Source organism: Sorghum bicolor, chromosome 7 (assembly GCF_000003195.3).
Source record: "Sorghum bicolor cultivar BTx623 chromosome 7, Sorghum_bicolor_NCBIv3, whole genome shotgun sequence".
In the NCBI taxonomy this organism is placed as follows: Eukaryota; Viridiplantae; Streptophyta; class Magnoliopsida; order Poales; family Poaceae; genus Sorghum; species Sorghum bicolor.
Window position 1 is genome coordinate 12,539,378 of NC_012876.2, and position 60,948 is coordinate 12,600,325.

General features: G+C 43.4%; 1 protein-coding gene across 2 annotated transcripts; it reads left to right on the plus strand.

Moving 5' to 3' along the window:
- On the plus strand, nucleotides 39,922-59,669 carry LOC8073249 (cysteine-rich receptor-like protein kinase 15). Of its 2 annotated transcripts, none has more exons than XM_021464202.1 (7): nucleotides 39,922-41,154; nucleotides 42,788-42,916; nucleotides 56,741-56,877; nucleotides 58,156-58,363; nucleotides 58,436-58,694; nucleotides 58,799-58,952; nucleotides 59,045-59,669. In XM_021464202.1, the coding sequence occupies exons 1-7, from the start codon at nucleotides 40,197-40,199 to the stop codon at nucleotides 59,414-59,416; spliced, it is 2,217 nt and encodes a 738-aa protein (XP_021319877.1). In that variant the 5' UTR covers nucleotides 39,922-40,196; the 3' UTR covers nucleotides 59,417-59,669. The 2 variants fall into 2 exon arrangements, with proteins under 2 accessions (XP_021319877.1, XP_002444104.2); XM_002444059.2 differs by having other exon boundaries at nucleotides 39,924-41,154; nucleotides 58,457-58,694.

Sequence of the window (60,948 nt, forward strand, 5' to 3'; positions counted from 1 at the left end):
ATCACAATGATGATCGGCGGTTCAATGGGCCGATTAGGGGAAGAGCGTCCGTTCATGATCGGCTGGGGGGCAGGCTCAGTGTGCACGACAGACTTGGCGATTGTGTTCAGTATTTTCCCAGGAACCAGGAAGAACTTGAAGAGATGGCTAATGCGCGGGTTCCTGATGAGTTCATTTTCTGTCGGGATGCCAATACTTATCGGATGGAGTCAAGAGAGAATCCTCGCCAATCGGTGAGGCAGCAGCAACTTCCTCCATGGTGTCCAGAGGGGTTGACCAGGACACAGAAAAGAAGACTGCAGCGCGGGAGGCAAGAAAAGTTAAGCAAGGGTGAGAACTCTAGCCAATCTGGGGGTCAGCAATCAGATCCTAGGGGGACAGGGCCATCGGCAGACGTCAACATGGTATTTATGTTGCCGATAGAATTTCTCGCGCCGTCTAGTGACGATGAGTTGGAGTTTTCCGACCAAATAGCTCAGTTGGCTCTGGATCCAATGACTGCCATCTTTGAGAAGCCTGCCTACAATGAAAGACAACATCTTAAGGCATTATTTTTCAAAGGAAGAGTGGATGGTCAACCGATGACCAAAATTTTGATTGATGGTGAAGCAGCTATTAACATCATGCCATATGCACTGTATCGGAAGCTTGGGAAGGGAGATCAGGATCTGACCAAGACCGATATGATGCTCAAGGACTTTGAAGGCAACGTGTCTCCGGTCAAGGGAGCCATATGCGTTGAGTTGACCATCAGCAGTAAAACTTTGCTGACAACCTTCTTCGTGATCAGTGGAAAGGGTGCTTATAACTTACTGTTGGGGAGAGATTGGATTCATGCTAATTGTTGCATCCCATCCACAATGCACCAGTGCTTGGTCCAATGGGTAGGTGACAAGATTGAAATTGTCCCAGGAGACTCTTCATACGTTATTGCATCAGCAGAGGCAGACACCTATGAAAGGACTAGGTGTATTTTAGGAGAAGCTTGGGAAAAGGAGTTTCTCCAGGGTGCCGACTACGAAATTCCATCAATCCAAGCAGTCGGTTCTGATGAAGGTTTTTAATGGATAGGTTCGCCGATGATGGAAAGTTAGGCCAGGGATTCACATCGGCCGATGATTTGGTAGAAGTAGATATAAGTGGTGGTGATAAGCCTAGACCTACTTTTATTAGTGCTAAGTTAGATTCTGAGTGTAAGCAACAGTTAACCGATCTTTTAAAAGAATATAAAGATTGCTTTGCTTGGGATTATACTGAGATGCCTGGTTTAGACCGATTGATTGTTGAACATCGGTTACCCATCAAGTCTGGATTTCGGCCACATCAGCAGCCAGCTCGCCGATGTAACCCTAACATACTTCCCGACATCAAGGCCGAAATAACTAAACTTATCGAAGCCAAATTTATTCGGCAGTGTCGGTATGCCGAGTGGATTTCCAATGTTGTTCCGGTTTACAAGAAGAACGGGAAGCTTCGGGTCTGCATTGATTTCAGGAATCTTAACAAAGCTACACCAATGGACGGCTACCCAATGCCAGTTGCCGATCTGCTAGTTGACGCTGCAGCTGGACATCGGATTATTAGCTTTATGGATGGAAATGCATGATACAATCAAATATTCATGGCTGAAGAAGATATTCCAAAGACTGCATTTAGATGTCCTGGTCATGTTGGGTTGTTTGAATGGATAGTCATGACCTTTGGTTTGAAGAATGCTGGTGCTACTTATCAGAGGGCCATGAATTTTATATTTCATGAATTCATCGGCAAACTGGTGGAGATTTATATTGATGATATGGTAGTTAAGTCTGGAGACTTCACAAAGCATCTTGCCGATCTACGAAAGGTGTTGGAGTGCACAAGGAAGCATGGTTTGAAAATGAATCCCAATAAGTGTGCATTTGGTGTATCGGCAGGGCAATTTCTTGGTTTCATGGTGCATCAAAGGGGGATTGAAATTAGTCGAAGATCTATTGAGGCCATCAATAAAATAGTTGCCCCTACCAACAAGACTGAGCTCCAGTCCTTGATCGGCAAGGTAAATTTTATCAGGAGATTTATATCTAATTTATCTGGTAAAATTCGTGCTTTCAGTCCTCTTCTTAAGCTAAAAGCCGATCAAGAATTTGTTTGAGGGAAAGAACAACAGTTGGCTCTGGATGAAATCAAGAATTATTTAGTGAATCCTCCAGTTCTAATTCCACCTCAGCAAGGGAAGCCCTTCAGATTGTATTTGTCTACCGATGGGATGGTCATCGGTTCGGCTTTAGTTCAAGGATTCAAAGGGAAAGAGCGTGTAATTTATTACTTAAGCAGGAGGTTGATTGATGCTGAGACCAGGTATTCGGCCATTGAGAAATTATGCTTGTGCTTGTATTTCTCCTGTATCAAGTTAAGGCATTACTTGCTGTCAGCCGAATGCACTGTCATTTGCAAGGATGATGTGATCCGGTACATGTTGTCTATGCCGATCATGAGTGGCAGGATCCGTAAGTGGATTTTGGCGCTGTCGGAATTCGATTTGCGTTACGAATCGGCCAAGGCAGTTTAGGGACAGATTATGGCCGATTTGGTAACTCAACATTGCGGTGCAGTGGAGACTTTGGAAATTGTACCCTGGATGCTCTTCTTTGATGGATCCACGTGTGACTGGGGGGCAGGAATCGACATAGTATTAATTTCCCCTCGGGGAAGGAAGTATGAGTTTTCCTTGCCGATTGTTGCCACGTCGACGAATAATCAGGCTAAATATCAAGCTTTAATAAAGGGATTAGAGTTGTTAAGAGAAGTTCATGCTGATGCTGTTGAGATCTTCGGTGATTCTATGCTAGTTATAAATCAATTGGCTGGAAGCTATGAATGCCGAAGTGAAGTTCTCATAACTTATTACGAAAGGAGTATACAATTGCTAAAGGGATTCAAAGATTTCCGATTAGAGCATATTCCTCGATTGCATAATGAAGAGGCCAATCGGTTGGCTCAGCATGCCTCGGGATATCAGCCTATGATTAATGCAATATCGGCAATCGGTGCCGATGATTGGAGAAAAGAAATCATTGATTATTTGAAGGATCCATCTAAGAAAGTTGAAAGGCGGGTTCGGTTTCAATCCACCAAGTATGTGCTCCTCGAAGATGAATTGTACTACCGAACTATTGATGGGATTCTTCTCCGATGCTTAGGTGATGATGAAGCTAGGAGTTTGATGGGAGAAATCCATGAAGGGGTATGTGGAGCACATCAGTCAGCTTTCAAGATGAAGTGGATGATTAGGAGGAATAGATATTATTGGCCGACTATACTTGAGGATTGCTTTAAGTATTTCAAAGGGTGTCAAGGATGTCAAAAGTTTGGTAATATTCAAAGGGCGTCTGCATCGGCTATGAATCCTATTATAAAGCCTTGGCCGTTCTGAGGATGGGCTATTGATTTGATCGGCCAGATTTATCCACCATCTAGCAAAGGGCATAAGTTTATTCTAGTTGCCACCAATTATTTCACCAAATGGGTTGAAGCTATTCCTTTGAAGAAAGTCACATCGGCCAATATGATTGATTTTGTGAAAGAGCACATCATTTACCGATTTGGGATTCCTCAAACAATTACTACCGATCAGGGCACTATGTTCACATCAGGGGAGTTTGATGAATTCGCAATCGGCATGGGGATTAAAGTGTTAAACTCTTCTCCTTATTATGCTCAAGCTAATGGGCAGGCCGAGGCATCTAACCAAGGAATTATTAAGCTTATTAAATGGAAGATTGAAGAAAATCCTAGAAGGTGGCACACGTTGTAAAATGAAGCTTTATGGTCATACCGGATGGCTTGTCATGGATCGACCAAGGTTTCACCCTATCAGTTGGTATATGGGCATGATACAGTGTTACCTTGGGAGATTAAGGTTGGGTCTAGGTGATTATCTTTTCAAGATCAGTTGGCTGCCGACGATTATGCTATTTTGATGACAGACGAGTTGGATGATCTAGCAAGGCATCGGCTGAGGGCTTTGATGAGTATAGAAGAGAATAAGAAGAGAGTTGCCCGATGGTATGATAAGAAGGTAAAGGGTAAGGAGTTTGCCGATGGAGATTTAGTATGGAAATTAATCCTACCAATCGGGACTAAAAGTTCAAAGTTTGGGAAGTGGTCTCCCAATTGGGAGGGTCCCTATCGGATAAGTCGATCGGCTCCTGGTAATGCCTACATTTTAGAAACTCTTGAAGGAGTTGAATTTCCCAGAGCATTAAATGGCAAATATCTAACGAAATACTACCCCAACATATGGGTCGATGCATAAAAGTTTAAATGCCGATAACACTCCTATCGGCTGGATCAAAGTGTGTCTGGGGCTGGACTTAATGTTTCAAAAGATGCCGATAACAGTCCTATCGGCTAGACTAAATGTCGGGAAAGCTGGAAAGCAGAGAGGCGAGGATGTATTGCCGATGAGGAGCTCATGGGTTCAGCAGTGCCTGGATCGCCGATATGGCGCGCAGACGGATCTGGTTGGCGTCCTCTATCTCCTTCAAATCGTCATCGGCAGAGCCTTCTATTGGCTTCAACTTCTTCTTCAACAGCAGTGCCTTGCGACCATGGACATTTCGTTCTTGCTCAAGAAGCTTGATTGTCTCCGGCAGTTGGTTTTCTTCCTGTCGGGCTTGGGACAGGGCATCCTCTACTTGCTTGAGTTCTGCCAGCAGGGCTTCTCTTTTTGCCGATAGATGAGAGATCTTCTGCTTCAGTGCGTCTCCTGAGGACTTCAAGGTGCCGATGTTCTTGTGCTTCTCATCGGTCAAGAGCTTTTCTTTCATCATCTCCTCGGAAAGCCGGGTCTGAGCAGCTCTATCGGCAAGGCGCCGGGCAGCTCTCTGGTATTGCAGTTGACGACTCTCTAGATGTGCCTTGGAAAAGGGTTTCTTCGGCATCGGCGGGGATTTGGCCTCTCAGGGTCTTGAATAAAGCCTTGGCCGGGTCGGAGTCATCAACTAATTGGGCTGTGTCTTGATGAAGAAGAGCCGACAGTTCTTCCAGCCTTGCCCTGATCTCTGCCGATGTAACCCCAACTGCTTGGGAAGAGCTTGCTTCCTCACCTTCATCCTCAGAGACGTCAATGGCAAAGGAGAAGAGACTGTCGGGAGAGTCTTGTTCCTACGAGGAAAATAAAGTGAGTCATTCTATGATCATATACTGATAAGTAATACTGATGGAAACTGGATGGCTTACTTGCTTCAAGGCGATCTCTCGCCTTTGACTGGAAGATGCCAATGGAATCACAGGTTGATCGGCTGAGACTGCTGATTGAACTATGTCAGCTGGAAAAGCAACAGAGATAATTGTAAGACAGAGAAAATAAGTTTATCGGCAGCAATCTCATAAAAATATGTTACCTTGAGGAAGAGCAGTACTTGTCTGGATGGAAGAGACCACCGATGCTATAATGGAACCTGCTGGATCGGCAGTTTGTTCATGCACATCAGCCGATGTGTCTTCTGGCTGAGGCACTTCTGGTTGAGGTTCCTCTGGATGAGGATCTTCCGCTTGTGGCGCTTCTTGCGGTCGAGGAGGAGATGGTACTTGCTGAGTCTGTGTTTCTAGAGGGGAAGGACAAGATTCCACCGGAATTGGAGATACCGGAGGAGGAGGGGGGGTGGCCACTCTCTGGCGCTTTGTTTGTGCTCTAGTACTCTTGGCACCTTTTCTCTTCTGCTGGCTGGACTGGGGGGCATCGGCACCTTTGCTTTTGGTCCTTGCCGATGCGCTGGTATGCTGCGTCAGGAATAAGAATTTGTAAGCACAAGTGTGGCGGATGTAAAAATGGGATTTGTGGTCCTTGTCGATGCCCCTTCCATTCTGCCCACCATTGCTTGTACGCCTGAGTGATGAAGGCGGCTAGAACCCACTCTCACAAGTCTGCATCTGTATTGGCACTTGATGGCAGTTGGGCTACTGGAGTCCATTCAAGGAGGCTAGTGATGGTTTCCCTGGGTTTTATCATATCGGCATAACAGAGTGCAATCAGCAGCTGGCCGAAAGCTAATTGACGAGCTAGTGCCGATGGATTGTAAAACTCATAGGTCTGAATGGAGGTTTTTCCACTGCTAAAGAAATTCACTGGTATAGCTCTAGGAGTGATCAGTGCCATCATCACTTCATGATCCTTGTTGAGAGCGTCATTGAACGGGTTGAAAACCAGAGGAAACATGGTGTTTGGATCGTCATAAGGCAACCATGCTCGCTGCTCTCTAGTCAAGCCTTCGTACAAGGTTTGGAAGAATCGGCTGACCTGATCTGGATTACCTCCTGTACCAGGCAGAGCTATGACAGCCTCGCCGAAGTTTAGGGGAGGACGTGTTGCCGATTCTTCTTCACCCAGTTCATGGTCTTCGGCTATGTCCCTTGGAAAACGCTGTGCAAAAATATCAAACTCAAGACGCTTGTGCATGTGGAGGCTGGGCCACATGTCGATGAACCACCAGGGACCTCCCAAGTTGCCGATGGGCTGGCCGAGTAGAAGTTTTCTAGTCACTTGGTGAAGGAGGTGATAGGCTGCACCGAGCAGGTATCGGCCGAGGGGAAATCGGCCACCGTTAGCCAGTCTCTCTGCTGCCGATAGATAGACAGAGGTTGGGCCTGCCGATCGGCCACAGAATACGAACTTGTCCAGCCACATGTTCAGAAAGGTGGTTTGTTCCTTTATATCGACGGACCTCGTTCTGCGGTACTTCTAAATGTACCCGGACCAGCCGCCGATGGAGCGGGTTTCTACTTTGGCACTAGGCGTGGTGTCACAGAAGTGGGTGCTATCGGCAGAAGATACGTCTAGGCCGGTAAGCATAACCACATCGGCAAGAGTAGGGGAAGCAGGGTCGTGGCCGAAGACAAAAGCATTGAGTGTGTCTGACCAGAAGTACGATGCAGCTATCAACAATGACTCATTCCTATGCATATCGGCGATGGACAATCTGATGCATTGGTCCAGTTTTCTCTCACCCCATTGGACTTCATTCGAGTGGCTGACCCTCAAGAACCAGTCTTTCCATCCCACGGTAGGACTGGGCCAAGAATGGAAAGTATCCTTCCATAGATCCAAAGAGAAATTCTCGGCTCTAAAAGGGATCCTGTTGGTTTCTGCGGTAATGAGGTCGGTTGGATCTGGATTCCCTAACGGACCAAGACATTGGAGGTGTGGTTGATCGGTGGGGATGACGATTTTATTGGACAGATTCTAATGGTTTTGAAGGTAAAGAAAAAAACAAAGAAAGAAAAGGAAGGTGTTCAGTAAAATGGATTGCGGATGAACAGGGATGCGAGAAAAAGCACAAAAGATGGAGTGAAGAACTGACCTCAGGAACGGTGAAGTTGATGGCCATCCTGTCACGAAGACGGAGGTCGAAGGCTTCAGAGTTGGTGAAGGGGGGGCTTCGTTGGAGATCTTGGAGCTCTCGAACAGCACCGCCGCCGGGAAAGTGAAGTTGAAGATGTGGAATGATGTGATGGAGAAGGAGTACCCAAGAAGGAACTATTTATAGGACAAAACGGGCAAGGGCAAATCTGACTTATCTCTTCGCCGTATCCGTGAAATCCGAGGGTACTCAGGTAGATATGGTAATTGTTCGCACGGTAATCGAGGGATTGTGCAGGCGGTTTGACAGGAAGCGGTCATTATCCAGAGATATTTTACTGTGCGGGATCTCCTGGTCGGTCCATCGGCAGCGCTTTGTAACGGTAATGTTGCCGATGGACGACTGAAGTGGAGATAGCCGTTTGGGAGGATAAGATATGGACATCCTGGTCGGTTCATCAACAAGTCCCTGTAACGGTAATATTGCCGATGGGCGATTAAAGTGGAGGTGCCCGTTTGGGAAGTTGAGGATTTCGAGGAATCTACGGAAGAATCAGATCAGGGTTGTTCGGATTAAGACTGTCGGTTACCAAATTGGAAGAATTAATTGCGGAAAGACATCATTACTGCAGAGAATTTCGGAGCATTAATGATTTCATACTCCGAAATTAGGGGGCATGTGTTGACACCGTTTTTGGGCACGTGTCCATGATCGGTAGAATGCAGGTCGGTAAGACAAGACGGCAGTGCTTGGTCTACAGGATGAGTTGCCGATGAGGATGGTTGCCGATGAAGAGGTAGCTGGATGTGGCTAAGTCCATGGGTGGTGATGTGCTCATGCCGATGGCCAGTATTGATCGTTGCCGATGAGGGGTCTGCCGATGGCGTAGAAGGAAGACTTGGAGGTTACCAAGTGGTCCGTGGTGGTGTCCTAGCTTGTCACGGCAAGATAGTTTTGTGTTTTCCTTAGTTGTTTAAATCATTTTGTACACAGATTCTGTCCAAATTTGGAATTCGAATTCTAGTCGTGTCTGGTTGTAGCTCTTGGAGCAGGGTATAAATGTAGACCCTAGGGCTTTGTAGAATCAATCAATCAATCAAACACAAGTTTTTACTCATATTACAGCATCTATTATTTCGACGACTTCGTCATACTTTTTCCTTTTATTACGAGTTCTCAGGAATTCGTCGACTTAAGCTCGGCGTGTTCTCAAGTTCCGCGTGAATACCTCTTGGCCGTGACATCCGGGCGCATCGCTGTTGTCGGAACCAAAGTATTCGAGTTATCACCTTTGCCGATAGTAAGGTCAAATCGGCTAGCACGCCTTAACGTTTAAATCGGGTATTAGCCCTTTGTGTTTGCAGATCAGCTTTTGCATCAACACACAATTTGAGATATGTTTCCCCCATTATTATTCGACATCATGGTGCACCTTGTGGTGCACTTGGTTCCACAAATACAGGCATTGGGTCCCATGTACTCGCATGAAATGTGGACGTATGAGCATTTCATGTCAATACTAAATAGCTTTGTATCAACTCGTGCTAATTCTAAGGCGTCTATGGTAGAGGGGTATTGTACCAAAGAGGCCATTGAGTCCGGAGGTCCATTCTGCAATAGTGTCCTAAAAGACCAAGTTGCAATAGGCCTACCTCTGTCATGACACGAGGGTAGGTTGCATGGAAGTGGGAGAACAGGATGCAAATCATTCATCCCACCAGATTACAATACAATCCTCGAGGCATACAACAACATCCTACATCAGCTCTTGATAATGGAGCCTTTGATCGAGCAACACATGAATGAGCTTCGCAAACATAATCATGGGCACATGAATGATTGGGTAATGAAGGAACACAAGACTCGGTTCAGCACATGGGTAATGGAGCAGGACATTCCACTTGGGAAACAATTGAACAACAAACCATCAAGGCATTGGCATCTAGACCATCACACTAGGTCTCAACATGGCAGACCTATGACATTAACGGCTTCATGTTTTGTACCAAGTCGAAGGACAAAAAGAGCATGACACAAAACAGCGGTGTTCGATGCGAGGCCATAGACAATGAAACTGGTGAGATTAGTACATATTTTGGCTTCATTGAGGACATATGGGAACTAGACTATGGTGCATTTCAGTTCCTTGTGTTTTGATGTCAATGGGTCAAAGACAAACATGTCACACTGGATAACTACGAGGGTCAGAGTTCTTGATCTAAGTAAGGTAGGTTACAAAAATGTCCCATGGATCCTTGCTAACCGTGCTGCATGGGTCTTCTATGCTAAACAAATCCGTTCTAAGAATTAAAAGAAAAATACAGATAAGCCGAAGCATGTAGTTTTTCATGAAAAATAACAAACTATAGGAATTGATGGTGTATCTGATCTAGAAGATTTTAACTAGTTCAGTGACATGTCTCTGTAGACCATCGAGTGAAGATAAGGAATGTTGAGCGTAGCATTCCACACAATTCCTTACTCTCGGTGTGCCCTGATGAATAAGAACATTAGCTGGCTAGATTATGTTTGTCATGTAATCTATTCATGTTGTAATGTGTACCTTTTGTAATATATACCTTATGGTGTCTTTCTCTGTATCTATATGGTTACATTTTTTCTTGCAACATATAAAAATATACAACAATATAAAAATAATAATAAAACAATGTATAAAATAATAAGAAACAAAAACAAAATAATAGAAATAATATTAAAATAATAATAAAACAATGTACAAAAATAATATAGAATCAATAGAAACAAGATAATAGACACAAAATAAACAAAATATAATAACAATACAAAAATAATAATGAAACAATATAAAATAATAATGAAACAATGTATAAAATAATATAGAAATAAAATAAACAAAATAATAGAAACAATATAAAAATAATAAAAAACAATGTATAAAAATAATATAGAAACAATAGAAACAAGATAATAGACACAAAATAAAAATAATATAGAAAAAATATATAAAAATAAGACAGAAACAATATAAAAATAAGATATAAATTATATGTAACATATATAAACAAAGAAAATCAAAAGAAAAAATAAAATTATTCTACAGGTAGTGGTCAATGCCAACCGCGTGTAGAAATATATTTCTACTAACGGCTGATAATGACAACCGTCTTTAGAAATACATTTCTAGAGGGGTTGGTATTACCGACCGCTAGTAGAAATATATTTCTACATGCGGTGCTCGTAGCCAACCGACTGTAGAAATGTTTGTACAGGCGGTTGGCTAGGAGCACCACCTGTAGAAATGTATCCTACATATCCCACTAAGTTTTTGGCTGAAAATTTTTTAAGTTCGACGAAGGCGCCACTGTCTCCCTAAGGCGCTGTCAGGCTGCCGGTTTTTCTGCCGCGTCTATCTCCGCCGCGCCACCCTCCACGCGTGTTAGCTTGCGGGCACCGCCATGGCACGCGGACAGTTGTGGCGGCGTTACGGCGGTGGGGCGGGGGCATGCTCGGGCCACATGGGCCGGCCCACACTCTTTTTTTGTATTATGTTTTCTAAAAATATATTAATATATGTAATAAAAATTGTTAAAATAATTATATATTTTTATTTGTATAATTATATGTTGTATAAATTTGTTAATTATTATTTGTATAATTATGTTGTATACTATATTTGTAATAATTATTTGTGTACTTGTATTATTATTTGTGTAATATATTTATGTAATAATTATTTGTATAATTATATGTTGTATAAATGTGTTAATTATCATTTGTATAATTATGTTGTATACTATATTTGTAATAATTATTTGCATAGTAATTTGTGTTATTATTTGTGTAATGTATTTGTATTAAGTATTTGTATAATATATTTGTATAATTATGTAAATGGGTATATAATGTATATGTTTTTTATTTCTTTGGTACAAATGTATAATGTATATGTATATGTCAGATTATGACCCCGATGAGTTCTCTAAGTAAGGATCAAGCACCAGGGTCCCACCACACAGACCAATCACCAGGGTTCCACCATACGGACCAAGTATAAGGATCCACTCCTTCGTATCATACCCCTAGCGACCCTATGCCTAGCGTAGGTAGGAAGACTCGTCATGAATTGGGACGTGACCCTAATTATAATCTATAAGAAGATGAGGTAACAAAATCCATGATTTCATGTTTGTATCTAATTATATGATTTCACAATGTCTATATATACTCAACCATGATTTCATATGTGTGCCTTTTTCATGAATAGGAGGTGTTGTCTTAGGTACGTGAGATATTAGCTAAAGTAGTGCCACAAGAAGACGCACCAGAAGCGACCGAGACGACGACCATCGATAGTTCAAGGAAAAGGAAGCAAAGTGATCGAAAACGAGGTGAAAGAGGATTGGACAAGTGGCTGGATAATACATATAGAGTCATAGAAGTGAGTCCGAAAGGACAGCCCCTAGCTCTAGTAGAGACCCTACCTAAGTTTTGGAGTACACTTTGTTTCTTAGATAGAGACAATCTTAACATAACAATCCGGTAGTGGAAAGATGTGTCAGATGATGTCTAGTTAAATCTGTGGAATCTACTAAATACGAGGTTTGTTTTGCCTCAGGGTTCAGAGGAACTCATAAAAGAATATGCACTAAAATAGTGTGCAATCATGTTTCAAAACTAGAGGTCTGAGATGAAAACCAAGTGGGCAAAGAAAAGGTTGGACCCAACAAAAAGGTAAAATTACGCTAGGTCAGTGGGCGGTTTTTCTAGAGCAGAGGAGTGACTTGGACTTCTTAGCTCTAAGTGAAGCCAATTCTGAGCTCACAAAACGAACAAGTACCACCACCTAGGCATAGATGGTTATCAGTGTCAGGTTCCTAAATGGAGGGAAGAAAAGGCTGTGGAGAAGGTGTTAGGGTTGCCTATGTTGTCTAAGCAACTTGGCGAAAGGACCGCAAATTGGATTCATGCTCGAAAACCAAGAGAGACTAAGACTAGAGTGTCTTTTGCTGACCCAATGGTCGAAAAAGCAGCAATGAATATTTTTGTGGTGGCAGCTAAGAAGCAGGAAGGATCGTTCAAGCCACAAAGGGAGAGAGACATCCTTATAGCTAGTCTGGGTAACCCCGAGCATCCTGGTCGTGTACGAGGCATCTCATCCAAAGATGGATGGACAGAAGGATTCAGTGAAGAGTGGGTAGGTATGTACAAGAAATGCGATCGATACAAGGAAGCAATGGTGGATTATTTTAAGGAGGAGGCTAAGAAAGACTTCAAAGACAGATGTCTCAAATGCTATCCAATCCTCCACCTGAATTAATGTAGCAATTGGCGAGTGTGATGTCTATTCAACAGATGATGACTCAGGCTCTGCAGCTGCAGCTAGTTCCAACAATGGTCACGCAGACTACTATCGTTCCTAGCAGTGTCGCGTCTACGGGTCACAAGGATCACTATCCAGTTAATGACATTGATATGCTTGTGCCTTGCTCCCTAGCCATAAGATATGGTATTAACAATATTCGTACAAGGGAAGTAGCCACACGCTTTGCCATCCTATGACGTCAGTACCGTGGTCGTTGTTGATATTAGTTACGCATACAAAAGAATCAAAGAGAAATAATCCTCAAGCGCACGGATATCGGTGAGCACTTTACTCGGGAGATAAGTCAAGAGTATCGTATTTATTTTTTTACCACTAGGAGAAAGCGTGCAAAAGACTAACCTTTATCTTACCTATTACCCATAGGTTGTAAGATAAGATAGTGAGGTATAAACGATATCGAGAGAACTCTTTCTTCAGTCTTCTTCTAACCATGGTAAGTGTGTAGATACTGTTCTAAGGGGAGTACCTAGAGAAAAGAGACACCTCAGAGAGTGCTTAACCTTGGCACCATATACCCTACCTTACCTCCTGATGGTACATGGATTATAGAGACCCCAGAGGATTGTCACTTCCCCCCAAAGCTACCACAAATCTAGCCAAACAGGGAGTATCTACAAGTATTTCTAGCCCAAGCACCAGACTTATGCTATGAATAATTACTCTATTCCCTACGTGAAGCGAATAAAGTAAACTCGTAAACTAAAGAACAATAAGAACAATAACTTACTAGTATTAGAAGTCGAACTGCCGGACAATTCTAGAACCAAGCCTCGGGTTAGGAGACTTGATCCCAAAGATACAAAGAAGAAGGCACCGACAGGCCGGGCTTCCTCAACTCCTATCTTCACCCTATACTCTCTCAATCTCTCTTGTTTCTATCACCCTATAGAGATAGATCCATTCGAGGGACCCCTCTCTATCTAATTCTCCCTGGGTGGCTTCCAAATGGGCCCAAGTTTCAGGTGGTGGCTCCTAGAGTCTTCTAGTTTGTTTTCCTGAGTTGACATTTGGGTCTTCTCTCTATGTAAATCGGACATGTGGACCTTCCCTTGTTATTATTCTGGTAACCACCTGCAGAAATAGACAATCACCAAAACTCGTGGAATTCTATTAGTGATAACCCTATATCTACTGAGTGCTTGCAAATAGGTCCTTTTTATGTTTAGTTGACGGTTAAAATTAGGAGTTATCTACCGTCAACAAACTCCCCCACACTTATCTTTTACTCGTCCTCGAGGAAAAAGGATAGATTAATTATTTAACTCATAACCTCAAACCAAGACACTATAGATTTATTCCAAGTCATACCTGTACTGTGGGATTCAAAGTGTCTACCATAGAACTTTGAGAGGTTGAGGATGGAACAGTACAAAATAGAGTTTTCTTTTCCTTTAGCCTTGTCACTTGGAGTTTTATAATATTTTTTGCAAAGAAAAACTTAGCTTACCTTCTCCATCTTGTAGCACACTCGAATCACTCATTATAGGTGGTATTTGTGGAACTCACCAAAGCATATATCATATATATCCTACTTTATACAAGCTTATATGGAGTTAAAGGTAATTCAAGGAAATAGCATATTTACATTGCATATCTTGCTAAGTCAAAACTCAGATCCATGGAGGGGAATAGCATACTCTTAGATCAAGAAGTGCTTGTGTGTGGAATATATAGTGGCTAATCCTAATTCTACATTGCTCTTTTGGAAAATGTCTTTCTTTCTCTAAAGCATTGATGGTCTTTGTATAGGATAGTATGAGCTATCTTTTATTCTTCTTTCTTTCTAGGACACTTGTCCTTTTCTCTTTCTCTTTTCAATATTTTTATTTTGCATAGCCACATACCTCCTTCTGTAACCAGAAAATATTGAGAAAGACTGTTTAAAGAACTTAGAGCAATTATTCCTACTAAGACTCTTTTGTGTTTTCTCCGAGTGTAGGAGTAAAACATTTTTAGTGGATGGAAAGGCATGTTTGTGTGCATTCCCAATGTAGGAATGGTAGATATAAGTTGGTGTATGTGATCTTGATCTTAGGAGCATGATAATCCTCTCGACATAGGTCAATAAGGTTTGACAAAACTCAAGACAAAGCAAGTAGCCTATGATCTAGTTTATATCTATCATGCATGGCTCTAGTAGGACATTAATTCTTGCTACAGAGGAGAAGTATAGCTAATCACTTTAAGATTTTTGAAAAGTAAAATTCTCCATATGACTAGGCATCAGAAATCAAGCTCTCATATTCATACTATCTCTCTTTCCACAACAACTTAAGTAATATGGGGTCCTTATATTAAAGTTCCCAACAGCAACAGGAATTTCTAGGAATTATCATGGTGTAAGTCTATCATGTGGTCATGAATAAAACATCTTTTAATTATTTATGCATAGGGTGATTTAACTAAAGATATTTTATTCAGAATCGAAATAGCAGCAAAAATAACAATTTATAACTTAGAGAAATCATACCTAATCGTGGTTCAAAGTGGAGACCAGGGGGCTTCTCCCCCTGGGCGGGCGCCCAAGAATGATAGGGATAGCCGCCCCTGGCCAGTGGCCCTTCGGGGTCAACTTTGTCTAGTGTGGTCTTCGTGTCATGTCTTCTCCAATTTTGTTAACTTTTCACGAGAATTCATTTGTTTCGATCGTCGGGTGTCTCCCCCACACTAGTTTCCTGTTATCCTTCATTCACAACATGGTAGAGACAAAAGAGAGACAATAGAGAGACAAGACATATAATAATATTTATTTAATTCATCTTCACACAGGGCTTATTATTACAGTAGCAAACTTTGAAAAATAAACACACCAAGAATGAAACTAACACTCGTCGTATCAGATGCTAAGATAAATAGACCCTACTTGTTAGGGTTCTCTAAAGCCTTCACTCTCTCCTTTAGAGAGGTGGAATCACACTCTAGCATTACAATTCTAGTATCGCCATAAGTGATGCATCTACTTTGGACACGTTGACAGGCTTCAAGAGAGGCTATAATGGTGCGCTGCTCAACTAGCTCCTTCTCCAAGTCTGCCATCGTCTTCCGGCGCTTCCGTGGAGTCTCAGCTATGGCCATGGCGGACTTTGGAGCTTCCTTTGGTGGGATGGATTTGACTTTTGATGGATGAGTGTGAACCCCCTCAAAGTAGGTATGTTCACCGGTGGTGTATTTGGCGCAGACAACCTCCCCCTTCTTATTGGTCTTCACTCCCAACAACTTCTTATTGTGCTTTAGTGGTAGGAGGTTGATCCCTGCTGGTAGAGCAACAATGGGGTCCTTCGATGGAGCTCCTTCCAAGAGGAGATGTTTGGTGTGAATTGGCTGAGGAAAATAAGATTGTCCATAGCAGCGTGGTTGCGGCGGTATGGTGGCGAGCGGGATAGGCTCTCTATGGGAATGATGGCTTTGCTCTCAGGCTCCTCTCTAGGGATGGTGTTGAGATCAATCCTAAAGGGGACCATTCTCCTCTCTAAATTCTTCTTAGCCATTGCTGAGTAAAAATGTGTTGCTAGCTCTTAAGCAAGAGTAGAGAAGAGCTATGATGGGATGAGATGAGACCATGGGCATGGGTTGCTTATATAGGGGTCTAGAAAAGTATTTTTGGAAGTAAAATGATGAAGGATGGGAAGAAAATTGAAAGATTCACTTTTTATCAATAAGGAAGGTCTCAAGATGTAATTGGAGAAAGGCGACAGTGAATGGCTTCGGGGGAGGGGCGACCGCCCGACCTTCGAACTCGCTCTACCTCAACTAATTCATTGTCAGGCTCTAAAAATAATTTAAGGCGTTGACCATTTACCTTGAATAATGTGCTTTTCTATTGCGAAGCGTGACGGCTCCATGCGATGATGAGCTCACCACCTCAAACAGTCCTTCCCATTTGCTTCAAAGTTTTCCATGCCCAAAGAGCTTCACCCTGGAATTAAAAAGTAATACCTTATCGCCTGGAGTGAACTCCTTCTTCTTGATCCTTTTGTCATGCCATCTTTTTACTCTCTCTTATAAATCATAGAATTGTGGTATGCTTTTTCTCTCCACTATTCTAGCTCAGAGAGTTGCATCTTCCACTTTTCTCCAGCTACTTCCAAGTCCATGTTCCATATTTTGATGGCCCAGTGAGCTTTGAATTCTAGCTCTACTGGTAAGTGACAAGTTTTTCCATAGACAAGTTGATAGGGTGACATCTCGATGGGTGTCTTGTATGCTGTCCGGTATGCCCAGAGTGCATCATGAAGCTTGTCCTTCTAAGCTGTCTCTATTTTATTCTAGATCCAATAGGTCGGTGGAACATCCCGAGCGAAGAGAGTCCTAAACTGCATCCAACAGGGGGCGGGCGCCCAGGTCCTCAGGGCGGGCGCCCTGGGCCTGGCCCCTTTCGGCCTCCGCTTCCTTCCCGTGGCTTCTGGAATCTTCTAGATAGTAGAAAATTGCGCGGTGCGTTGATATCTCTATGTAATCCCGACATGTGGGCCTTTCTTCCGTATTTCCTGATAACCCCCTGCAGAAATAGACAAACACCAAAACTCGTGGAATTCTGTCAGATAAAACCCAAAGTCTAGATGTTGATTTCATTTAGATCCTTTTCTTTGTTTATTTGATAATTAAATTTGATACTTAAGGACCGTCAACACATGCCGAGGCGACCACGGCCTCCAGCGCCGAGCGGTCCGCAACCTCAGCATCAAGGGACTTCTGCAGGGCGTCGGCAGCAGAGGCTGCCTCAGCCACCTTCTTCTCCAGCTCTGTTGAAAAACAGGACAAGAAAACAAAAGTCAAGAAAACCAGTCCAAATACAAAAAGAGCCAAGGTAAAAGATTCAGCTCTTACCCTCGGCTCGCTTCTCATTCTCCGCCGAGCTCCGGTGCCAACGGACCACCTCGCTCTGAGCCGCAGAGAGGTCAGCCTGGGTTTGGTTCAGGGCAAGGCCTTTCTCGGCGAGCAGAGCTTCCAGCCGAGCGACCTTGCCCTTGTACCTCTCAGAAGCGGCCCTCTGCTCTTGGGATACTAGGGTGAGGTCGCAAACCCTTTTTTCTAAGGGAGCAACACTATCCCAGGCTTCCCGAGCCTCAGCCACATGGGCCGAGCACTTCTGCCAAAGCTCGGTAGAGACCTCGCATTCCTTCGCGAGTTCCCCCTCGGCCGCCTCCCGTGCAGCCTTCTCATCATCGCAGGCTGCCCAGGCGTCCCGCTCCCCACGAAGGAACATCGACTTCTCCAAGGAAGCGGCTTGGAGCGCCTACGAATTCAAGTGTTATGCAAAGAATTAGCCCAAAGACGCAAAACACCTTACCGATAGGGGGACAGAGATCATACCTGGGCGAGCTTGAACATGTCGCGGCTCACGAGCTCGGACGCTCGGTTGAGCGCCTCGACGCTGGCACGCCCACATTCCTCAAGACCCCGCCAGAGATAGGCCTCTGACGGGTCGTCCAACACGAATCTAGCCCTCCCCTCTGGATCGTCAGGGTTGGGCCAGACCACTGGACTCTGGCCCCAGGCCATTCTCCCTCCCCCCTCCCTTGCATGGGCCTCAGATCGGGCAGGACCCTTCCCATGGGGCCTCTCGGGGGCCACCACGCTGAGTGCCACTTCGGCCCGGCCCCCCTCGGCCTGTTCAGGTTGACCCTGACCCTCTTGGCTAGCATCCCCCGAAGGGGGAATAGCCCCGAGGGCCAGGACCGTCCCCTCTGGCTCTTGGGGCCTCGGCGTCCCCACCTCCTTCACTGGGGGATGTAGCGTCTTCCCCTCCGTCTCCTGCCCCCTTCGTCGTGGAGGAGCTCCCCCTCTTCGCGGCTCACGGGGGGCGGCGACTTGGGCCTCGCCGACCCAGGGGTCGACTGCGCCCCCCTCTTCACGTCCTTCAGGGGAGCCAGCCCCACCGAGGCCACCTTATGCATCCGGCTAATGAGGAGATAACACCACTTAGAAGAAAGAGAAAAACAAAAAATCAGAATAAAAATCAAAAAGCTAAAACATACCTCGCTCGGGGGGCAGCCTTCTTCTGGGAGCTTGGAGCTCCCTGGGGTCCTCTCGAAGCGCCAGGGGCCGTCGGATGGACCCCCGTCTCCCCAGAGGTTGGCGCAGGAGATTCGACGGTGGTCTCGGCCCGCGGCGCCTCAACCGAGCCTCCTGCCTCCGCCCCGGACACTGGGCGGGGCTCGGTCGGACCCTCCGGCACCACCGGCTGTGGGGGCGCTTCGGATCCACCCCCGGGCGCCCTTTCCCCCTCTCGGGGACCCGAGGGGACAGAGCCCTCTCGTGGGGCGCCGTCCTCTTCGTCGTCCACGATGATATGGGGGGCGGTCCGTCCGCCCCCAGGTGCTTGGGACCCCTCGGGAGCCTCCGACCCCCCTCCGGGATCTCGATCCCCCCGCCGATAGGGGGGATCACGTCGTCCTCCTCCTCCTCGAGCTCGTCGAGCCAATGCATGTGTTGATATTTGGTAACACAATAAGGAATTGATCCGCAAGCGCATGGATATCGGTGAGCATTTCACCCGGGAGGTTATCCAGAGTTATCGTATTTATATTTTTACCACTGGGAGAAAGGGTGCATCTGACTAACCAAATCTATTGCTACTACCCCTTTAGGCTACAAAGAATGTTTCTCGATGTGAGTGATGTATAGAGAAGACTGCAACTGTAGTCTCGTTCTAACCTTGGTAAGGATGATCTACTGTTCTATTGGGGAGGCTCACGTAATCTAGACACCACAAAGGATGTTCGACCCGCACCTATAACCCTACCCGTCCTGCTAACAAGATATGGGATACAAAGGTAACTCGAAAATGTCACGCTCCTCGCTACTACCACGGTCCAGCTAGTCAGGGGATATCTATGAGTACCCTAGCCTAAACACCACGTTTACGCTAGCAAGTGATTACTCTAATACTCAACCGGAAGAGGATTAAAGTAAACTCATAAACCAAGGAACAATAAAACAAGAACTTACTAGAATTAGAAGTCGAATTACTGAAAAATCTTAGAAGCAAGCCTCGGGTTAGGAGACTTGATCCCATCGGTACAACTCGGAGTAGACATCGACAGGCCGGCCTTCCTCCGATCCACACCTCCACTCTATCTCTCTCAATCTAGTAGAAACTAGAAGATCTATTTCTACCTTACATTGGTTGCTAAGCCTAAAAAGAAATATTATTTAGAGAAGAGGTTTTCCTTCGAGGGCACCCCTCAATCTCTATGATAATTTCTTGTCTTCTCCAGGGGCCAAGGGGGTCTCCTTATATAGTCCTCCTCCTATATGCATTTTTGGTTCAGCAGGCGATGTGGTACTAAACTTTCCACCATATCTCATTAAAATACACATAGGCCTTCATGGACCAAAATCTGATTTGGGCCAAATTAATCCCGCAGCTCTTTTATGTGGAGTCCTTCTTTTATTAATATCTCTTGATTCCGAACTCCAAATATAGCAAATAATATATGCATTTCGATCAGCTCGACGAGATCTTTGTAATGGTGTACTCCATTCTGTGATTGGTGGAAACACCTGGGCGGGCGCCCAAGGGGAGAGGGCGGGCGCCCTGACCCCGGGCCCGTTCGGCCTCCCGTTCGTTCCCGTGGTTTCTGGACTCTTCTAGATGATAGAAAATTACACGGTGCGTTGATATCTCTATGTAATCCCGACGTGTGGGCCTTTCTTCCTTATTTCCTGATAACCCCCTGTAGAAATAGACAAACACCAAAACTCGTGGAATTCTGTCAGATAAAACCCTAAGTCTAGATGTTGATTTCATTTGGATCCTTTTCTTTGTTTATTTGATAATTAAATTTTATACTTAAGGACCGTCAACAAAGTCCCCCAAGCTTACCTCTTGCTCGTCCCTGAGCAAGGATGAACTCAAGAGTTTCTGCAGTGGTTTCATGCCTTAAAAGTACACACGCATTCAAGCAAGATCTCATCTCTGAGTTAGAATAAACTGTTAAGACTTAAAACTTACTCATTTTACCTTTCACCATGGGGCTTGTAACCGTTACTTGTGTCTTGAGCAGTTAAAAGATAGAACGGTCAAGTCAAGCGCCATGTCTCTTATTCTTGATCAGCTATAGCTCTGGGGTTTTTGTAGATTTTCAAATAAAACTCAGAGATTCCTTATATGACTCTCTCAGATCTCTCTTTTGTGGTATTTCTGGATCCTTACCAAGGCAGTAATGGTATATGCCTTCTCTCAAAGTATGTGGTATTTTTGGTATGAGGCATTGTGATATTGCCTTCTCTTTCACCCTACTCTAATAAGGTTTTGATATCTGGAGCTCATAGGTGGGAGACAGCTAATACATACTTACAAGACATTTATTGCATAGTCAAACCATGGATCCAGAGAAACAAGTCAATAAGTCAAATCAAGATGTGCATGTGTGGCGAATGAATGGTGTATGGTGATGATGGTGATAATAATGGTGAAAGTCTAATTCTACTTTTGCTCTTTTGAGGGGATACATACCTTTCTTACACTTTGAACCTTTTTGGGGAGAATGAGATGCTCTATATTTTCTTTTTCTTTCCTCTCAGGTGGGTATCTTGTACCCCTAATTCTACTGTCGGACACATGTCCATTTTTACCTCTCGTCTCACTTTTTCTTTTCTTTAAGGTTCCGGGCACTTGCCCCTTTTTATTTCCTCGTATATATATATATATATATATATATATATATATATATATATATATATATATATATATATATATATATATATTTCTTCTCTTTTTTTTACTAGAGCACTCATCTCCTGAAATAACGTAGCAAGTGGTAGTAACCAAAATAACTGGAGCATTTATTTCACAGAGAATAACAGGGATAGGAAAATGTTTTTGGCTATTCTCTCCCGGATTAGGAGTAGAATAATTTCGGTTGAATGTGGAGATGGAAATGAGTGGATATATGTGGATGGTACTTCCGGAGTAGAAGTAGCATGTATGAGTGAACGTGCAAGTGAATCTTGATTTTAACCACATGATAAGCTCCTAAGGGTCTACACAGCTTGACCACACTCAAGGCTCATAAGCAGTAAAAAGTAAATATGTGGCTCAAAGTCTAGCAAGCATGTATATATGGCTGTGGTAGGAATTTAAACTCTCATCATATAGGAACTCATCATGTGTTATTTTAAAGATTTTTCAAAGATAAAATTCTCCAGAATTCTAGCATCTCTAGGAACAGATAAATAGCAGCTCAATCTTCCCATATCATATCCGTTAACGACTTAGACTTTAGATCAAGTACTCTCCCCACAAGTTCAGATTTAGAGCAAATCTTAATTCATAATAGTCATGCCTAAACTTGAGAGAGATTTCAATTTTAAGAACTAGTCATGGCAGAGCAACTATTCATCATTTCCATGTGAGAGTTTATCATGAGGGTTCATAGCAAACTTTATTTATTTATTTATTTAGCAAACTAAGCAAAAATATATAAAAGCAAAAAATATTTATTTGGGTTTTCATGATTATGCATCTTTTATTATTTGAGTAAAGTATAACCGCGAGTAGAAACACTTAGCTGGATAAATGGGGGTGCTCTCCCCCAAGCTGGATTTTGACGTAATTTCTTCTGATGTAGCTAGCAGGTGATGGAGGTATATTTGAATGTCGGTAGCACCCTGACAGCGATTAGGATGTCCTCCGTCTGCTAGTCTTCTTTGATCATTGAATTTTGTGGAGCTCAAATAGACAACAAAGCTTTGTGGAACTGGTTAAGTGTTAGCATAACTATCTAGCCTTTATCATGTTAAGCCTCCTCAATAAATATTACTTATTTAGCAGGATCATGCACTTATTATTTTTATATTTTTTATTGTAAGATGAAAACTTATTTATTTTATTTTTATGCCACCACAGTGAATGTACTTATGGGTTTTATGCCATGAGCATACTCACATGCGGCTTACTATTTTTTTTAATATTTTTATTTTCTTTTCAAGATAGCATGAACCTGATTAACTAAGCCAACTATTGAATGGAAAAGGATAACTACCAAGTTTACCTCTTGGCAAGGCGTTCGGTATTTTTAAGTCCTCCGAACGGGACTCTCCGTTTTCTCAGTCGTCCTGGGATTTGCTGGGTGGCGTAGTCGGTGGTTCCGGCGGCGCCTCCTCTTCGTGTATAACTATCTTCTTCCTCCACACCTGACTCGGTGCTACGGTCTCCTCAGGACAGTTCTGTTCAAGCTGTATGTCTTCAGTCCTTATCACTTCTCCTTCGTAGTCTACCCATCCGTTCTTGATGATTTGCCTCCTCTGGTTGCGGTTGCGTCGTCTTCTTGTCCTGACCTGCTTAGAGTCTTCAACTATATAGTTATGGTTAGTAAAATAGTTGCGTACCTTCTCAGAGGGGAAATACATGTGGACTTCTCCGATTCCAATGTAGATGATTGCTTTGATAGTGTTGAGGAACGGTCTTCCAAGGATGGTGGGTGGATCATACTCGTCTTCTCCCATGTCAATGACTTGAAAATCATCTGGAGCTGAATATATTGGTTGTAGGGGCATGGTTCCATGCAGGAGCTGATAAGTGACTGCGGCCATTATGTTGTCGTTAGATCCGGTGTCATAGAGTGTCTTCTGAAAAGAGTATCCATTGATTGCGCACTCGATGCTTGGAACACCAGGGTCGTCCTTCTTGATCAAGAAAGATGACTTGAGTCGACGATGTTGACCTCTTCCGACAAGGATCTAATGTTTTAAGTCTTCTGGACAAGACTTTCCACCATCTTCATCCTTTAGGTGCATCATTTGATTAGATGTGGACCTTGACGTCTGCACCTCTTGATACGGTGTCACCCATGTTCTTCGATTGCCCAGCAGTTCGAAGTGCGGTGTTGGCAATATCCTGCTCAGTGTGTTTGTGCTCATAGATCCAGGTCCTTCACTTGGTGGAGTCTGGGAGTTGTAAAACTCCTCCATGTTTTGCTTGAAGTGTACCTGTTCATAGAGACAAGGCAGAGATCAAGTGCATGGGCCCTGTTGGTGGAAAACACCAACAGAACCAAAAGTGTATTTGTTCTTCTCTAACCTTAAGCATAGTGAGCAAGACAAAGTTGATGGATCATGAGTGTAGCATTTAAAACATTTGTTAGATCAGATGGCTCAACCTAATGGAAAGATAATCTATCTATATTTATGTTTTGTTTATATCTTCCAAAGATTGAATGTGCAATATTTTAGCTTATATGATTAGGAGTGTGGGATCACGAAGGTAGTACTAAGTACAAAGATTAAAGGACTAAACATGTTGAATTAATTGAGTTGGTTAATTTGGAGTTACAAATCATATATGTTTGTCTCTTTATTTTATGTGAACGCTAGAACCAAGGAGAAGCTTATAAAAGTGAGAGTTAAGTACCTTAAAATGTTACCTTACTTGAAGAGTGATGGTACAGTATCACCTTGTGGAAGCTTTCCTTTCTTAGCAGTTGTGCATCGTGTTTGTGGCATTCTCCATGAATCATCTCTTATGAGCTACGTCTTTCTTGTGCAAATTGTTAAACTTCATGTGTCACTTTCTTCATCTCCAATGCGAGTTTATCTCAGGACTTCCCAGGTTGATATTGAAAGTTTTCCTGCAGGGGTTAGTCCAACAAAATATCTCATATCTACTATAGCATACTATCGGCTCAAAAATCAACCTAGACACCATGTCTAATTTGATTTAGAAGGGCATTTTAACCTAAGCACCATGCTTAATTTAAAATCCCTTGGAAGTAAGATCATCATTCCTAAACTAAGCACCATGCTTAATTAAGAGATAAATGAAACTATTCCAAACCTAGACATATACTAAAGCAAATAAAGGTAGCATGAGAGCATTTATAGAGATCTACTTAAGTGGAGATGAAGTAGTGTAATTAGTATTTAACAAATTGAGCATGTCTCAAAGGTAAGGACAACCAACGTAGCAACATGGCAAAAGATGTTTTTATGTAAAGTACTCCCCCAAGCTTGAATTTTGCAAAATTCAAGTTTGGATGAATTTAATTCAATGTTGCATGATGATTGGTTGGACATACCTTGTGCTTGTCATTCATCCGATCTTCTTGCTCCAATCCTAGAAAGGTTAGTGGCAGGAATACCCGAAGGAATATTTCTACAATTATCCTTATATGCTCAATACACAAGGCAATGCTGCAAGTAGTTAGAAGTTCATGTTACGATCTGATCAGTGCTTGTTTTAGGACACTAAGCTTGTCCTTGGGAAACCATCAATTAACTCAACGAGATCTGCAATATTTATTATAGACATATGCATCGACAACCGCTCTTTTAAAGTTTTTATAAATAGAAAGGAAGAGGGGGTTGGAGATCTCAAATGTGGTAAGGATGGAGAGACCAATTGATTGGGGAGATGTTTTATATGAGCAAGGACTTGGTAAGGTATTTATGAAATAACTTCCATGCTCACTGTTGTTTCTCTCATTCTCAAACTCCAAGGATGATTCTTCATGAATGCTTAAAATTCCTCTAGGATTGTCTCTCAAGTTTGTTTTATTTATCCATTCAATGGTGATAGCACATGGATTTTTAATGCCCTCTAGCCATCGATGTTGCTCTTCTCGATCCTCCTTCTTATGCATGGGATGTCTAGATAGATTCATAGGATTATCGGGAGGTTCAAGAGAAATAGCATAGTAGCGATTATTAAACTCAAGGATGGGTTGGATAGCCGAATTATGGGATTGAAATGTTTGGAAATTGGCTATGGAATCTTCCTTTCCTTGTCTGGGAGATGATTCCTTCTCTATCTCTAAGATTTTTCTATGAAGATTAGTGCAAGAAGGATGTCCACGAATGAAGACATACCTTCCTTTACTAATAGATAAAGAAAGAAGGACTCTACCAAAGGTTATATGATTAAGACCAATGTGAAAATATCTAGGAAAAACATGGTCTTGTAGGGCTAGGTCTAAACCAGAATTTATAGAAAGATTAACAGATTCCCTAGGTGTAGCTAAAAGTGCATTATCTTCTTGATTAAAAGATAGGACCTCGGCTATAGAAAAGGGTTGGTTTTGACCTATTGCAAACAACTCCGGACACAGATCATAATTAGGGGCAGGACGTGTTGACTCCCATGGTCTATGGCTGGTCTCCGAAGGTGCAAAGAATTCAATAATAGGTATGGAATTTGAGTTATCCATAAAGATAAAAATAAAAAGATAAAAGAATAAAAGTATAAAAGTATAATACAAGATAATAGCAAGATTCAAAGTTATCTCAGCAAACCGTCTTTCTCCCCGGCAACGGCGCCAGAAATGCTTGTTGATATTTGGTAACACAATAAGGAATTGATCCGCAAGCGCACGGATATCGGTGAGCATTTCACTCGGGAGGTTATCCAGAGTTATCGTATTTATATTTTTACCGCTGGGAGAAAGGGTGCATCTGACTAACCAAATCTATTGCTACTACCCCTTTAGGCTACAAAGAATGTTTCTCGATGTGAGTGATGTATAGAGAAGACTACAACCGTAGTCTCGTTCTAACCTTGGTAAGGATGATCTACTGTTCTATTGGGGAGGCTCACGTAATCTAGACACCACAAAGGATGTTCGACCCGCACCTATAACCCTACCCGTCCTGCTAACAAGATATGGGATACAAAGGTAACTCGGAAATGTCACGTTCCTCGCTACTACCACGGTCCAACTAGTCAGGGGATATCTATGAGTACCCTAGCCTAAACACCACGTTTACGCTAGCAAGTGATTACTCTAATACTCAACCGGAAGAGGATTAAAGTAAACTCATAAACCAAAGAACAATAAAACAAGAACTTACTAGAATTAGAAGTCGAATTACTGAAGAATCTTAGAAGGAAGCCTCGGGTTAGGAGACTTGATCCCGTAGGTACAACTCGGAGTAGACATCGACAGGCCGGCTTTCCTCCGATCCACACCTCCACTCTATCTCTCTCAATCTAGTAGTAACTAGAAGATCTATTTCTACCTTACATTGGTTGCTAAGCCTAAAAAGAAATATTATTTAGAGAAGAAGTTTTCCTTCGAGGGCACCCCTCAATCTCTATGATAATTTCTTGTCTTCTCCAGGGGCCAAGGGGGTCTCCTTATATAGTCCTCCTCCTATATGCATTTTTGGTTCAGCAGGCGATGTGGTACTAAACTTTCCACCATATCTCATTAAAATACACATAGGCCTTCATGGACCAAAATCTGATTTGGGCCAAATTAATCCCGCAGCTCTTTTATGTGGAGTCCTTCTTTTATTAATATCTCTTGATTCCGAACTCCAAATATAGCAAATAATATATGCATTTCGATCAGCTCGACGAGATCTTTGTAATGGTGTACTCCATTCTGTGATTGGTGGAAACACCTGGGCGGGCGCCCAAGGGGAGAGGGCGGGCGCCCTGACCCCGGGCCCGTTCGGCCTCCCGTTCGTTCCCGTGGTTTCTGGACTCTTCTAGATGATAGAAAATTACACGGTGCGTTGATATCTCTATGTAATCCCGACGTGTGGGCCTTTCTTCCTTATTTCCTGATAACCCCCTGTAGAAATAGACAAACACCAAAACTCGTGGAATTCTGTCAGATAAAACCCTAAGTCTAGATGTTGATTTCATTTGGATCCTTTTCTTTGTTTATTTGATAATTAAATTTTATACTTAAGGACCGTCAACAGCGTGTTGTCTCCCCCGCCCTCTATCTCCGAGACCGAAGTCTCGGGAGAGTCGGGCGGAGGGAGCCCCGCCTTCTCGGCCTCACAGTGATTCTTGGCGGAGATCTCGCGGCGCTGCGCTTTCCTCGCGCTCTTCGCCTTCTTGTCGTCCTTCACCTTCTTCTGCTCCTCGTTCCGGGCCTGATTCTTGGCTTGGAGCTCCTTGTCCTCTGGGACTGGGGGCAGGGAGTCCTTGACGATCCCCATCCCCTGCAAACGAGCAGCAATCAGGACTAAGGCAGGGAGGAAAAGGAACAAGCACAAAATAAAAAACAAAAGCGACGTCTTACCAGAGAAATGTAGCCCTTCTCAGGGCGCATTGGCACCACCCGGGAATCCTTCAGATCCGGGTGCGTGGTCCTCGAGTCCCGGGAGGCTATCTCCATAGCCAACACCGGCGCCTCCAACATCCGAGTCCTAACCTAGGGAACATCCTGGGTCATCTCGAACATAAACTCCCACCGCTGCGCCAGCGGGAGCAAGCTCCTCTTGTAGAACGCCGTCACCACCGTGGCCGCGGTGACCCTGGCTTGACGCAGCTTCTCGAGCCCCGCGAGGAGGGGACCGAGCCTCTTTTGCTCCTCCATAGGTGCGCCCCACGCCCACTTCGAAGGACACTCCGTCACCTTCTTCCCGGTATACCCTGGGAGCAGCCCGCCGTCATTCCGGAGGTACAACCATCCGCTCTGCCACCCCCAGTTCGACGTGGGCATGACGCTCCAGATGTATTGTTGGGACCGCCCCTGGCGGAGTTGCAACGTGCAACCACCGACCCGCAGGGGAATCTTCTCCCCTCCCTCGTAGCGGGCGGACATATCCACCTTGAAGAGGTGAAGCCAGAGGTTCCAGTGGGGAGGGACCCCCAGGAACCCCTCACACACCGCGGTGAAGACGGCCGACTGCATCACCGAGTTGGGGTTGAGGTTATGCAGCTCCATGCCATAGTAATGCAGAATCGCGTGGATGAGACGGCTGGTCGGAGTTCCGAACCCCCGGTCCAGGAACGACAGGAAGCAAACCACATAGCCCGGAGGCGGGTTTGTCTCCCTGTCACTCACCGAGGGAGCGATCCACTCCGGCAACCCCTCATCAGTGAGGGGGCGGAGGAGGCCGCCCTTCACATGCGCCTCCAGCGCGGGCTTCGTCACGTTACTAGGGGGCCACGCATCGTCGCCGGCCATGGCTGCGAGCGGACAAGAACGCTTGCAGGGTGGAGACGAGGAGGCGGTGGCAAGAAGACGGGGGCAAGAAGAACAGGAGGCAAGAGCGTTTTTTGTGCGAGTGCAGGAGTGAAGGAGTCAGGGGCCCCGCGACTGCTTTTATAGAAGGAGCGCGCCGCAGCCACACCTCCCGCATAAAAGATCAATGGGGAAAAGAGCAACCGTCGCCCGCTCCCTGGTCAGGTGAAAAACTCGAAGCGCCACCTTCCCCCGATTTCCACGCCCGCTGCGCACGCGCATTAATTTCGCAGGTGAAGCGTCACATCCGGTTAGAGCGCAATGGCACGGCCGTTTCGACTCCCCACGCAAGTCGCCTCAAAAGGGGCGCCCTGAAAAGTTATGTCAGGGCGGTTCCTTCCAAGACAAGTGGCGCCCGACCTCCTGCTAACCCCGAGCAGAATCGTAGGGCGGTCTCCGTCGGGCACAGATTCCGTCTCGCCCGACCCCCTACTGACCCCGAGCAGAATTGCAAGGCGGTTTCTGTCAGGCGCAGATTCCGTCTCGCCCGACCCCAATACTATAATCAAACTAAAATCTTTCGAGGTAGGAATCCCCAGGCCATGGCCACCTACGTTCCAGAGGTTGCGAGACTGACCCACAAAGTGGGTTCGAACACTCGCCTCAGGATGACCGAGCGAGGGATGACTGAAGATGAGCACAATAGAGGCCATGGTCCGAGTCCCTCAGAGGGTCGGCGCATCTTTGCCAGTCGTATCCGAGACCCATGCGGGTGTCACGCGAGTGGGATCCCATCGAGGGAGGCACCGAGCCCTCGGAACCTAGCGAACGGTTCCGACATCCACCGTGACTGCCCTCGGGTATTTTGAGATGTGCCCATAGGGCCACCTGCCGACCCCTATCGAATGGGACTCGGACATCCACTTGGATTTACCTACTTGCAGCTCCCGGGGAACGTCGATACTCGCCCATCGAGGGTAGTACGGCGCTACCCACCCCTCCTCCGAGCGAAAGGACGAATGAGGGACGTAATTATAAGACGAGAAAGAACCTGATCGACCCTTGTGGGGAAAGGGCTTGGGGGCTTCCTCGCGTTATGGGAACAGACACTACATATAAAGAACACGCAACCTATCCCTCAAATACTCCCGACTACAATACTCAGGAGTAAAAGCCTTTGAAGGAATAACACCATTCCTCCAAAAGGCTCGGGGGCTACACCCGGCGGGTGCGCTCGCGCGCACCCTCTAGAGAAAGTAAAAAGCTCCGAGTCAACAAAAATGGTCTCTTAAAAGAGAACCTTTGAAAGGGTGCCTTCACCCCTTCAAAGGCTCAGGGGCTACTGTTGGGTACCATAAAGAGGGATACCCAAATCATCCGCGATCACCACGACTCAGGGCGCGGGCTCCGGCTCGCCTGACCCCTTGGCCTCGGGCGCAAGCCTAGGCTTGCCCGACCCCTTGGCCTCGGGCGCAAGTTCCGCCTCGCCTGACCCCTCTTGGGCTCGGGTGCCAACGCCGCCTCGCCCGAGCCCCCATCTTAGAGCAAGGCTTCCAACACACGGCGCCCGTACGCACGATGTGACGGACGCAGTGACCCCCATACCACGGCAGGGCATGGTGGCGACTATTCCAACCACCCCGGCCACTGTAGCCTTACCTCTTTCACTATGCAACCTTATCTCTGTCACTGTGGTGTACGGCCTCACAGTAAAAGAGGAATGGGAGAGATCAATCAGTGTCACTATTAGGTGTCTTCTCCCACTGTTACAGGACAAGCTGCAGTGTCACCGATCCGACCCCCACGACCTCAACAAGGCTCAGAGACCCTCCACAGGAGCAACCATGCTGTCAGCCATGCCTCAAGGACGGGATGGGCAAGCCTCTACAGGGTTGGACTCTAGCTTCACCACTCACCAGAGGAAGATCATGAGTCACACATGTAAAATCCTGTGCCCCCTTGAGACTATAAAAGGGGAGACAGGGCTCACGGCACACAACACACAATCAAGGCAGTCAACACACCACAACTCCAAGCGAGTTCTCGCACAGAGTAGCAAGCAGCGCTCTGTCCACCACACAAAGTCGAGACTTGGGACTTAGCCCTCTCTCGCAACCTGCTTGTACACCCCTACTACAAGCACCTTTGGGTGCAAAGCAATACAGACCCCCGATCTCACACTGGACGTAGGGCATCCTTAGCCCGAACCAGTATAAACTCTCTGTGTTCTACTTGCATCACCATCCGGGTTAGGGAGAGACGCATACTTATACTCGTTTGTGTCTAGACGACGAGTCTAGACGCCGACAAATAGTTACCTTGCCACATCAACAAAACGCTTATAACAAAATGCTTATGTGGCAGTAGAATTAATGTTCATAGAAACTATGATAGTTTCTGCATTGGAAGTGCCCTTAACCACACAATGTTTTTCACTAGGGAGAGCTTAATTGATAGATGGACAAAGTAAAAGGTGTAGAAACAATGACTGCTACCTCAATCGTAAATTACCTTGCATGCTAAAGATTCTCTGGAGGGCCAAAACAAAAACGTCAAAGAAAGGCCTTGTTTAGTTGCAAAAACTTTTTGGATTTCGCTAGTGTAGCACTTTCGTTTTTATGTGAGAAATATTATTCAATCATAGAGTAAGTAGGCTTAAAAGATTCGTCTCGTGATTTATAGGCAAACTGTGCAATTAGTTTTTGTTTTCATCTACATTTAATGCTCCATGCATGTGTCGTAAGATTCGATGTGACGGGAAATCTTGAAAAGTTTTTAGTTTTTGGTGGGAACTAAACAAGGCCAAAGTGTAGTTTCCTTGGCTGCGAACATAGGCCTCTAAGAAAATGGATATTCTTGAGTGCTAAACCAAACTGCCAAGTTAATTCCACGTTTTCTTGAGTGTTATTATAAACCACCAAGGTAATTGCTCATTTTCTTGGGTGCTATTCGAAACCGCTAAGATAATTAGTATTTCCTTGAGTGCTATTAAAAACTGCCAAGGTAATTCATATTTTCTTGAGTGTAATTTGAAACCCCAAGGAAATTTTTAGAACTTTAAAATTCATTTTTTTTATTTTTCAAATTACCTCGAATGGAGACATGACCTCAACCAAAGTTATAGTATTCGACAAGATCTAAAACTTTTAGTTCAAATATTTTACATTCAAAATCATTTATAATGTCAAATATTTATTAAAATTCAACAAAAATGAGTAAAAAAGAAAAATATTTATTTGACGGTTAGGAATATTTTCTTGAAGGTTGATGGGCTCTCAAGGAAAGTATGGAATATTTTCTTGAAGGTTGCTGGCCCTTAAGAAAACTAATTTACTTGAAGGTTGCAATTTCTTGTCTCTTTTCTTGGCAGCTAGCCTTCAAGTAAATCATCCTTAAATGCTAAAATTGACAAGGAAACTAATTTTCCTTGTCTTATATCCTTTATGCAGTTTGCTTGACGGTTTGTGACCAAAGATATCATTTCATTGATGGTTTTGGACACTCAAAGTAATTCGGGATTGTGATAGTCGACATATGAATTGGCACTAGAAGGAACAAAGTAGTAAACATGTTGGCCGGCACAAAAAGGCATATAAAACGTGATTATATGTTAATATAATGTACATATATATACGGTGTGATCTTTTTGCCCTTTGAACAAATAAATCAACTGTTCCCAATCACCCGACCCAACTACAGAGTGCCAAGATAGAAAGATATTTCGCATGCATTCGCCAAGAAGTCCAGACAACTCTTCCATCCGCCGCGCCAGTGACTGAACAAATGTGTCATAGTCGACGGCATCAGACAAGTGCAGTCTCAGTTTTTTTTTCTTTGCGAAGGAAGTTCAGTCTTAGCTTTGCCAATCAAACAGTCCATTTACCAAGTCTCTACGCTCGGGGTTGGTCAAGCATCCATCGGCGTGAGTATTAAATATAGACGAAAATAAAAACTAATTACACAGTTTGGTCGGAATTGACGGGGCAATTTAAATATTTGCCCCCCTTACGGATGGCTCCTCTTCACTTGCCCCTCTTATAAATGCAATTAAAGATTTGCCCCAATTATCTACTCAGTGTTATATATTTACCCATTTTACCTCTTTAGCAGTCCAAGTCAGCATGTTAGCTTAGATGGGGTATAGGAAAATACTGCTGTGCCCCTCCCTCTGTTTTTGCTCTCTCCTAGAGACATAGCAGCCCCTAGCTCCCCAACGCCAGCCATGTCTCTAGCCGTGTCCCTCCGGTGTGCAGGTTGCCGCGTGCGGGAGCTCCATGGCCGTGCATGTGCAAGCAGCTTGCAGGAGCCACGCGTGCGGGAGGTTCATGGCCGTGCGCGTGCAAGCGGCTTGCAGGAGGCTGCGCGTGCGGGAGCTCCATGGTCGTGCACCTGTGAGCAACTTGCGAACGCGAGCAGCTGCAGCGGGCGACCGAGCTCGCGAGCAGGAGCAGCTGCTCCGGTGGCAATGCACGAGTGGCCGTGGGCGACCTGCTAGCATCGAGGAGAGGCCTGGCCGGAGCTTCTGCACAGCCATGGCAGGAGGCTCGGCTTGCGAGTGCGAAGGTCTGCAGCTGGCGGCCGGGCTCGCGAGCAGAAGCAGTGGCGAGGCGCAAACGGCTGCGCGCCAGGCGTCGACGTCAGGGAGAGGGCCTGGCCGGAGCTCCTGCGTGGCCATGGTTGGGGTCGGGCTCGCGAGCATGAGCACCGGCCGCCGACGCACCATGGTTCTGAACTCACCGGCCATGGTTTGTAAAAAATATACTAGTAACATTCATATTTCTAAATAAGTTGTATTATAAAAATATATTAAATAATTTATCTAATAATATTAATTATGTATAATAAATATTAATATTTTTAATATATATCTGAAAAAAAATATAAAAGTGCCTGACCTCTCTGAAATTGAGAATAACACTTTGACTGAGGGCGTAGTGTGTTCTGGCACTAAGTTTCTAGCAAACCATGTATGCCAAATAAATAAACAAATTTGCAGAATGAGTCTAAATTATTTGAGATGCGGTATTATTTAGTGGAGTGAATTCAGAAACTATATTCAATTTAAAAACTTTCATAGATGCTGCAGCCCGCAATGAACTCATCAGTCTCAGTGGTCAGAGCTATATATATGCAAGCAGCCGCAGGCCATGGTTTAGCACGCGCACGATACATATAAGGGGAGGGGTAATGTAGTCTTTTCCTGTAGCCAATCCAACCTGACGTGATGAGTGAGACTGCCACGTAGGTAAAATGGGCAAATCTATTGGACCGAAGAGATTCCTGGGGCAAATCTTTAATTGCACTTATAAGAGGGGCAAGTGAAGAGGAGCCATCCGTAAGGGGGGCAAATATTTAAATTGCCCGAATTGACGAGATGAATCTTTTGAGCCTAGTTAGTGCATGATTGAACAATATTTGTCAAATACAAACGAAATTACTACAGTGTCAATTTCCCAAAAATTTTTGGAACTAAACAAGGCCAAAGTGTGGATGAGATATTCCTGCAGTGCCATTGTCGCCACACCTCCGGAGTCCGGAACACCACCATGCCGTCGTCTCCATCCCGTGGCTCTGGCCTGCTCTTCTTTCTTGACAGGGAGGCGAAACGACAGGTTGCAGTCGCCAAGATGGAACGATATTTCCCTAGTTCGCCAAAAAGTCGAGACATCTATTCCTTATTCCTAGGAAAAGATGCAGCGAAGAACGAACAAATGTGCCTAGAGATATAGAAGTCGACGGTATCAGATGACAAGTCCACCCGTCTTTATTTAGCTTTTCCCTGGAGTCAAGTCCACCCGTCTTTAGCTCTTCACTTGAGTTTATCAGTCACTCTTTTTTAACTATGGAATATTGTTTTTCTCTCAAAATAAATCAACTTCATCTAAACAGTCGGCGTGCAGCATCCACGTCGGCATCATAGCGTGCAATCATCCAAGTCTTGGGATGAGATTCCTGCAGTGTCATTGTTGCCACACCTCCTCTTGGAACACCAACACTCTCCTATGCCATCGTCTCCATCCTGTCTGCTCTTCTTCCATGCCATGGTGGCCAGCGCCACCGCAGGGAAACTGGGCTTTGACGACTGATAAAATTCATTGCCACCTGCCAAAAGCAGGGCAGTCGGTAAATATTTTCTTTGGATTCTTCGCCGACTGCCCAATTATCCTGACAGGTGGCAAAGAAAAAGCAGTCGGCAAAGACGTCCTTTACCGACGGCCTGGCAGGTGGCAAAGAAAAGCTGGTGTGGCAAAGGTGGCTGTCTGGCAGGTGGCAAAGGAAAGCTGGTGGCAAAGGTGGCGGGACACTAACGGTGCCCATCGCCGTCCCCTTTGCCACCTGCCAGGCCGTTAGGCAGTCGGCAAAGATAAAATTTTTTATTTTTGAAAATTTGAATTTAGGTTTTGGACATTTGACGTCATCACTTGCTCCAAACTTCCTCAAACTTTTTTCATAGCCTCCATATGCAATAAGAGTGAACCTTAAAAACTTTTGTGATTTTGTGACCCTTTTTGCTATATTTTGTTAATTAATTTCTTTAATTGTATTTTCCACCGCAGAATCCTACTTTGAACTGCACGTGCATCAAATAATGAAACTTAGTCATTCAAAAAATGATATTCATGTTGGAGAGTCTATTTTAAGGTCGTTTCCAGAAACTCACCCAAAATTTTGACGTCTTTATCCATGGAACATGACCATCCAGGTGTGGTATAGGTGATTTTTAATTATATAAAATTTAAACGAAGTCAGAAAATTACGAAACTTGACGAGGTGTCATGTTATCACATGTGAAGCCTATGATAAAAGTTCGAGAAAGTTTTAAGGAAGTTGCGACGTCGAATGTCCAAAACCCAAACACCACTACATGTGATCTCATGTGAACACATGCGGAGATCTGTGGGTTTTGTACATCTGACATGACAACTTGCTCCAAAATTTTTCAAATTTTTATCATAGGCTCCTCATGTGATAACTTTACACCTCATCAAGTTTCGTAATTTTCTGATTTCATTTGAGTTTTATATAATTAAAGTTCACTTCTACCACACTTGGATGATCATGTTCTGTGGACAAGGACTTCAAAATTTTGGGTTAGTTTTTGGATATGGTCTAAAAATACATTATTCAACATTAATATCATTTTTCAAATGGCTAAGTTTTACTATTTCATGCACCTATAGTTCAAATGGCAGGTTGGACCGTCATCGTGGCCTTTGTGGCCAGCTAGGAGCTCTTCACACCACGGTGGTGACGGGTCGCAGGATGCGTGACTAGCTATGTGGTTCTTCTACTTTGCAGAATGTTTGATGATGGTTTTGCACACCATGTTGGATATTTGATGTTGGTTTTGCACACTTAGTACGATTTGTTGGATGATGGACTTGTTGGACTCATTTATTATGGTTTATGTGTGCTATATATGTGGATTTGTGTGATATAAATGTGGATCTGTGTGATATATGTGAATTCCAGTTATATAATCATATTTGTGATGCAAAATAAAAAACAGGCCAAAATTACTTATTCCAGCTTTGCCACCTGCCACGTGGAAAGCAGGTGGCAAAGCTAGAATCTCATGAACAATGACAGCTTTGCCACCTGCCAATAAAGACAGTCGGCAAAGAGTCCTTTGCCACCTGCAAACAAAGGCAGTCGGCAAAGAGTCCTTTGCCACCTGCCAACAAAGGCAGTCGACAAAGAATTTCTATTTTGAAAAAAATTAAAAGAGTCTTTGCCACCTGCCAATAAAGGCAGTCGGTAAAGAAATTCTATTATATAAAAAATAAGAAAAGCCTTTGCCGACTGCCGCGTGGCAGTCGGCAAACGGAATGCGCTCCGTGATCTCACAACGACGTTCGTTCCCTTTACCGACTGCTTTCCTCTTGGTAGGTGGCAAAAGTTTCTTTGCCGATGAATTTTTTTGCTATGTGCTCTTTGCCGACTGCCACGTGTAAAGCAGTTGGCAAAATCTTTATCACCTGTTTTAGAGTCTTTGCCGACTACTCTTGGCAGTCGGTAAAAAAGGGAATTCTAGTAGCGCGCCCACCGTCATGCTATCCACGGACAGCCAGTGGAGCTTGGTTCGTCTGCCAATCATCGTCAACGACGGCGCACTCTTCTTCCACCAACAGCTTGTTTCTGGTCCAACGTCGTCGCACTGCTGGACGCGCTCCCGTCGGCTGCGAGGACGCGTACCGGCCGGCAGGAGTTCCAGAACAACTTTGTGGTCTCCACCAACACGGCTGTCTTCGAGAAAGCTTACAGCACGCTCATGAGTAGCCTCTCCGGGGGCGTCGTCAACGGCTCCGGCACACGCCGGCCATCGCCACCACTGATGTCCGCAACAGCGGCGGCCGTGTATGATCCAATCCAAACTGCCCTCAACGGCACCATGTTTGGGCTCATGCAGTGCATGAGGGATCGGACGGCGGCGGAGTGCGCCAGCAGTGCTGACACACACTCGGGGTAGTGCCGAAAGCAAACGGGGATATGGCTTCTCCGAGCGCGCTAACACACGGAAATCCTACTTTTTGGTGACATTTCTTCAAAAAACACGGGAAGCACCGAGTGCTTTTGCATGTTTGCTCGGAGATTTTCTAGTTCCCTGTGCCCCCTGTCTATTTTACTCGGTGTTGGTTATCTTCGATCACTCGGAGGTGAGATGGTAACGGACAGTTGCATCACGTTAATTAATGTGTCTGCATTTACCGTGTGTTTTTCTTCCCATTTTAGCACTCAGTATTTGTTTTGTCACTTTATAGCACTCGGAGAACATTTATCAAATGCAATCACAATGCTCTAATTAATCCTTGCACAGAAATTTTGAATATTATTTTTTCATAGCATTCATAAAAGACGATACATGAGAAACTCAAATCCTATCAAAGGAAAATAAACCTCCATAACCAATTTGTCCATATCAATCAATGCTCTAATCAAATGAGCATAGTACATAAGCCAAATTTGCATAGTACATAAGGAAGATATTAGCTTGTCCTAGAGCCATTTGTCTCAGAATACCAATAATATGAAAGTAACTATCATAACCACCGAAAAGATCTGAGGTATCTGAACTATTAAGACATGTTTCTCCTGTTCCACACACAACTAGATTTTACAAGCATTCAAAATTTAGTATAAAATAAACGCCTCCTAGAGAGGATTTTCTAGTGTTTTAACTAGTAGTAGTGTTTTATTACTAACTATAAACACTAAGAGAACTCCACCATATTAGTAGTGATATATGACTATGACAAATTGCTTGTCGTTACCGTCACGACTGGGGAGGTCAACGGCAAAGTGGCATGGAGAGCAGGGCACACCTTGTCATTGTCGTTGCGAATGGGAAGGTCGACGATAAGGTGGCATGGAGAGGAGGGCACACTTTGTCATTGTCGTCGCTATTGGAGAGGTCGTGAGGTGGCATAGAGGTCAGGGCACACCCACACACACTTGAAAGTCATCGCCACACATCTTTGGCTATTGCTGTGATCCTGCGGCAACGAGTGAGGCCTTGGAGCACACGGAGCCCCTGGTGTCAAGACTAGTGCAAGATCCGACCGCAGGGTAGCCCTAGGCATAAGTCTGGTGGTTGATGTACCACATGACGTGGAAGTGGAGCACGAACATCCGAATGACAACGAACAGCCAAAGAAAATATTCATGTGAACACAAAAAAAGGGAGTATCTAGTTATCTATCGACAGATTTTATATGGTTAAACCTGCGCGACCCGGTAGCACAAATCCTAAAATTAGCACAATCAAACTTACAGAAATCTGACAGCTTTAGTAAAAAAAAATCTATGAATAGATAAATAGCAAAAATCAAAAAATATATATTACATCAATGGTGTGATTTTTTCCTTTGAACAAATCAACGGTTACAAATCATCGAATCCGGCTAGTAAGGGTGGCTAGAGCCTAGCCATCCTTATACAAACGCTCTTACAGCTGTAAGAGCGGTTCAACACCAGCATCACTATTGTCGACACCGCCAACATCACCATTATTATTATCGACACCACCGGCATCATCACCACGTGCTTTAAACATGTCTGAGTATTTGAGACAACAATTGGCCTTCTTTTGCATCGTCTTCTTAGTCATCATCTTTGCCGTCAACAAACATTACTTCACCATGATAAAGTCATACTGTGTAGTTCAGAACAAATCCTCGCCTAGTCAGATGTGATCTGATGTTTCCACATCATAAGTTGCCAAGTGGTTCTTGCAATCTTTGCAGGGACAAATAACTGAACAATTAGCCGTGCTGACAACGTCTTTGTATGATTCACCGTGACTGTCATAAATTTGTCCACCTCATCAGCATAGGCTTACGAGTACCTTGGCAAACCATACATCCAAGTAGCCCTATTCTCCATCTTTGCATAAACAAAAAAATAAAGTAATTACTTGAGAATAAATATTAACAACAATTATTAGCAATAATTGTGTCAGGAATGATTATTAGGCATAATTATTAGCCACAATCAATAAGTAACAATTATTATCTACCATTATTAGCAACAATTATCAGCTATCATTACTAGCAATAATTGTGTTAGAAACGATTATTAGGCATAATTAGTAGAACCAATATCTACCATTATTAGCAACAATTAATATTAGGAACACCTATTAGTTTACCAATAATTATTCATGCCAACCACATTCCAATTTTATGAAAAAAAACAAAAAAGAAAACCCTAGATCTATAGTGCCTTTTCTCTCCGTACATGAAACTACAATTAATCTCCATTAAAATCAAGTTATATCACCAAATTGATGGTGCAAAGTGATGTCTTTACCTAATCTACACTAATAGCATCAAAGATAATCTCCAATTTGGTCAACACAAAGCTCAAGCTCCATGGAAGAGTGAGAAAACCAAAATGTAAATTGCTCACTAACCAACTAATAAAACTTGGATTAGAGGGTGGGAATAGCATTTTCTTACCTTAAACAAGCTCCCCACCAAAAGATTTGAGTTCAAAACCTCCCCCTTAGTAGAGTAATTTTAGGTAGGTGTCCAAGGCCTTCCAAGTCTTTTTTTTACGAGTCGAACTGAGTGGCTCGGGGAGAAAGAAAGATGGACAAGCCACTTATAGCTACGGACCACTGTAGGGACGCCTGGATCACCAACCACCACTACAGTGGTTTGTTATAAGGGCGGCGGTGATCCAGCCGCCCCTACAGTGACACTGCAGGGGTGGCTGGCTTCCTAGTTGCTGGCCCCGCCACGGTAAGAGCGGCTCAAAAGCTGGCCGCCCCTCCATTGGTGAGAGCGTTCTCTTAGTAAGTTTTTTAGGTAGCGGTAGTTGTCAAGATAAAAAGATATTTTACATGCGTACGCCGAAAAGTCCAGACAGCTATTTCCATCCGCATCCGCCGCGCACCATATTCTTACGAAAAGATGTAGCGACGAACAAATGTGTCATATTGACGGCATGACACAAGTTCAGTCTTAGCTTTGGGAATCGAACATCCCATGCACCAAGTCTTCACCATCGGGTTGGTCCGGCATCCATTGGCGTCACAGCGTGCAATCCTCCACTACTGGAATTCCTCCACTACTGCAATCCTCCATCGGCGTCACAGCGTGCAATCCATCGGGTCAGTCTCGGATGAGATTCCTGCAGTGCCGTTTGTCGTCGCCGCACCTCCGGAACACCACCACCATGCCGTCGTCTCCATCCCGTGGCTCTGGCCTGCTCTTCTTCTCCTTAGCCATGGTGGCCTGCCTCTTCACCGTCGTGCTATCCGCGGACAGCGAGTGGACCTGGTTCGACTGCCAATCGTCGTCGACGGCGGCCTCTTCTTCCACCAACAGCACGTTCTGGTCCAACGTCGTCGCGCTCCTGGACGCGCTCCCGTCGGCCGCGGCGCCCACGGGCTTCGCCTCCCTGTCCCTTGGCAACGGCACCGACCGCGCCTTCGTCCGGGGAATCTGCCGCGGCGACTCCACGGCATCGCAGTGCACCACCTACCTCCGGAACGCCGCGCTGAGCATCAGGAGCCACTGCAACAGCACCCGCCGCGCCGCCATCTGGTACGACGACGGCTCCACGGTCACATATCCGGCGCCCATGTTCTGCTTCGTCAGCTACGCCGACACCAACGCGTCGACGGCCCACGAGGACGCGTACTGGCAGGAGTTCCAGAACAGCTTTGTGGTCTCCAACACGGCTGTCTTGGAGACAGCTTACAGCACGCTCATGAGTAGCCTCGCCGCGCGCGTCGTCGTCAACGGCTCCGGCACCGGCACGCCGCCGTCGCCAGCACCGATGTTCGCAACGGGGGCGGCCGTGTATGATCCCACTGCCCCCAACGGCACCATGTATGGGCTGCTGCAGTGCATGAGGGACCGGACGGCGGCGGAGTGCGCCAAGTGCTTGAATGACTCGGTGCAGCAGCTGCCGTCGTGCTGCCGTGGTCACAGGGGCGGGATTGTGATGGGCTACAACTGCTACCTGCGCATGGAGGTGTACCCCTACTATGATCTGGCCCTAGATGGGCCACCGCTTGTTCTAGCTCCAGCTCCAGCTCCAGCTCCCTCGACCTTCAGTGGAGAAAGTCGGCCAGGTGAGCATGTGAACTTGTATGCATACCCGGCACGCTGCCGCGGAAATCACAAATAATTTGAAGTGTGGTAATGTTAATATAAACCTAAAAAAATTTTTAGATTTTGATACTGTAACATTTTTGTTTTTATTTAACAAACATTATCCAATCATGTAGGCTTAAATGATTCATTTTACGATTTACAGACAAACTGTGCAATTAATTTTTATTTTTATCTATATTTAATGCTCTATGCGTGTACCGTAAAATTCGATGTGACGGAAAATCTTGAAAAGTTTTTGGTTTTTTAGATGAACTAAACAAGGCCACGGGCCTAAATGTTAGTGGACGATAATGAGGTGCTTTTATGACATGGATAGCTTGCATGAATATATATATATATATATATATATATATTGCATGTGCAAATAGGTTAACGTGGATTGCTTGCATATCCAGATATAATTCTAGTGAGGTTTAGGATTATAAGAGATATATAAATAATTTTATTACCAATTATGCTCGTCTGTCTTATAGTGGAAGAGGAAAGTAAACTTTTTATACGTCTTGCTTATAAACCTGGCAAGAGAAAAAAAATCAGTGAGCCCTAGTGAACCTTCTTGTCTGATCTAAACTTCACAGCTAGCACCCTATATTCTTGTTGACGAGTTTGTATAGGTTTTGTTCAAAACGTATATGGCAGAAAAAATAAGTTAAATTCTACTGAACGTTGTCTCTGCAAACTTTACACCATATCCTTGTTGACAAGTTCCTATAGATTTTTGTTAGGTACTCCATCCGTCCCCAAAAAAATACAATTAGAACACTATATCATTTTTAGTACATATTATAGATTTCACCGATTATAAATAAGAAAGTATAAATATTCATAATATCAAATAAATACCATTAGATTAATTATGAAATGTACTCATAATAAATTGATTTGGAGCCATAAATGTGAATATTATTTACTAAAAAATAGATCAAATATGAAACACTTAATAAACTGGCATGCATATCATAGTTGCATGGGACAGAGCTAGTACTTTATTTTGAGATACTACTACCTTCAAAAAAATGTAGTTCTAGATGGAAACGTATCCAAAATAATTTCTTTTTGTACTTAGACGTGGAAACCAGACAAACAAAACTCGAATCTATTACATGCACATCTCTGTCACTAACCATGTATCAAGATGACTACGTCTGTTTGCTTGTTTTATAAGCCGTACTTTTTTACTAGTTAGAAGTGTTTTTATCTTGTAATAAATCAGCAAACAGTACTTTCAGTCATGACTTTTAAGACGAACAAGCTCAGTTGCTATTCTCTCTACGCTACAACATAGGGTGAAGATGGCATGGTTCAATATGCATATAATAGGGAGTATGTAACAACAGCAAGTCGCATTCTGTTCTCCCTAAGGCATTGTTCGGTTCAGTTAGAATGGTTGTGTGGAACAATTTTCCCACCAGAAATACTTGCCTAATTCGCATAGCCTTTGATGAGCTAGAATAATTTCTGACCATATTCCCAGCTGCTAACCGACCAAATTAACCCTAATGAAGTAGAGTACGACTAATGCAATGTGCGTGGTGTTGTACGTTCTCAACAAGAAGAAAAGAAAGATAACGACTGCTGGCTGGAACGCAGGGAAAAAGACGTTTGGCGCTACTCTCCCGATCGCTCTCGCTGTTGGAACGGTGCTTGCCGCAGTCCTCGTCGTCGTTGCCATCTTCCTGTGCAGACGAAATAAGGCCAAGCAGAAGCAAAATCCACAAGGTACGCCCATCAGCCCAGGCTCCTATAGCTAATTAAGATCTACGAGTACTTGCCAGCGGTTCATTCGTTAATCTCGGTGCCATGGGAGTCCAAAAGGACTCTCTAATTTTATAATTTTGAAAGGATTTTTTGATTATATATTGCTTTATAAATTATAATGTCGTCTTTCACTATTATTGTACTGCCTGCATAAAGAAAATATAATTCTTATTTTTGAGGAGTCAAATATTTTAAAATTTAACTAAAGTTATATAAACAAGTACTAACTTTAAACTAGTTTAACTATGGAATATAGTAGTAAATCTTGCCGGAGACAGTAAATATTGATATTATTCATTATAAATGTAGTCAAAGTTAATTAAACTAGCTTGACTTGTCTCATATATATTTTGTGGAACGAGAGAGTATACACTGTATACTAGTCCATCGACCTAGGTTAGAATGTTTCACACCCACATCTAATAAAAAACATCTAACACAATATGCATAATACTCTAATTAATCAAAATTAAGTTGTGCAAACTTAAATATCACTGTTTTATATTTTTTTAATCCAAAACCATAGTTTTTGACAACTCCATATATGTCTTTGATGAGCATTTAGTTGAAATGTCAACCTAAGTTATATTGGCTCCGATGCAACACATGTCTCTTATTGATGTTATCAGTCTAGATTTTGAGATTCAAATTTTGATCAAAAATTAGTTTTATAGTTTTTTATCCTTAATTGAGCTAAAATTCTTGTGTCTATAGCATCTTTCGTTAACTCTTTTATTTGTTATTTAAAAAAGATTTTAAGCTGTACTGCATTCTTAAATAATTTGACAACAAATATGGTCATTTTAACCTGCACGACATTGCTCAAGTTCAGTGGTAGAGCTTAAAGTGATGTCTAGGGTAATGTAATAATGCTAACATTAAGAGGATACTAATAATTAAGCCTTATAATCATTGTTTATTTTAAATAAACCTTAAAAGCTACAAGTTCATAGTTTTCTCAAGACATTATTTTTTCTTATTAAAGAATTATGTGTGTAGTAGTATTGATTTATCATAAAATATATAAAGTACTTATTTTATTATTATTGAAATTATATATATATATATATATGCATTGATCGCGCATTCATGTGTATTTGATCTAGCACATGTATGTTTACTTTATTCAATTTAAACACCTTTTTTTGGTAATAGTAGGAATTGATAATTTTTATATGTGAGGGAGAATTTAAGGTCTTGTCGTAATGATATAGTAGTGATAATAATTAAGATGTAAATTTGAGAAGTTACTTAGATTATCTTTCAAAATGGTAGGTAGGCAATTAGATGGAAGTTAAGGGGATTACTTTGTACTATGTTTCATAATATCATAGGGCTTGTATTTTCGCTCTCATGACTTCAAAAAACATAGTGTGTAGAAGCCTCGCAACACTGCCACCACAGATCCCATAGGTTGACTAAAAAGTCATGGCTAAAAGTACTATTCGGTAATTTATTATGAGAGAAAAACATTGTTGATTGACTGACAGATTTAGCAGATAAACTCAAGCAAATAGACTCTTTGTACACCATTTCCTAGCACTATGACATAGCCCCAAGATCTCCTTTTGCCAAGCCACCACTATACTAAAAAATTATCGACTATATGCGAAAGGGTCTGTGGTCTAGTGGTATGGTATTTCAGTAAGACACTATCCATTAGGATTAAAACCCTGGTGTCACACATTTTTTCTAGATTTTTTCTAGAAAAAGCAGGATACACACACGTGAGCGTTTGGTGGTACTGCACATTTCCTGCACATTGGGGAACGAGATCCTCTGCAGTCGGGGGCAGCAACTGCTCCCTACAGTTAGAGGCATCCACGCCGTTCATCGAAATCAAACGGCCACTGACTCGTAGCGTTTTTTTGCCCCTGAGTCTACCGCAGTGTTTTTTTTGCCCGTGAGTCTTCTGAGTACTGCTGCCTTGTTTAGTCCCAAGAAATTTTATAAAAAATTTCAGATTTTTTATTATATTAAATCTTACGATATACTCCCTCCGTCCCAAAATAAGTGTCGCTTGCGCTTTCCAAGAAATAAGTTTAACTAAATATATAATAAAAAATATTAATATTTATAGTACACAATTAGTATCATTGGAAAGATCTTTAATTCTAGTTTTTTAACAAATTTATTTAGAGATAAAAATATTGCACGTATTTTTCACAAATCGAGTCAAACTTGTGACACGAAAACCTAAAACGACACTCTTTTTGGGACGGAGAGAGTATATATGAAGCATTAAATATAGATTAAAAAATAATTAATTACATAGTTTGTTTATAATTTGCGAGATAAATTTTTTGAGTCTAGTTAAGGTTCCGTTCGCTTGTCTTATAAGCCGTACTTTTTCTGTCACTCAACAATATTTTTTCTCTCACAATAAATCAGCGAACATTACTCTCAGCCATGGCTTTTCAGATAAGCTGTACATGACTGAATAATATTTGTCAAATACAAACGAAAGTGTTACAGTATCCAATCATGCACTAACCTGTCAGTTGGTCTCAAAAGCCATGGCTGAAAGTACTGTTTGCTGATTTATTGTGAAAGAAAAACACTGCTGTCTGACGAAAAAATACAACTTATAAGACAAGCGAATGGAGCCAACTAGGCTCAAAAAATTCGTCTCGTAAATTACAGATAAACTGTGCAATTAGTTATTTTTAAGTTATATTTAATGCTTTATATATGTGTTGCAAAATTCGATGTTATGAAAAATCTCAAAAAATATCGTAAAATTTCTTAGGAACTAAACAAGGCCTAAAGAGCATACGTGTCTCGCGCCAAAAACGCCAGCAACAACGTTGTGTTGGTTAGCCAAGGCTCAGCGGCGCTTGGAAGACTCAGCCACTCGGGTCTTGTTTAGTTCGCAAAATTTTTTAGATTTGACTATTATAGTATTTTCATCTGTATTTGATAATTATTGTCTAATTATGAACTAATTAGGCTCAAAAGATTTGTCTCGTAAATTACAGACATACTGTGCAACTAATTTTTGTTTTCGACTATATTAATATTTCATGCATATATTCAAAGATTTAATATAATAAAAAATCTTAAAAAAATTTGAGATTTTGAAGCAAACTAAACAAAGGCCTTGTTTAGTTAAAAAAACTGAAAAGTTTTTTAAACTGTAGCACTTTCGTTTGTTTGTGGTAAATTTTGTTCAATCATAGACTAACTAAGATCAAAAGATTCGTCTCTCAATTTACAGTCAAACTGTGTGATTAGTTTTTATTTTCGTCTATATTTAATGCTTCATGCATGTGTTGCAAGATTCGATGTGACAGGAAATTTTGAAAACTTTTTGAATTTCGGGATGAACTAAACAAGGCCAAAGCCGCAAACAAAGCGTTGGGAGTCAATTGCCGTTCGATACTCCTGACTGCAGGGAGCAGTCGCTGCCCCTAACTGCAGAGGATCTCGTTCCCACATTGGAGGTTAGAGAGTCTCCCAATCTCTTCTTTAATAGGGTACACGCTCGCATACTTTCAGTGATACGGTGCTTTTCCCACGTACTAGAAGCCTTCTTTGTGTGCATACGGACACGCACGTGTGTATGTGCGTGTAGAATTTATAGATTGCGTGCCTTTAAGTTGTACCAAATCAAAAAAGAATCTCGGCTACACCATGAAGTCCACAATACCGAGTTTCACTGCTAACGAAGTCAACATCGCAATTGCTTGCCTCACAGGCTAGGCCACGATCAGCACCGGCACAACATCTTCTCCACTTGCGGCATATTTCAACAATGTCCCACATGGAAGAAGTATCCCTAGCTAGTCTTGTTGGGCCAGCTGCTAGATAGTGGCGAACGCAGGATTTGACCAAGACTAGGGCCAAATTCTGGTGGCTAAATCCTAGTGGCCAAAATCCAAAAGCTACAACCTATAATATAAACATAGTTTATAGGACCATATATATACACATGTATATCACAGAAAATAAAAATTCTAAAATAAAGTTTGCAAATCCAGATAAATTCTTGAACTATATAATTAATAGTACAATACAATAACTAAGAAATATCAATGAACATTGAAAAATAAATACCTAATGTCTAGTGAAGATTTGTTGCATTCGCCTTTTCCACCTCCATGTCCTCAATAACAACTCCTAGTTTGGACAAGACGTAACAGTTAATAAGAACAGGGACAACCAAAAACTTAATCTGTACCTTGAGACTGCAGTGTAGGAGCTCGGACGTTTTGCTGTTTTGATGCTGCGTATGGAGTAGCTTGTTGTTCGGCATCTCCTTGGTGCTTAGGAACAACTCGAGAGAAATATGAAACTAAAGTCCTTGTCCTCTTCATCTTGTACACTCTAATGAGAAACTAGAATCAAAAGGGTCAAAACTAGAAACTTGAAAATTTGAAAAATTTGGAATCAAAATTAGTTTCAGATCCAACCTAACAATGAAGCTTACTCAGCCTCAGATTCTCTTCTCCAGTGGCCTGCTCTTCTCGGCAACAGGCGGGCGCCCGGCGCCTGACTGAGGCAGAACTGCACCGGCACGCCGCCGTGGACTGCCTAGATTGGAGGGGGCACCTCAGCAGGGCCGCAGGGGACAACGCCGTGGAGCCGAAGCACGGGAACAAGCAGGATTGGAGAGGAGGGCCGGAGGGGGCGAGACGGCGAGTGGTGGATGCCGACAGCCGGCGCCTGGCTCTTGGAAGCGTGGGCGACAGGCGAGGGCCGAGGGCAGTCCTGGGTGAGGGGCAGGCGAGGCCGCGAGGGAAGGTCGGGGTGCGGCGGCAGTCACAACTCGCGAGTCGCTAGCGATGGAAGAGCGTTGTGTTGTCTACTTTTGTATTCCCTGGATACTCTTTCCATGGGCAGTTGTGCTTCATGTGTTGGGCCACTTCTTGGGCTAAAACTGATGACCTGCTCTCTGGAAACTTGGGCCGCAACTAGGGCCATGGCCTAGGCTGCCATAGTGTTGGGTCCGCCCTGCTGCTAGGTGTGATGCCGCTTCATCTTCTTATCTTGTCCCACATCGCATCATTTGCTGCCAATTAGGAGCAACCATTGCATTCTACTGCTAGCAGCTTAGACAACACTCGAATGACACGCTAGTGGCTACCACGCACGTCAATCGTGAACTAGCCTTCCAAAAGAAACACCACCAAATGCATCCGTCTTATGCAATCGTTAAGCATCGCCTCGCGTGCTGTAGCTCCCGCGCGCCGCACAACTACTGGTTGCCTGACAATCCTTTGTGCCAGAACTTATCACTAGAAGCACTTACCTTGTGCCAGAGCATGCAATGACCATCATACGTCCACATTTCATTAAGCTTGACCTTAACTAGTGGGCCTCCCTCTGCGCAAGTCACCATTAGGCTGTGAAAGTTTAGATTAACAAGTGTCGTGCCCTTGGCACACTCGGTTACGTGTTAATATAGGCTGGGGAATAGCCCCCACGGCGGTGGCATGTACAAGATAGGTTTACAACTGCTTACATGCAACCACTGATTACCTGCATAGAATACATCTATATCTATATATAATTTAGGCTATAATCTAGGAACTGATAGATACAACGAACCTAGACTAGAGGTGAGAGCTTTATCGCTTAACACCCCCTTCTCACCCCTTCTCAATCTTAGCCACTAACAAGGTTGAGATTGTTTCTAAAGGCTATCAACTTCACTCGTGGCAATGCTTGGTAAACCCATCTGCAATCTGATCGTCCGTGCTTATGAACCGAATGTCAAGCAACCTTTGTGCAACTCTTTCTCAGACAAAATGGAAGTCAATTTCAATATGATTCATCCTGGCATGGAAAACCAGATTAGCAGATAAGTAGGTAGCACCAATTTTATCACACCACAAGCGAGCAGTAGGAGAATGTGCCATGTCAAGTTCCGTCAACAACTATTGAACCCAAATCATTTCTGTTATTGCATTAGCCAGCGATTTATACTCGGCTTATGTACTAGATCTTGAGACTGTTGGTTGTTTCTTAGTGCTCTAGGAAACTAGATTGTCACCAAGATAAATAGCAAAGCCTTCGGTGGATCTTCTATCATTCACACAACCAGCCTAATCGGCATCAGAGAACCCATTCATTGTCATGGACTTTGATCTCCCAATTTTCAGTCCTAGACTCAGTTCCCTGCACATAGCGAAGTATGTGTTTGACTGCACTCCAGGGAACCATTGTAGGTGCATGAAGGAATTGCCACACCTTGTTCACGGCAAAGGCTATATCTGATCTTGTGAGGGTTAAGTACTGTAATGCACCGACCATGCTTCTGTACTTTGTGCTATCTTCAACTCCAAGAGCAGCACCCTCTACGGTACTTAACTTTTATGTTCTAGAAGGAGGTGTATCTATAGCTTTACACTTACTCATTCTAGATCTGAATAGAATATCAGTAGCATATCTCTGTTGACTAAGCACTAGCCCATCCTGAGTTCTTCTGACTTCAATTCCTAGGAAATAGTGCAAGTCACCTAGATCCTTTAGAGAAAAATCCTTTTGCAGATCACTGAGCAGTGCTCTAGTTGCCTCTAGCGATGAGCTTGCAACTATTATATCATCCACATATACCAATATGAACATATTGTACTGACCCTTGTTATAATAAAATAAGGAAGTATCACCTTTCAGTGGAACAAAACCCAAGGACTCTAGCTTTGCACTGAGCCGAGCATACCAAGCTCGTGGAGCTTGTTTTAATCCATATAACGCCTTGTCAAGTTTACAGTCATGCTGTGGATGCTCCTTGTCCTCATATCCTGGTGGCTGATACATATACACCTCCTCACCTAGAACTCCATGCAGAAAGGCATTTTGAACATCTAGCAGTCGAAGACTCCAGCCCTTCATCACTGCAACTGATAGTATCAATCAAATGGTGGCTACTTTTACCACTGGATTGAAGGTATCTTCATAATCTATTCCATACCTTTGTTTGTATCCTTTCGCCACCAGTCGAGCCTTATGCCAATCAATAGAACCATCAGCACAACGCTTCACTTTGTACACCCATTTGCACCCTATGATATTTTACCTTTGGGAACTGGTATGAGATGCCAAGTCTTGTTCCTCATCAGTGCCTGATGCTCTGCATCCATTGCTGACACCCAATTGGAGTTTGCAAGAGCTTCACTTATACTGCTTGGTTCTTCTGAACTTGTTGTAGCAGCCATACACCATCGAATGTCCCATCAGTATACTGTCTGGGCTTGAAAATTCCTTGTTGTGATCTCGTAGTGGGACTTGGAGGTTGCGGTTTAGATGAGAGCATAGGGATGGTCATAGTAGGCTCGGGCACATCGGATCCAGGCAGTGGTACCCCGATCCCCTCGCTGTATCAGCCTCGGATTCTCAACTGGAAGAGGACGAACCGAGTTGCTTCCCCTCGATCGAATAAGGGTGCACAGCCACAGACACAGCATGAGGCGATTGCGCCATCTGTGTCGTAGAAGATCTGGGTGATGAGGAATTAGCAGCGCTGATTGGTGCGACCGGCACCTGCTGACGCTAGGATCCTGAGTCGGCTCTTGCAGGTGGATCGCCATTGGAGTGCGCATGCCACCTCGCAAGGGAACACATGCGGTAAGAGTGGTCTGCAGCACCGTGTTCACTGCTGCAATCGCTAGCTGCTATGAAATTGTTTTCTGTGAACTGTAAAACAAAACTATAGAGGCAACATTAGTAGGCGTAGAAGAAGTCATATGTTGATCATGTATGTGCGCATCTCCGAATGACATTGATGGATTGAGAAGGATGTTAGGGGAGCACTTGGAGTTTAGCACGCAACCGTGCCCCTGCGTTGGCATGTGGTTGTGAAAAAGGATACACTATTTCATCAAAAACAACATTGCGAGAAATATAGACTCGGCCAACACTTAGATCTAGGCATTTAAAACCCTTATGAGAGTTACTATACCCTATAAACACACAACACTTGGAGCGAAATTGGAGCTTGCGTGTGTTGTAGGCTCTTAGGTTTGGCCACATGGCGCAGTCAAAGGTACGAAGAAATGAATAGTCTGGTTCTTACCCATATAGGCGATGGAGGGGTGTATCATTATCAATAACTTTAGATGGTAAGCGATTGATAAGAAAAATAGTAGTCTAGAATGCTTCATCCAAGAATTTGAGTGGCATTGATGCATGAGGTAACAAGGTGATTCCCATTTCTACTTTATGCATGTGTTTGCATTCCACAACTCCATTTTGCTGATGAGCATGTGGACAGGAAATGATATGATGTATGCCAACACGCTTGAAAAAAGAATTCAAGGATTGGTACTCCCCTCCCTAATCGGTTTGTATGGCTTGACATTTTTTATCAAATTAGCGCTCAACTAAGTTCTGAAAGTCTCAAAAGCACTGAAACACTGCTGATTTGTGGGGAATCAAATAGATCCAAATGAATTTCAAGTAGTCATCAACAAAACTCAAATAATAACGGAATCTTCCCATAGAAGATTGTGCAGGTCCTCAAACATTAGAAAAGATAAGATCCAAAGCACCAGTAGACACACTAGTTGACTTTGGATAGAGAAATTGATGACTTTTGCCCTATTGACAAGCATCACACACATGTTTATTGTTCTCATCCAAAATAAAAGGAAGTTTATGATGACTAAGGACTCATTGTGGAGGAAGACGGTTTGATGACACCAAGTGCTTGTTTATTCAGTGATGACCTACTCGGGATAGGATAGAGGCCTCCTTCAACCTGGCCTCTGAGGAGGATGTTCTTGTTCACCGCCTATTTTATAAGAAAATGGTCAGGATGAAACTCAACAAAGACATTATTGTCTCATGTGAGGCGATTAACTGATACTAAACTTTTGCTACCATTAGGAACATGAAGTATTTCAAATGAATCTTATGTGATAGAATTGCATAATACTATGACCAACATGTGAAATCTTCATACCTGAGCCATTAGCGGTGTGGACATGATCGCCACTGTGATACCTGTCGTGGATGGAAAGCTTGTCCAGTTCACTAGTGATATGATCAGTAGCTCTGGAGTCTATATACCAATTGGTATATACTTTGATGTCAATGTGGCGGCAGAGGCACACTTCTGTGGTGGTCCGGTGAAGGACCAACTGAACCTCTTGAAGCAGCGGTACGTAGGGTGACCCCCCTTCTTGCAGACCTGACAGAACAGGCCCTGCTAGAAGGGAGTCCGATCTTTGTTGGTGTTGTTGTTCCATCCACCCTTCTAGTTCAGATTGCCGCCAGCAGATCTAGATCCATTGCAAAGACCATTCTGACCTCCACCACCACAGCCACCAAGAGATGCAAGATTCACCGAGGATTGGGATCCTCCACTGCGCAATTCAAGTTGTTGCTCAAGACTAATCATCTAAGTGTAGAGCTCACCAGGAGTTATGGGTTCGACTCTAGCGGCCACCACAGTCACCACAACATCAAAGTCTTCATCGAGACCATTCGGGATGTAGGGCGTGAGATCATCATCCTCCAGGCGATGGCCCGCTGATGCCATCTCGTTAGCAAGTGTTTTCATCTTGGAGTAATCGCCGCGATGGTGGATGTGCCCTTGGACGCATTGGCCAAGGCCATCCTGGTACTGATGATCTTCTCATGCGACTACGAGGCAAAGAAGGATTCTATGCCTGCCCATTCATCGGACGCTGTAGCCGTGGTGGACACTTGTAGAAGAATATCCTTTGAAAGGGAGATGAGTAGATAACTCAGGACCTGTTGGTCCTTGGCTACCCACGCGGTGTACTCCTTGTTCAGGATCGCTGACACCTTATCATCTTCTCCCTCCTTCGACAAAAACTTGGACGAAGCCGCCGCATTGTCAGTAATGAACTCATAGACCTCCGCTCCTCAGATTGAGGAGAGCACTTGCGCACGCCACAACAGCCAGTTGCTATGAGTTAATTTCTCACAAACAGGGAGAAAACCTAGCAAGGTGAGGAAATTGTGTTGGGCTGAGGAAGAGGAAGACATGGTGCAATTCTATAGGGAAGAAATGCTCTGGTACTATGTGAAAGTTTAGATTAACAAGTGTCGTGCCCTTGGCACACTCAGTTACATGTTAATATAGGCCGGGGAATAGCCCCCACGGCGGTGGCATGTACAAGGTAGGTTTACAACTGATTACATGCAACCATTGATTACATGCATAGAATACATCTATATCTATAATTTAGGCTATAATGTAGGAACTGATGGATAAAAACAACCTAGACTAGAGGTGAGAGCTTTATCGCTTAACATAGGCAACTCTCCCTACAACCACCACCATAATCCATAGCATACCACAACTGTCACGCATTGTGTTCGTCCAACCCTTATGTAACTGTAAGGAACCATGACACCTAAGGGGTGCTACCCTAGAACCTATCGTCGATGCCGGTTCAAGATCCCATGTGGCAGCGACGAGGGGGATCATCACTACCAGTTGAGCCGGTTCAAAACCCCACCACTTCAAGCTTCGTACATTCATTCCCTAACCACTCTTTCCATAACACACTTGTTTTCATTTTGGATATTCATCCTTCCCTTTTTATGTTCATTTAGCTTTGGAATAAGTATTTGACAATCTAAACAAATTTAAATGAAAAGTTATCAATTACTAAGTTTTATAATTTTTTAAGATCTACAACTTTGATTTTGGTCATTTCTTCATATAAGGTCATTCGAAGAGTTAATTTTTAAATATGAGAAATTTAAATGTATTTTTTTATGGATAGATGTTTTGATTGAAAACATTGTCAATTACAAAGATTTGTAGTTTGTTGAGACCTACATCTTTTGTTTTGTTCGTTCCTCCATTTGAGGTCATTTGAAAAATTTAAATTTCAAATGTGATCAAAATGAAAATGTGATTTTCCTTGGTCTCCATCTGAGTATGTTTAAAAAAATTTGAATTTTAAATGTTAGAAATTAAAACATATTTTTGTCAGATAGATGATCTCAAATAAAAAATTTGTCAACTACAAAGCTACAAAACTTTTTGAGATATAAAACTTTTCAAACGTGAGAAACTAAAACATAATTCTCCATCTGAAACATAATTCCCCTTCCCTAGACTACACACTCATTTGTGACTATACAACATTGATTCCTTTGGTATGAACTCTATAAAATCTTGTGACGTATATTTTGGCAGAAAAATAATTTTAAATAAAAAATTGTGAACTATAAAGTTGTAGATCTCCTCGAGTTCTACAACTTTTGTACAAAGTTCGTCCTCATCGAACATTGTATATGAGAAAGTTATAAAGTTTTTCGTGAAGTGTGTCAGTGCTGAGTAATATATCTTGAACCGACAATTTTGACCCTAGTACCACTGCTGATTCAAGCCACGAACTAGGCAGTGAAGAGTTATTATGGTTGGTTTCAAAGCAATCAACAGTAATGGACCGACAATGAGTGTCAATTCTGTAGTAGTGGGGGATGAACTGGGATTTCTAAAAACCAAACTAAACTTGACCTCTAATTCCTACTTATCAAACCTATGCAATAAATCTATCTATATATGTGCAACTAGGTTATGCTAATTGTTGCAATCTCTACTGCAAAAGAGTTATGAAAACTAGATTCTAGTCTTATATACTAGCCTTGCATGCTAAACTAGAAATATAAGCATACAACCTAGATACATATTAAAAACGTAGAAGCTTAAATGGTAGAGAATGGAAGCTCCTGATGATGACTCTTGTTTTTTACCAAGATATCAAGAAGCTCAATCTTCCCCAAGTCCATGTTAGAGCCTCTCACAAGGGCCAACTTTTTGGTCGGATAACTCCATGGAGCCTGCGGGCTTCCCCATGCGGATATGGGCCTTCGCTATGCCTTCTCCTAGACCACTCCCCATTAGTATCGTGTTTCTAGCCAAAACATCATGGGTCACACATCACCTTTCATACACGCCTGATGGCCTCTCCACATGATGGAGGGTCACGCAAGACTTTAAGCCCCTAGTGTACAAGCGATGGTGTGCGCAAGCATCGAGTGGCAAAGAGGTATGCAACCCTTACTAAACACTAAGCCTAAGCCTAGAGCAAAGCGCCAATGCAATGGTCTAACTAGCCTAAGGACTTCACATAGCACTACACTAATCGCCTAACCTTTCCTTACGCAATTAGGGTGGCTAGAGAACTTGGAATGGTGTTTGAACAACATACTTTGTCACGCCTAAAGGAGTTGTCCAAAGGGGTATTTATAGCCCTAAGGGGCAAAACTAACTGTTGGGCTTGGTCTGTGGATTCTATAGGAGTACCGGATAATTCCAGTGCCTTGCTACATCAGTTAGCCATTGAAAACTAGACATTGGATCAACTGAGCATTTGGAGTCTTTTCTATGGTTCACACAAGAAGATTCTATTGACTCCAAATATTCTCTGTAGGGCCTTAAGCGAGTGACCTTTTCTTCATTGGTCCTCACCTACTAGTCATGGGACAACTCCAATGATACATTCTTTCTATAGAACTATCTATGTAGCATATATTTCTTCAGTACGTGCTCCCTTGCTTCCACCACCAGAGTTTTCTAGTGGGTGCTCATACCCTGCATGGTACCACACTAGATGGGCCCTTGTGGGGCAACACTGGATACTTGTGATGTCCTCGGAACAATAGGTTTGACTTGTTTTCTCCCTGTCTTCATGTTTGGCCTTCTTCCACTAGGAAATTTGGACTTCTTGCATATCTTGTAGGTTCTCAACAACAACAACAACAACAACAACAATAATAATAATAATGTCTTGCTTGAGGTGTTGATCATTTTTCATCTTCATGTTTCCTAAGTCTAATAAGCTAACCTTTCATTCATTAGAACTTAAACCCTGTATACTAGCAAAAAATTATTGACCTAAATGATCATGTTGTCAATCAACCACCAAAGTGAACTATGGCCCATGCTAGGTACCAATTTTCTTACACCTTCTACACACGAGCCCATAGTGCAAACTTAGTTGTCTCGCCAAGACTGATAGGTCTCCATTCATTGGCTTGTGCTGCTAGCCTCCATCATGCGAACACCACAGAATCGACCTTTGAAGCACATCTCCATGCCATGGGCCAAAACTTGTACTAGATTTGGATGATGGTCACATATTTGAGTGGTTGTGCCCTCGTGTCGACCTTGCTAGGTGAGAGTAGAGATCTCGACCACCGTCATCCATGACTTTTTGTTATGTTTTCTCGTGAAGACATAATAGTTCCAAAGCCAAACAAAAAGTTAGGATAGGGCTCCACAATGTCAAGATTGGTCACCAACCAAGAGTGACATAGGTGTAAAGAAAGCATTGTCCCTTACCTTCACTAACATGTGGGACCCATGTGTAAGTGGGTTGAAAATTTTTTTGTTCGTCCTCTCCCTCTCGCCTCTTGGTACCTCGCTACCCCCCACCCACCTTCCCACATCACCCTGCATGCTCTCTCTCTTTCTTTCTCTCTCCCTCTCCATATTCAACAATTGTAGCCTTGGCACAACATTGGCTTGGTGGTCTACATACAACCTCTATGACATAGGTGAGTACACCTGGAAGCAGACGTTGGGTGCTGCCCTTTCTATAGTTGATGGGAGTTGTTTTCTCAATTGGGGAAATTTTTTAAGGAAAGGGAGTCTTTCTCAATCTACTAGATCGTGTTTTTGTCCCATACATCCTTAAATCATAGAATTTAGGGAAAATGATATTTCATTTCTCAATATGATAGGCATGCTCTGACTAGATTCCACTTAATAATAATGTCATCCTCTCACCAGAATTTGACTATATTCAGTTGATCTTTTCCTTATGGATATATATGTTGTTTCTTTTGTGACAGACAATAGTATTAGCAAAGAAGAGGATATGGAATATTTTGAGTCCGAGCGACTTAATCTAGTTGCGATAAGAGCTGCAACAAACAATTTCTCAGATGAAAACAAACTTGGAGAGGGAGGTTTTGGAGAAGTATTCAAGGTACATTTTCCTCTATATATAAACATAATGCAATGTTACAACATACTAGGTACTTTCAGTCATGATGCACTATTATCGTCAAATTGGCAATGCAAACTGTGCAGTACTAGAGTGTCAGGCTGTCACTTTAACTAAAATGCACAATCATAATATATGACTGATCTATCGAAAAATGGTGAAACCGGGTTCTTTGCTTTTTTAGAGTTCAAGGGCATTGCCCGTGCATTAGCATTACCAAAAACCAACAGATATAGCGTTCATTACATCGTGAAAACCTTAAAGCAAAGTACCTTAAAGCATAACTGAAAAAAAAAACTAATACTGAGAAAGCACGCTGAGCTAAAGACCAGAGATTACATCCCCCAAACATCAAACTTAGACAAATTGACCCATTTCCTCTCTAACATCACCTGCTCCAGATTAGCGCCATCCATCAGCAAAGCTTCAGCTTCCTCAGGTACATTTGTGCTCTTCTGGTCATTCGCAGTTTGGAATAGGAACCTCTCCAATTTGTTACTCACTTGATATCAACCAGGTAACCTGTGAGGTCTTGTGGATAGACTCTTCATCTTCTCCAGCCGTATCAAGAACTCCTCCTGTTTCTCTTTTGGACAGAGCACACACCAGCTTTGTATCATGGCTATTACCTTCAATAACAGCACTCGGCCATCCTTCCACAACAGCCCCTAAAAGCATAGAATATTCCTCAGTTTCGCCATTCCACAGCCCCCACAGGGCAGCAACACTACTAAAAATTTCTTATTGCTCAGCCCCATGGTACCTAAAGATACAAAATCTGTGCCGACCTCCCTATCCAAAATCTGAGACATATAGCTCCACAATTGTCTAGCTACTACACACTCAAAGAAAAGGTGTACCTGGTTCAGTCTCTCAGAATAGAACAGACAAAGACTGGTCATGTACCTTTCTCTAATACTCAAATTATCTCTATTTTTAGTAACTTATTCTTAGAAAACAGCCAAAGAAACAAGTGAACCCTAGGAGGAATCTTAAGACTCCAGACTGCAGGCACTGCACATACAATGGAACGGCACCCCTAAAATTAATAATTTTGTACAAAGACTGGGAAGAGTAAACACCTTTACAGTTAAACTGCCAAATCAAAGAATCCTCCTCTTTAGCAAAACTAATAGTAGAGACTAATTGAACTAACTCTATCCAAAGATTCATAAGTCTGTCATTTACACACCTCCTAAAAGTATATTTGAGATTACACCCATCCCAAAGAGTACCCACTGGGTTCTTTGCTTTGTGCAGGGTACGTTACAGGACGGGGAAGAGATAGCTGTGAAGAGGCTTTCACAGAATTCCTCACAGGGTTTCCACGAGCTTAAGAATGAACTCGTGCTGGCTGCCAAACTCAAACACAGGAATCTGGTGCAGCTCCTGGGGGTGTGCCTGCAAGAAGAGAAGCTACTCATTTATGAGTACATGCCCAACAGAAGCTTAGATACCTTCCTTCTCGGTATACATCAAACATTCAAAGTACGTACTGTTCAAATTCAAGTAAGAGAACTCACATGGATTATTGATTTAGTCTCTTGTTGTGAACATGCAGATCCAGTGAGACGGCAGCAGCTGGATTGGAGCAAGAGGTTTGCCATCATCTGCGGTATTGCACGGGGACTTCTCTACCTCCACGTGGAGTCCCGCCTGAAGGTCATCCACAGAGATCTGAAGCCGAGCAATGTGTTGCTCGATGCAGACATGAACCCTAAAATTTCAGACTTCGGCATCGCCAGAGCTTTCCATGGAGACCAATCTAGGGATATAACAAGACAACCTGTCGGAACCCTGTATGTCCCCAAGTTCTAACAGAGTGTGCCAATCGATATAATTAGTCAATAAGCTCGATTAATTCTTAGTTTCTGATCTTGATAGCACATGTTGATGCATGCAGCGGGTACATGTCTCCGGAGTATGCCTACTGGGGGCACGTCTCCTCCAAGTCAGACATGTTCAGCTTCGGTGTTATAGTCCTGGAGATGGTGACCGGCCGAAGGAACAACAGTGCATATGACTCTGAAATAGACTCCGTGTCTGTGCTGAGCCATGTAAGTGTGCGATGTTGCTAAGAATGATTTTTCCCGTGTCCCATGTATTTCTTCACATACATACTCGTCTATGAAATCAATGGTCTGTGCAGGTCTGGGAGAAGTGGAGAGCAGGTTCGACAGCAGATGTGGTTGACCCATTGCTGGCCGAGTCAGGGTACCCGGAAACTGAGGTCCTCAACTGCATTGAGGTCGGGCTCCTATGTGTCCAGGAGAACCCGGCCGATCGGCCGGACGCTTCTGCTGTGGTGCTTATGCTCAGCAGTCCGACCTCTACTTCCGATGACAGGCGAACCCCGTCCAGGCCAGCCTTCGCCTTCAGCTCCGGCTTCCCTGCTGCTGCCTCAGGTGGCCCAGCAGCCGGTTCTTGGAGTTCTGACAGTGTGCTGATTGGCGATCAGCAGCGCTCAACGGCCGCGGTTTCGGAGAACGAGATGTCCATCTCAGAGCTTCAGCCGAGGTAGATTTGTGTGCAGCACAGGGTGCAGAGCACAAGCCACAAGCTGAGCTCAGTTCAGCCTAAAATTAATCTCATGGATGTTAATTGAAGTGAGTAGTACGTACCAAGTTTACTTCAAAGGCATGGCCAAAGGTAAACCATAGTATGGTAAAGAGAAAAAAAACAGAGAAATTTTGGTGCCCATGAAACCGTTATGTGCCAAATTATAAAGATCGTCCAACTCATTTGATCCAGCGGCTTTACGTTGTCAACCATCACTCCATGATCAGTCCCAACGCCTCTTTTTTTTTTTTTTGACTGAACTGGAGGGGCCGGAGCCCCTGCAGATTTATTGATAGAGTTTTGGAAAGCAAGTACAAAATACAAAAAACAAAAAGCAAGTATTAAACAGGTACTATTCCTTCTCCTCTCTTAAGGAATAAAGAAAGAATTAAAGAAGATCTTTCCCACTAAAATATCAACTACAGACTTTGAATCCATTGATCAAATAGGTGTGCTAGACTTGATTTAACTCTTAGAGAAATCAGCTTTATTTCTATGGAGAAGTGTTCCTTGCAATCTTGTGTGGTCCACTGATTGTTGCTGAAGACCATTTCATTTCTGGCTTTCCAAATCGTCCAGGTCAAGTCCCAACGCCTCTTCTGTATATTTGCATCAAATCATCAAGAATAAAAGGAATGCAACTATTTTAAAATAAGGTAGGGCGTCGATTGATGGACATGTCCAACGGTAGTCCACCGAACGCTCCTCCGACGCGCACAGCCTAAAACTTGCTCACGATAGTTGCTGACGTCACCACTGCGTCCGACACCGACGCTCTGCTCAGAAGAGTGGCACTAATGTCTAATGAGTGTTTCTCAGTGAGGAAAACTCCTGTAAAACTCTCGCAAATTCTCCAGAACTTTCTTCTAGCGTAATAGAGAATATGCATTTCATTTTCTCAAAAGCGTCGAATCCCATCTCGCAAGCTCGGTGGAAAAGAGAGGATCTCAATCCCCTCTCTACCCTTCAAACACCACCTCCTTCTCAAAGTGTGCCAACACTGCCAAGTGTGTACAATCGCGTGCAAGTGTGTTAGTATTTTCACAATATTTTTTTTGAAGGAGTTAAGTTAGCTCATTAGGATTTAAAAATATGCACATGAATAATGTCACCTAGTGGCACTCGATAGATCGCTTAGCCAAAGAATTTCCCTCTTTATAGTACGGTTATCTATCCTAAACGTGATCACACCCTCTATGGTGTCTTCAACAAAACTAAAACTCTAAGCAATACCTTTGCCTTGATCTTCATAGAGTTCTGTTTTTCTCTTTCTTCTATTCCAAGTTGAGCATTTGATCATCTTGTGGTCATCACCATCATCACCATGATCATATATCAACCTCATCTAAACTACACACTTAGCATAGAGGTTAGTACTTTGAATTTTATCAATTATACAAAACCAAACTAGGGCTTCCACTCGTCCCACAAGAGACACAAAGAGCAACTCTAGTAGAGGTAAGGTATGACAACGCCGGTTGGTCTAGCCGGATT

Coding starts and splice junctions, on each gene's coding strand:
- LOC8073249 (XM_021464202.1), top strand. CDS start 40,197: ATGAGATTCCTGCAGTGCCGTTTGTCGTCGCCGCACCTCCGGAACACC. Junction 42,917..56,740: donor GCAGAAGCAAAATCCACAAG/GTACGCCCATCA, acceptor CTTTTGTGACAG/ACAATAGTATTAGCAAAGAA. Junction 58,953..59,044: donor CCGTGTCTGTGCTGAGCCAT/GTAAGTGTGCGA, acceptor TGGTCTGTGCAG/GTCTGGGAGAAGTGGAGAGC.